The sequence below is a fragment of the Bubalus kerabau genome, chromosome 17 (assembly GCF_029407905.1).
Source record: "Bubalus kerabau isolate K-KA32 ecotype Philippines breed swamp buffalo chromosome 17, PCC_UOA_SB_1v2, whole genome shotgun sequence".
In the NCBI taxonomy this organism is placed as follows: domain Eukaryota; kingdom Metazoa; phylum Chordata; class Mammalia; order Artiodactyla; family Bovidae; genus Bubalus; species Bubalus kerabau.
In genome coordinates, this window is record NC_073640.1 from 47,433,789 (window position 1) to 47,505,877 (window position 72,089).

The 72,089-nt window shown below is 44.9% G+C and overlaps 1 long non-coding RNA gene across 1 annotated transcript; it reads right to left on the minus strand.

Moving 5' to 3' along the window:
• Positions 1–34,074: 34,074 nt before the first annotated feature.
• Positions 34,075–48,142, minus strand: LOC129631872 (uncharacterized). Its single transcript, XR_008704215.1, has 3 exons — positions 46,493–48,142; positions 44,945–45,256; positions 34,075–35,979 (listed from the first exon to the last, which is right to left on the minus strand). It is a non-coding gene; the product is annotated as an uncharacterized LOC129631872 (long non-coding RNA).
• Between the last annotated feature and the right edge of the window lie 23,947 nt (positions 48,143–72,089).

Below are 72,089 nucleotides of genomic sequence, written 5' to 3' on the forward strand. Positions count from 1 at the left end.
ACTGATATAAACAAACAAAAGCAAACTAAACTCACAGATACAAAGAACAGACGGGTGGTTGCCAGAGGCAGGAGCTGGGGGTGGAGAGAACGGGTGAAGGCCGTCAAAAGATGTAACGTTCTAGTGATAAAAAAATAAGTCCTGGGAGAGGTAATACAAAGTATGGTGACCACAATTAATAATATTGTATTATATATATTTTAAAATTGCCAAGAGAGTAAGATCTTTTTTAAAAAAATTAATTAATCAATTAATTTTGGCTGTGTCAGGTCTTAGTTGTGGCCCATGGGAGTTTTGCTGGAGCACATGGGCTCAGCCAACATAGACCATGTCCTGGGTTATAAAACAAATCTTAACAAATTTAAACGGATTGAAATCATACAGAGTATGTTCTCTGACCATAAGGGACTCAAACTAGAACTCAATAACAGAAAGACAACAAGAAAGTCTCTGGATGCTTTGAAACTAAACAACTCACTTTTAAACAGTCCATGGATCAAAGAAGAAGCCTCAAAAGAAATTTTAAAAATATATCACTTTGTGAAAATGAAAACAATGAAGACACAACATATCTAAATTTGTGAGATGCAGCTAAAGAAGTGATGAGAAGGAAATTTATACAACTAAATGCTTACATTTGAAAAAAAGGAAAAGTCTCAAATAAATCATCTACACTCCCATCTCAAGAGTCTAGAAAAAGAAATTAAAAGCATACAAAAAAAAAAAAAAATTAAAAGCCCACCTCTCTCCATGGAATTCTCCGGGCAAGAATACTGGAGTGGGTAGCCATTCCTTTCTCCAGGGGATCTTCCTGACCTAGGTATCGAACCCAGGTCTGCTGCATTGCAAGCAGATTCTTTACTGTCTGAGCCACCAGAGAAGCCCAGAGAAAGAAATTAAAAGCATACAGATGGGATGGAACAAATAAAACATTCTCTTATTTGCATATGACATGCTGTTGATGAGTAAAATCACAAGAAATTTACAGAAAAACAACAAAAACACCTCCTAGAGCTTATAAATGAGTTCAGTACAGTTGCAGGAGATACCATCAACACACACAAAATCAATTGCATTTCTATATACTCACATGAACAAGTTAAAACTAAAATAAAGAATGCAATAGCATTTAAAATTGTACCAAATAAAATTAAATACTTAGGTATAAATCCAACAAAACATGTAAAAGGTCTATTTGATGAAAATTACAAAATGCTGATGAAAGAAATCAAAGACCTAAATACCTGAAGAGACATACTATGTTCATTAACTAGAAGACACAACACAGTAAAGATGTGAATTCTCCCTAAAATGATCTACAGGTTTAATGCAACTTCTATCAAATTCTCAGCAAGATTTTTTGTAGATGAAGTCAAACTTATTCTAAAATTTACATGGGAAGACATAGGCCCTAGCTTGACCAAAACATTTTGAAAAAGAATACAGCGAGAACCAAAGAAACAAAATAGAATGAAGTGATGAATGCAAATATAGAAGCTTGACATATGAGAGAGGTGACTTTAAAATGAGTGGACAAAGGAATTACTCAATAAGTATTGTTGGGACTACTGACTACACATAGAAAAAAATAAAATCATCTCCCCCTACCATTTCACAGTATATATGAAAATAAAATCCTAAATGTGAAAAGCAAGATGTAAACATTTAAATAACATAGGTAAATTTCTGCATCTGGCCATCATATACCACAAACAATTAGAAAATTGGACAAAATATACAAACCCACCATATTCTTTTTTGTTTTTTAAAGCAACATTTTTTTCTATTTTTTTTCTCATCCAGTTTTATTGAGATATAGTTAACATGCTGCTGCTATTTCGTCGCTAAGCCACGTCTGACTCTTTGTGACCCCATGGACTGAGCTTGCCAGGTTCTTCTGTCCATGGGATTTCCCAGCAAGAAACTAGAGTGGGTTGCCATTTCCTTCTCCAGGGAATCTTCCCGACCCAGGGATCTTCCCAACCCACATCAACAGGCAGATTCTTTACCACTGAGCAACTTGGGAATTCCCCAAATCACCTATTTTCTAACACCAAACAACAGGCAGTGCAGGACTGTGATGTCTGAGAGAAAGGAAACAGATGAAGTGGGTTCCGATAATCACTTTGGCTTTCTGCTTGGCGGCACCTTTGGACTGTGCCACAGGGGAAGGAATTATTCAAACAGAGCAAGGCACTCCTATTCAATTGAGAATACAGAGACAAGAGTTCAGAGAAGTGACGGAGACTGGAATTTTCAGGACACAATAGAGAAAAAGGAGTTCTGTACAGTACAATCTCTAGAAATGTGTATAGGCATTCCCTTGATTCTTTAGTTGCAATTAAACTGTATGTATAATGTGAGACTCAAAGAAGCTGGATAAGGAGCAACTTATCCTGAAAAGAACAGTTATCAAGAAGCAATAAGTGGGAAAACTCCCAGAGCTCACGCAGAGCTGGAAGATGTTAGAATTCTAACAGGCAGGGTGGAGAGAATTCGTTGAACACAGAGGCCATTCAGTAAATACCCTAGAAGGAACATAGTGCAGTATTGGAGCCAAACTAGGCCTAGCAGAAAGACAACTGTAGACCCAACATAACAAACGTTTAAAAAAAAAATGCTTCAAATGATCCACAGGTAACTTGGTTGGTTGTCAAAATAAAACTTCACTTTCTTGAAAGGAAGACAACAAAATCCAGTGACTAAACAATGTCTGCTACTGCTAAGTTGCTTCAGTCATGTCCGACTGTGCGATCCCATAGACGGCAGCCCACCAGGCTCCTCTGTCCCTGAGATTCTCCAGGCAAGAACACTGGAGTGAGTTGCCATTTCCTTTTCCAATGCATGAAAGTGAAAAGAGAAAGTGAAGTCACTCAGTCGTGTCCGACTCTTAGCGACCCAATGGACTGCAGCCCACCAGGCTCCTCCATCCATGGGATTTTCCAGGCAAGAGTACTGGAGTGGGGTGCCATTGCCTTCTCCGAAACAATGTCTAGCATCTAATAAAAAGTATTAGGTATGTGAAAATGTGACCTATAACCATGAAAAAAAATGAGGCAATACAATATACCAGAAATAATAGAGATAATAACATTGTCAGGCAAATATTTAATCAGCTATTTTTTTTTAATTTTATTTTTAAACTTAACATAACTGTATTAGATTTGCCAAATATCAAAATGAATCTGCCACAGGTACACATGTGTTCCCCATCCTAAACCCTCCTCCCTCCTTAATCAGCTACTTTTTAAATTGAAGGATTTAAAGGGAATATAGTAAGACTAATGGAATGTATAAAGAGAAAAGCCAAATTGAACTTCTAGAGATGAAAAATTAACATATGAAATGAAAATTTCACTGGATGGGATTAATATCAGAATAGACACTGAAGAAGATAAAAACCAGCAAACATGAAGACAGAATTTGAAAGCATAGAAATAAATTTAAGCAGAAAGAAAAAACTTTTAAAAATGAACAGTTTCAGTGATCTGTAGAACAATATCACGCAGTATAGAAAATTGAACATTATCGACAATCTTGACATAACTGACATTTATAGAACACTACTCTTAATAATGGAAGAATACACATTCATTTCAAGTGCACTTTAATCAGTCACCAAAATAGACTATTGGCTGTTATATAACACAAGCCTCCATAAGTCTAAAAGGATTGAAATAATAGGTTTTTCTGATCACACAATGTTAAATTAAAAATCAGTAACAATAAGATATGGAGAAGGCAATGGCAACCCACTCCAGTACTCTTGCTTGGAAAATCCCATGGATGGAGGAGCCTGGTAGGCTGCAGTCCATGGGGTCACCAAGAGTTGGATATGACTTAGTGTCTTCACTTTCACTTTCCACTTTCATGCATTGGAGAAGTAAATGGCAACCCACTCCAGTGTTCTTGCCTGGAGAATCCCAGGGATGGGGGAGCCTGGTGGGCTGCCGTCTATGGGGTCACACAGAGTCGGACATGACTGAAGTGACTTAGCAGCAGCAGCAACAATAAGATATCTATTAAATACCTAAATATTTGTAAATTAAATAATACAGTTTTAAATACTCAATGGGTAAAGAAGAAATCACCCTGCTTATTCAACTTATATGCAGAGTACATCATATGAAATGCTAGGCTGGATGAATCCCAAGCTGGAATCAAGATTGCTGGGAGAAATATCAACAACCTCAGATATGCAGATAATACCACTTTAATGGCAGAAAGTGAAGAGGAACTAAAGAGCCTCTTGATGAAGATGAAAGAGAAGAGTGAAAAAGCTGGCTGAAAACTAACATTTAAAAACCAAAGATCATGGCATTGGTCCTATCACTTCATGGCAAATAGACAGGGAAAATGTGGAGACAGTGTCAGATTTCATTTTCTTGGGCTCCAAAATCAACACACATGGTGATTGCAACCACAAAATTAAAAGACACTTGCTCCTTTTAATAGGTACGACAAACCTAGACAGTGTATTCAAAAGCAGAGATATCACTTTGCCTACAAAGGTCCATACAGTCAAAGCTATGACTTTTCCAGTAGTCATGTGTGGATGTGAGAGTTGGACCGTAAAGAAAGCTGAGCATCAAAGAATTGACACTTTCGAATTGTGGTGTTGGAGCCTTGGACAGCAATAAGATCAAACCAGTCAATCGTAAAGGAAATCAACCCTGAATATTCATTGGAAGGACTGATGCTGAAGCTGAAGCTCCAGTACTTTGGCCACCTGATGGGAAGAGCTGACTCATTTGAAAAGTCCCTGATGCTGGGAAAGATTGAGGGCACGAGGAGAAGGGGATGACAGAGGATAAGATGGTTGGATGACATCACTGAGTCAATGGATGTGAGTTTGAGCAACCTCAGGGAGACAGTGAAGAACAGGGAAGCCTGGCATGCTGTTCATGGGGTCGCAAAGAGTCACATACAACTTAACAACTGAACAACAACAGAAGAAGAAATCACAGTTAATTAAATGAAACAAGCCAAATTACTGGTACACAGCTAATGTGGACTTGAGTGTAAATAGTGCTTAGCTGAAAACTGAGGTCTTTCAATGCATATATTTAGAAAATAAAAGTCTAAATTTAATAATCTATGATACCATATTAAGAATCTAGAAAAAGAAAAGAAAATCAAATCCAAGGAAAATAGAATATAGGAAATAATATAAATAAGATAAAACATAAACAAATTGAAGATGAAAAACAATAGAGAAAAAGCAATGACATTAAAACATGATTTTTTAAAAAATCAATAAGATCTAAAAACTTCTGGTTAAATTGATCACAAAAAAGTGAAGATAATTACCAACACCATATGCAAAAGAAAAGTCATACTAAATAATATACAAACATTAAAAGAATAATGAGGAATATTACAAACATCTCTATGTCAATAAATTTGATGATGCAGAAAACTGGACAAGTTGCTTGAAAGATACAAAGAAACAAAACTGACTCAGTAAGAAAGAGAGATTCTAAATAGTCCTCCAAATCTAGACAGCATATTAAAAAGCAGAGATGTCACTTTGCTGACAAAGGTCCATAGAGTCAAAACTATGGGGGCTTCCCTTGTAGCTCAGCTGGTAAAGAATCTGCCTGTAATGCAGGAGACCTCGGTTCCATTCCTGAGTCAGGAAGATCCCCTGGAGAAGGGATAGGCTACCCACTCCAGTATTCTGGCCTGGAGAATTCCATGGACAGAAGAGCCTGACAGGCTCCAGTCCGTGGACTCGCAAAGAGTCAGACATGACTGAGAGACTTTCACTTTCATGGTTTTTCCAAGAGTCACTTAGGGATGTGAGAGCCAAACCATAAAGAAGGCTGAGCGGTGAAGGATTGATGCTTGTGAATTGTGGTGCTGGAGAAGACTCTTGAGAGTCCCTTGGACTGCAAGGAAATCAAACCAGTCAATCCTAAAGGAAATCAACTTTGAATATTCACTGGAAGGGCTGATGCTAAAGCTGAAGCTCCAATACTTTGGCCATCTTATGCAAAAGCCAACTCATTGGAAAAGACCCTGATGCTGGAAAAGATTGAAGGCAAAAGGACAAGATGGCAGCAGAGGATGAGATTGCTTAATAGCATAACCTACTAAGTGGACGTGAATTTGAGCAGATTTTAGGAGATAGTGAAGAACAGAGAAATCTGGTGTGCTTCAGTCCATGGAATTGTAGTCTGATATGATTAGCAACAGAACAACAACAACTTTTAAAACTAAGAAAATTACTGGGCCTAGGTGGCTTCACTGATTATTTCTGTGAAACACTTACGAAATCATTCATAAGGATACATAAATTTTTTTTCAGAAAATACAGAAGAAAGGAACCACTTCCCACCCCATTTTATAAAGCCAATATTAACCTGATAATGCAGCCACGAAATTAAAAGACATTTACTCCTTAGAAGGAAAGTTATGACCAACCTAGACAGCATATTAAAAAGCAGAGACATTACTTTACTTTACATTACTAACAAAGGTCTGTATAGTCAAAGCTATGGTTTTTCCAGTAGTCATGTATAGATGTGAGAGTTGGACTGTGAAGAAGGCTGAGCGCCAAAGAATTGATGCTTTTGAACTGTGGTGTTGGAGAAGGCTCTTGAGAGTCCCTTGGACTGCAAGGAGATCCAACCAGTCCATTCTGAAGGAGATCAGTTCTGAGTGTTCATTGGAAGGACTGATGTTGAAGCTGAAACTCCAATACTTTGGCCACCTGATGCAAAGAGCTGACTCATTTGAAAAGACCCTGATGCTGGGAAAGATTGAAGGCAGAAGGAGAAGGGGACAACAGAGGATGAGATGGTTGGATGGCATCAGTGACTCAATGGAGATGAGTTTGAGTAGACTCTGGGAGTTGGTGATGGACAGGGAGGCCTGGCATGCTGTGGTCCACGGGGTCGCGAAGAGTTGGACATGACTGAGCGACTGAACTGAACTGAAACCAAACACATACATTACAAGAAAAGAATACTCCAGGCTGATATACTTCATTAACATTGGTGTATAATCTTCAACAAAATACGAGCAAATTAATTCCAACAATAGATGACCAAATGTGGTTTTCCTGAGGAATGTTAGATTGGTTTAACATTTTAAAAATCAATGCAATTCATTTTGTTAATGGAATAAAGGAGAAAAATTCATATGACCATCTCAACAGATGCAAAAAGAAGCTTTTGACAAAATTCATCAATCATTTATGAAAAAGAAAAAACTCAGCAAACAAGGACTAGAAAGGAACATCTTGAGCCCAATAAAGGGCACCTCTTTATTGGGCTACACCTAACATCATACTGAATGTTTTCATTCTGAGGTCAGGAATAACAAGATTTCTACTCTCACCCCACTTCTATTTAACATTGCATTGAATATCCTAGTCAGTGCAATAAGGTAAGAAAATTTTAACACAGACATCCTATTTAGGAAGAATTTTTTTCTTCAAAGATGACATAATATCATACACAAAAATTCTAAGAAATGTTCAAAAGCCTACTAGAAATAATAAGTGAATTTAGTAAAGCCCCAGTTAAATTCAGTATTAAAAACCCAGCTTTTTTGCATATTAGCAACGAACAATTGAAAAGTTAAGTTTTAAAAATTTACAATAGCACCTAAAACCATGAAATTATATAGGACTAATTTTAACAATGGGGGCTTCTCTGGTGACTCAGTGGTAAAGAATCCACCTGCCAATACAAGGGACTCACGTTTGATCCCTGAGTCAGGAGGGTCCCCTGCAGAAGGAAATGGCAACCCACTCCAGTATTCTTGCCTGGAAAGTCCCATGGACAGAGGAGCCTGGTGGGCTACAGTTCATGAAGCTGCAAAGAGTTGGACACAATTTAGTGACTGTACGTGTGTGTGTCTGTGTATCTGTGAGTTTAGTCACTCAGTTGTATCCAACTCTCTGAGATGCTTTGACTGTGGGATTCTCCAGTCAAGAATACTGGAGTAGGTTGTGATGCCCTTCTCCAGAGGATCTTCCCAACCCAGGAATTGAACCCACATATCTTGTGTCTCCTGCATTGCAGGCGGATTCTTTACCCACTGAATCATTGGGAAGCCTAAACAACAACAAATTTAACAATAGATTTTTAAGACTTTTATATTTAAAACTATAAAACACTTGAGATATATTAAAGAAGACCTAAATAAGTGGAGAAATATTCCATGTTTATTGATTGAAGACTCAATATAGTTTCAATTCTTTCCAAGTGGATCTACAGATTCAAAACAATCCCAATTAGAAATGTCAGTGGGCTTTTATGTTTGGGTTGAATGGGACAAGCTTACTCTAAAATTTATACGGAAATGCAAAGGTCTAGAACATCCAAAACAATTTTGAAAAAAAGAAAAGTTGGAGGACTTGTGCTAACTGACTTCAAGACTTTTGGTAAAACGATAGTAATCAAGACAGCACGGGGTTTCCTTGGTGACTCAGTGGTGAAGACTCTGACTGCCAGTGCAAGAGACACGGGTTCAACCCCTCATCCGGGAGGATCCCACATGCTGTGGAGCAACCAGGCCCAGAGCCACAACTACGGAGCCCACGCACCTGGAGTCCACGTACCACCACAGGAGAAGCCACTGTAATGAGAAGCCCAAGCACCAAGCTAAAGAGCAGCCCCCTACTTCCCCCGACTAGAGAAAAGCCTGTGTGGCAACAAAAGCCTGTGTAGCACATCCAAAAATAAATAAATAAATAAATAATATTTTTTAAGAAGGACAATTGGTGTCAGGATAGACGTATAGATAACTGGATATAGATTCTGAAAAACAGATCAGAACAGAGGTCCAGAAATAGACCCACACTTAAATAGTTACTTGATTTTTTTTTTCTTTCAGTTACTTGATTTTTGACACAAGTTCTAAGGTTATTTGATTCGGAAAATGGTAGTCCTTACAGTAAATGGTGCCAGAACAACTGGACATGTGTAGGAGAAAAAAATCAGCTCAACCCTTATTTCACAACTTACACAAAAATTAACTTTTAATAGATTCATAGACCTAAATGTAAAATATAAAATGATAAAATCTACAGTAATAAACATAGGAGAGTGAGCTGGTAGTAAGCAAAGACGGAGAAGGCAATGGTACCCCAATCCAGTACTCTTGCCTGGAAAATCCCATGGATGGAGGAGCCTGGAAAGCTGCGGTCCGTGGGATCGCTGAGGGTCAGACACAACTGAGTGACTTCACTTTCACTTTTCACTTTCATGCATTGGAGAAGGAAATGGCAACCCACTCCAGTATTCTTGCCTGGAGAATCCCAGGGACGGGGGAGCCTGGTGGGCTGATGTCTATGGTGTCGCACAGAGTCGGACACGACTGAAGCGACTTAGCAGCAGTAGCGGTAAGCAAAGGTGTGTTGAATAAGACATATTTTCTTTTCATAAAAGACAGTTTTGACAAACTGGATTTTATCAAAATAAAAAAAAAAACTTCTGCTTTCTGAAAGACACTGTCAAAAAATAAAAATTTAAGACATAAGTGGAGAGTAAATGTTCTTAACACATGTCTTACAAAGGACTTCATAATATCTACAAATGATTCAATAAGACAAACAACCCAAAATGAAAACGGGGAAAAGATATGAATAGACATTTCACAGGCCAAGAAACACATGAACAGATGTTCAACATTATTAATCATTAGGGAAATATCAATTAAGACCACAATAAGATATCACTGAACACCCACTATAATGGGTTAAAATTAAAAAGACTGACCATACCAAGTTTTGGTGGAGCAACTAGAACTCTCTTATACTTCAGAAGTGTAAAATGGTTCAATTTATTTGCAAACAGCCTAGCAGTTTTCATAATAATGTTAAACATATACTTGTATGTGAGTCAGAGATTCCACACCTAGATATTTACCCAAGAAACAGCAAAACGTATATACATAACAAATATGGGCACACAAATGTTCATAGCAGCTTTATTCATAATAGCCCTATTGGAACTAAATGTGTAACAGATTTACTGGAAAAATTGTGTTATATCCATACAGTGAAATACTACTCAGCGATAAAAATGATGTACATGTGACAGCATGGATGACAGTCAAAACCATGATGCTGCACAAGAAGCCAGAAGTCTATCTCTGTGCCATATATTTTATTGATTTGAAATCTGGAAAAGTTAAGCTCATTTATAGTGACAGAAAGTTGATGAGTCATTGCCTAGGGTTGGAGAGTAGGAAGGCAGTTTGGGTATGTATGAAGTAACATTCTATATTTTCTTTGGGGGCAGGGTTACATGGGTGTATACATTTGTCAAAATGTGGCAGGCACGATACTTCACATGGGTGCATAATGTAAATTATGCCTCAATCCATTTGAATTAAGAAAAATATAGGAAAATATTTTTATGTCATTGAGGTCACAGAAGGATTTTTTGAATAAAATAGAAAAACTACAAGCCACAAAAGAAAGAGAGACTTTTACCACATTAAAATTTTAAAGTTCTGCACATCAAAAAGATACCACTAGCAATGTTAAAAACCAAACCAAAATAAACAAAAAAAGCCACAGTCCAGTCAAAAGAAAACCCACAGTCCACAAGCTTGGAGGAGATATTTACAACCCCTACAACAACAACAAAAGTCATATCCAGAGAATTTTGCAAACTGTCATAAATAAGAAAAATATGAATAATCTAACAGAAACAAGTCAGGATATCATCAGGCAAATCATAGGTGAGAAAACAAGAAGAAAGTCCATAAGTATGTGAAAAGATATTCAAGCTTACTATTAAATAGGGCAACATAAATAAGAATGGCAAAATGTAACAATCTTCTGATGACATCAGCTGTTGGCAAGGATGTTGGAAATGGGACCGGTTCTGTGTTCCCTGTGGGACTGTACCTTCACAGCAGAATTTGGAGGTGAATTGGGCAAGAACTCAGCAAGTTGAAGATGCACTAACCCATCACCTGCAAGTTCTGCTTTTAGCTACATTCCCCAGAGTGCCCAAGGCTGGGTGCACAAGGAAATTCTAAAATGTGTTACCTGTAGCATTGTCTATTAGCCCCAAACTGGGACGATCCTAAACTTCCATTAATTGAGCAATGGATAAATAAAATATAGTACATGTATACACATGGCTGATTCACGTTATTGTACAGCAGAAACTAACACTTTATAAAGCAATTATATTCCAATGAAAAAATGTAGTACAGTCATATGATGAAATATATTCAGGAATTAAAATGAATAACCTAGATCTGGACACATCACCACGATATACATTTATATATATAGAGAGAGAGAGATGGTGGAAAAACAAGCTACAAAAACTGCCCCAGAAAGGGAGGTGCTTAGCAGGACCCTGAGACGGGGGTCCCCACTTTATGGAGATAAAAGGGGGACCTGCTGGGCGATAAGGCATTCCCCCTGACTGGGACTTCTCAACAGAGACCTGGTCCAAGCCGTCCACTAGCAATTCAGTTCTTTTGAATGTGTGGGATGCTGCTGCTGGCTTCCCGTCTCACCCATGGCAATAAGATATGAACAAGTGCCGGAAAGCGTTGTGATCCCACACAACCCGCGCTGCAGAATTCCAGATGAGCAGGCCCACAGGGCCTCCTGCGCCATGCCACATCACAACCTCGCCTCCGTGTTTCTTCTCCACTCCCATTCCACTTATTTAGGCTCCACGGACTTGCTTTGAGGTTTGGCACTTTCACATTTTTAGTATAAATCAGATTCTTAAGACACTAGCATCAAATAAGAAGGAAAAGAAAAAATAAAAAGCTACTTCGTAATTTTCCAACTGCCCTTTGTCTCCAAAAATGACATGCATAGAAGAGTAGCTTGTATGTTGAAAACTTTTAACTCAAAGAGAAATCTGCTTTTTTTCCTTCCCATGCACTCTGACCTCGATAATCCCAAACGAGTTTGTGGATGGAGCCTCGTTGTGATTTTAAACATGTGACTTCTGATCCCCCTCTGAGGCTGGGGTGTAGGAAGATGGGGCATGGGGATGACTGTGGTTTGTCTCTGAGCAGGACCGTACCTGAGTCTTTGTCTGTCTTCTGTGGGGAATATAAAAAGCAACAGAATCTGTTTGCCCAAGCAACAGAATGGGCAAAGCAGATGAAGGCCCTTTTCTGTACCCATCAGAGAACACTGCTGAGAAATGAGACCCACTTCCCCTTCCCCAGAGAGCCAAGCCTGCTCCTTTTGCCCTTCCACATCCCTCTTTACCCGGCCCTCCACCCTCAGGGCTGGCCCAGGTGGTCCACATTAGTGGGTTCCTTTGCCTCTGGCTTTTAGTGGGGGTTCAGCCCCCAGGGATTCTCCGGCTCAAGATTGGAAAGAGAGAGGGCATTTATCCCCTATGGGGCCACCCTTGGTAAAGGTTACTGCCCAGAGGAGCTTCACACAAGCCCACTCACAACCAGCTTCTTGTGACAATATCCTAACAGTGAAATAAACCTTCATTGTCATTGTCTTAGCAATCTCTCTCTATTAAGAAGAAAACTTGCTCCTTCCTCCTCCTGCGTCGTTCTCCTTTACTTTCACATGGAACACTTCTCATGCTTCTGGTCACCAGATGTGTGTGTGTGTGTGTGTGTGTGTATGTGTGTGTGTTGGGGGCGGGGGGGGGGTGGTTCCCACAGCAAGCAAGTCTGCAACATCAGCTGGATGCCCTACCATTTAACTCAGTTCTGCCACAATCAACCTGAAGATATTGTCAGATCCCATGGTTAAGGGCTCAGTCTCACAAAGCTGCCCTGCCTCCCACCCTGCCTTCAGATGCCAGTTACAAGTCTGGGTTGCCACCTGTGCTTCTGATGGATCAGCTATAAATCAGAAGCTCCCATGACCCTCTTTTTGTTGTTATTGTTGTTCAGTTGCTAATTCATGTCCAAATTTGTGACCCCATGGACTGCAGTACTCCAGGCTTCACTATCTCCCTGAGTTTGCTCAAATTCATCTCCATTGAGTCCATTCATGTTAGATGCTACCTCATCCTCTGCCACCCCCTTCTCTTTTGGCCTTCAATCTCTCCCAGCACTGGGGTCTTTTTCAGTGAGTCGGCTCTTTGAATCAGGTGGCCAGAGTATTGGAGCTTCAGCTCCAATAATCCCCAACCCTCTCTTTGGGCTCAATTAATTTGCTAGAGCAGCTCACAAAACTCAGGAAAGTGGTTACTTACATTTACCAGGTTATAAAAGGATATGATAAATATGATGAGCAGCCAGATATAGAGACACACGGGGCAAGATCCAGGAGGGTCCCAAGTCCAGGAGCTTCTGTGACCGTAGAGTTAGGGTGCTTCACCCTCCTGGTATGTGGCTGTGTTCATCAACCTGGAAGTTCTCTGAACCCTGTACTTTTGGGGTTTCTGTGGTGGCTTCATCAGACAGACATGATCTATCATTAACTTCATTTTCTTCCTTTTCAAGAGAATCAGGGGCGGGGCTGAAAATTTCAAGCTTCTAATCACAGCTTGGTCTTTCTGGTGGCCAGTTGTCATCCAGGAGCACCGCCTCCCACCCCCTGCCTCGCCCAGAGTCACTTCATTAGAACCAAAGACACTCCTACCACCCAGAAAATTACCAGGGCTTCAGGAACCTCATGACAGGAACCAAAGTCAAAGACCAAAACATATTTTCTATTATCTCACACTCTCTGTCTCCTTCCATTCATTCATTTACAGCATCTATTTATGCAACACCCATCATGTTCTCAGCATTGGGAGGATGACAAGGAGGAGCTGGATGCAGTCCCTGCCTTCCAGGAGAACGTGGTATGTCTGGGAGAGAAGTGCAGATACAGAGCTGTGAAGGTCACAAGGAGAGGAGGGTTGGACATTCCTAGGTAGTAATTTCAGGCACTCAAGATTCAGAGCAGTTGCCTCACCTGCAACTTCTACAAGTGCCTCGGCATTGGAGGCAGGTGTATAAGTTGGAAAACAACCCCTTCCTTCCCTATTGAAGATTACGGTCTACTACGGGGTATGTGGGCTTCCCTGGGGGCTCAGTGGGTAAAGAATCTGCCTGCAATGCAGGAGGCCCCGGTTTGATGCCTGAGTCAGGAAGATCCCCTGGAGAAGGAACCCACTCCAGTATACTTGCCTGGAGAATCCCATGGACAGAGGAGCCTGGTAGGCTACAGATCATGGGATTACAAGAGTCGGACACGACTTAGGGACTAAACCACCACCACTACAGGGGAATGTCAGCTGAGTGGGTCTGTCTGATGAGGAAGGATTTCTGGTGGGGAAGCAGCCCGTGGGCACAGGGGAGAGTGGAGAAGGAGGGGTTCCACTAATGCTCTATCACACCAGGAAGGGGCTCCTTTAGTGAAAGGCCTTGAAAGTGTTTACAAAATAGAGTGGCTTCAAATAATACAAAACACTGCTCCTGGACTCTTGAGTCACCCAGAGACTAATCAGCTCCTACATGCGTGTGTGTGCTCAGTCGTGTCTGACTCTTTGTGACCCTATGGACTGCAGCCCGCCAGGCTCCTCCATCCGTGAGATTTCCCAGGCAAGAATACTGGAGAGGGTTGCCATTTCCTTCTCTAGGGGATCTTCCTGACCCAGGGATCAAACCCATGTCTCCTGCATTGGCAGCGGGTTCTTCACCACTGAGCCACCAGGGAAGCCCAACCAGTTTCCGACTAGTATTCAATGGCTAGGAAGTTAACACCTGGTTCCCCAGGAGCCTCAGGACCAGCTCCGTAAGAAAGACCTGTAAGTGGGCCCACGAGTGATGCATATGGGCTGCCTTCTTGGGAGAGCTTGGCCCACTCTTCCTTTTCATTCAATCCAACAGCAAAAGCTGTAGTCACAAACCAATCTACCAACAAATGTTACCCATGTACCCACCATCTTTGCCTGTGCTGCTACCCTGACAAAGTCCCTGCCCTGCAGGTCCCCTGCCTTCAGCCCAGCATGAAACCATCTGTCAGAGGTGCAGAAGGAACTCCACAAGGAGGAGTGACCCCTTCAATGGAGGTGATCAGTGGGGCGGAGACAGAGTGGTGCCCCAAGGCCAGGTGGAGTTTGGAGAGGTGGTAGTAATAGTAATCATAATGATGATGATGATCAACGCATCACAGCTAATCATCAGTAGCTGTGGCCCAGGTGCTGTGCTAAGGGCTTCGTGTGACTATTTCCCTCAGTCCTCTCTGAACTCTGCAGGGGAGACAATGAGGAAACTGAAATGAAACAGGCAAATTACCTGCCTGAGGTGACTCTGGGGTGTGTACTCTTCACACCAGTGCCACGTGGACTTGAGGGAAAATTCTGCACAGAGAGGGCTTTCCAGCTGGCTTAGTAGGTAAAGAACCCACCTACAATGCAGGAGGCACGGGTTTGATCCCTGGGCTGGGAAGATCCCCTGGAGGAAGGCATGGTAACCCACTCCAGTATTCTTGCCTGGAGAATTCCATGGACAGAGAAGCCTGGCGGGCTGCAGCCTGTGGGGTCACACAGAGGCGGACAGGACTGAAGCGACTGAACACACACACACACACACCTGCACAGAGAGCACAGCATAGGTGATGACTGTGGTCAAGAGTGGGCAGCACAAAGCGGGCTTGGAGATGGGTGGGAAGCCAGTTCAGCCAGGGCAGAGGCTGGGTGAGGGGCATTGAGGAGCCCTCTGGTGAATGCTTCCAGGGTCAGGGCTGGAGGGAGAGGCGGGAGGAGGGGGAGACCCCAGGAGGGCAACCCTGCTGGCTGTGGCGCTTCAGGCAGAAGTGGCTGCCTCGTCAGCCCCTTTTCATTCACATAAAGCTGTGTTTGTTTCCATTTATCTGCTTGGCTTTTCAGCCAAGATGCTGTTAGAAAAACATATTGCTCTAATTTAATCCACATGTGCATCCCCAGGACAGACTCTAAAAGGAAACTTCAGGTCCTTCAAGTCTCAGGCCCAAAGCTCCAGTCCTGTGGATGTGGCAGGGAAGGGTTGTGGCCTCGGGACTGACCCAGACCCACCTTTCAGGGTCCCCCTGAGCTAGTCTGCACCCTGCTGTGTCCTGAGCAAGGAGGAGAGGAGTGTCATGGGAAAGCAGGCTTGCAAGGAAGCCTCTATGGCCTGTACCATGTAGGACAGAGCGGGCAGAGGGACTGGGCACGAGAGGTTTGACTTCTTATCACCTTCTTCTACTCCTTTCCCCAGGAACAAGGTCTCAAAAGTCAAGCAGGGGTGACATGAGGTAATTTATCCAATTGCTCGGGGGAGATGCTGTCTGCAGGATGGGCCCGGGCCAGGGCTCTATGATGTGGCAGAAGAACACATGTGATATATATGGAATCTAAAAACGTGATACATGTGAACTTACTTACAGAACAGAAACAGACTCACAGACATAAAAAACAAACTTACGGTTATCAAAGGTCAAAGTGGGGAGGGATAAATTAGGAGTTTGGGATTAAAATTTATACATTTATATATATATAAAGTAGGTAACTATAGCACAGGAAACTATACTCAATCTCTTGTAATGGAAAGGAATCTAAAAAAAGACTATACAGGGCTTCCCTGGTGGTCCAGTGGTGAAGAACCTACCTTGCAAAGCAGGGGACACCAGTTCGATCCCTGGGTGGGAAAGGTCCCGTATAGTACAGGGCAACTAAGTCTGTGGCCACAACACTGAGCCCATGCTCTAGAGCCCTCAAGCCCTAGAGTCCGTGCTCCGCACCAAAAACCCACCAAAATGAGAAGCCCGTGCACCGCAACTCGAGAAAGCTCGTGTGCAGCAGTGAATACCCAGTACAGCCAAAATAAATGAGTAATTATTTGTTAATTTTTAAATGAAGAATACATAAATATATACACGTATAACTGAATCACTCCTATACACCTGAAATGAACACAAAGTTGTAAATCAATTATATTTCAATTTTTTAAAAAAAAGAGCGAGAACACACGAAATCTGTGTCAACACCTGGCTGTGTGTTGTGGGCCGTGGTTTCAGAAACTGGTCTCGCAGCCCCACCTCACTGGCAGGAAGCCAGCAGGGAACAAAGCCAGGCACTCATTTCAATACTGCCTTCAAATTCTGCTCCCGTCACAGAACTTATTTTGAATATAATTATTCGGAGGAACCCCTTGCCACAAATTAGGAAACAGGACCTCTCGCACACAGATGTTTACTCCTGACTGGGACGGGAGACACAGCGCAGGAGGACTGAGCCTAAGCGTTTGACTTCGACTCACAGTCTAGGCTCTTTGGGTGGCTTCTGCGTCAGAGTCTTAGTGAATGAAAGAATCCACACAGAAACGCTGCTCCTCTTTCCCCAAGTTGGCCACCTCTGGAGTTGTTCCCTCTACTCCAAAACTTGCCATCTACTTGGTCTTGCCTTGGATTCCAAGCAAAGGCACATTTAGACATCTGTATATAAAGAAACTGATGTCTGAGGCAGCACGGGAACGTTCACACAAGCTTACACCTGGGACCCCTTTCACACTTGTGGTTTCCAAGAGTTGGGCCCACCCTTTAGCGAGGAAGTGCCAGGACCTGCCCTCAGAACCCATGTGGGTGGCACCTTAGAGGACGTGGCTGGAAAGATGGGATTTGGACAGCTAATGAATTTTTCTAAATTATATTAAAATGCATTCCATCAGAAGCAGCAGAGGAAATGAAACCAGTATTTGAGAACATCAGCATGGAATGGGTTTCCATTTACTGTCCACAGATTGGAGAACAGTCCTTGTTCATGTCTCTGACCAGGCTGTCTCGTCAGGGTCCCCTCTGCCAAACACAGGGCAGGGCTCCCTGGGGTCTTAGATTGAAAGTTTTGAAATCTCCTGGCCACCAACTACACCTCTCAATCTGAAGACAGGGGTCCAGATGCAGCCTGGAGGCCGCTATCAGGAGCTTCTTTCGGGATGGAAGGGTCTAGGAGACCTTCCTGAGCATGGTGGGACCCCAAGTGCCTCTCCCCTAGGTGGGCAAGGTGAGGGACGTCGTTCTAGATTTCTCAAGGACTGGTGTCCAGGGCAGGCTCGAGCCCTGTGGCCCTGTAGGGGTGACTTAGCCCAATTCCTGGCCAATTCTTTGATGATCTTCACACAAAGGAGTTAATGGGCTACCACAGTGGGAGACACTTAGCAAGAACCCAGGCCAAGAGCAGGCAGACAGCACAGACCCAGAGGCTAGACCAGCACACACTCAGCCCTGAGCTGCTGGACGGATCCAAAGTGAAGGTCCACATGCGCAGCTGTGAGCTCACCACCTGCGGGGTGAAGGCAAGGAGGCCCCCAGATGCAATATCAGATTTAGTACCAGAAACCAGCCACCCCACTTAGACTCCAAGGAGAAAACCCAGCCCCTCGTGAACTCCGGGCGCCCGGATATAAATGGCACTTTACTTCCTTCTTGGTGGCTCAGACAGTAAAGAATTTGCTTGCTGTTCAGGAGATGCCGGTTCGATCCCTGGGTCTGGAAGATCCCCTGGAGAAGGGAATGGCAACCCACTCCAGTATTTTAGCCTGGAGAATTCCAAGGACAGAGGAGCCTTGTGGGGCTATGTTCCATGGAATCATGAAGAGTTGAACATGACGGAGCAACTAACACTTTCACGCCCTTTACTTCCTTATTGCGGCTGTGCTGAAATGTTGGTTTATCAGATTGGTCTTTTCCAGTTCCAGAGACCAATCTTTATTGGAAGGAAACCACCATTAACCAAGTTGGTGACAGCGGCACAAATGTGCTCCCTGCTCACGGGCATCAAGGCGCCCAGGTTCCTCTGATAGAAACCTTCTTAGGGATTGACAAGAATTTGATGTGATTCTTTTTCCTGTGAAGGACTGGACCTCTCGACACAATGCTATATAGTAACCCTATAATCTTGGGCCTCAGTCAAAACATATTTCAACAACATATTCTGGTCAATAAATGAATGTTTATTTTTAAAAAAATTGACTATGGCTTTTTTTTTTTTAAAGGGGGTGAGAGAAGAGAATTTCTTGGGGCTAGGTTTCTCCTTGCCCCTAAGTGGTTCTCTCCACTTGAAAGTCTGTGTCATAGGCTCAGGTCATAATTAACCACAGCGCTGCTTGGGAGAAAGGGACGATGAGAAGGCATTTGACAAAGAGTTAACAGATGTCATTTCAGAGGCGGCTGGCCCGCTGCTGCCGGGTCATTTGGTGGATGGAAGCTGATTTTGCTGCTGTCGTAAACAGAGAGTGGTAATAATTATATGCAGGCTGCATTAGGCATAACAGATTGGATGTATAACATTCTGCTAAAAACCAGCTCGTATCCTGTTTCTCGACATACAATGGAAACGACCCCTGGTTCCTAGTTTTGAAAGTCGTCTCCCAGGATTCTTAGACTTTCCGATAGAGAAATAGGTCATGTTCTTTCGGGGCTAATTCTGCCGAGGTCCGGGGACGGCAGAGATCTCTGCCCTAGAACAAGTACGGGCGCACTTCAGCGAGCCAGCATCACCGCCCCGCCGAGTCGCCTTTTTCCATTTGAAAAATGAAAGAATTAAATTCAAAACAAACAACTTCAATTTAACACCAAACTACAGGATAACCAATCTTAAAAATGTCACAGCGTAATGGATCTTAATACCCACAGAAAACACAAAAACAGCACCATTGTTCCCCAGCAAGGCAGAGCAACCTCGTAGAATTTCAGTGAAGGAGAAAGAAGGGAAAAACACCTTATTACTTCCAACCCCTGCGAGCCATTTTGGTCTCCAAAGGTTTTAGGCTGCCCGAGGCCGTGTGTCTGCAGTGTTTCGGGAAATGACTTGCCTTTGCACGAACGCTGCTCGGTTCTGCAGCGAGGCTGCCTGCCCCGGAGCTGCGCCGCTCCATTTCTGGTTAACTCTTCCTTCCCGGGCCCGCCGCTCGCAGGAGCAGTGTGGACAGGGCTGGCGGCGGGCGGTCAAGGCCCAGGGACGCCAAGGCCGTGGCCACCTGGCTCCTGCGGGGCAGCCAGGGACTCGCCCAAACCGGAGCCGCTTCTCAAAGGTGGCGGCTCTGGCAGAAAGGTCAGTTATTCCCTTTGCTCTTTGGAGAATCGATCTTTGAACTAAGCTATAAAGCAGCTGTCATGAAACACAACACGGCTGAAGCCAGGGGACAGAGGTGGGACTTTGTGGGCCAAGACTGGCTGATCCAGCCTCTAGGGACCCTGGGTAGGGACAGCTCACTGTCTCTGCCACCGGCTGGGCAGGACTGTCTTCTGGTGAGTGTGGTGCCAGCAGGCTCCGGCCTGCTCCCAAGGCAGGACTTGGGGTCGAGGACACTGGCCTCCCCCACTGACTGAGGGAGGCAGAGGAAGAGAAACACATTGGGGCTGCACATCTGAGCGGGGAGACAGGCAGCCAACTGCTTAGCACTTAAGAGGTTAACACAATTCCTAAGTGTTCGGCAATCACTGCAATTTAGTGCCATTTCGATTATTACACAATAAACAGACCATGTTGTCTGGAAGCAAATTTTTATGAGTATAGCTGAAGGGGCTGCAACTTATTTAGCTGCTGAAACTCGAAGGGAAAGAGCGTTTCCGAATGCTAACACCACAGATCAGAAACCCAGGTAGCAGCAAAGGGTTATGCTTAGGTCACAGCTCCGGCAACACAATACCCTGACCTTTTCAAATGAGCGTGTCGTTAAAAGGCAACCAAGTTCAGCCAAGTGTTCTTTAAACAGAACCATGTTAATGACAATATTGTTGAGTTTCAGAGTGAAAGATTTGGGAATTTTCAGAAACATGTTATGTTCAGGAAAGAACATCATGTTAACATGGGTTGGGAATATGTAAACTGTTTTGCCTGTCTCGAATATACATTACACACACACACACACACACGGAGGTATGCATGCACACCAAAAACAGCCAATTCATAGATACTAGCCACGGCTGTATTTTACAGGTGAAACGTGAAAGTGTTAGTTGCTCAATAGTGTCTGACTCTGAGACCCTATGGACTGTAGTCAACCAGGCTCCTCTGTCCATGGAATTCTCCAGGCAAGAATACCAGAGTGGGTAGCTGTTCCCTTCTCCAGGGGATCTTCCAAACCCAGGGATTGAACCTGGGTCTTCTGCATTGCAGGTGGATTCTTTATTGTCTGAGCCACCAGGGAAGCATTTTAGAGGTACTTGGGTGTAATGCTCACAAAGGAGACCAAATTCCTAATATAACAAGGATGCAAACATTTAATCTGGAAAAGGGGGTTGGAGGAGAGGCTGAGACCCTCCAAGTCTGTGCAAAGTCTCACTGCACACAGACCTTCAAGGGGCCCTTGTCCTTCCCACCCTACCCTCCACCCCACAAGGCATGCAGAAGTTCAGATCGGGGGAGGAGGACAGCCCTGCCCCAGGTCCACCATGGAGGAAAGAAACCACCCCAGATGCACTTGAGGACTCTTGGTTCAAATGGGCACATATGCACACAGCCTTTGTTCACACTAAGACTTGCCAAGGCCTCTCACCTTCACACGACGTCTGAAGCAACCAAGCATGGAAGCTGTTCTTCTTACCCCCAGTTAACAGATGAGATGACTGAAGCTCCACCCAAGAAGAAGCAGCTTTATTAGCTGACCCCAACAACAGCTCTATCTCAGGAACTCCTCTCTGAATCCCAGAAGGAAGGTCTAGGCTCCCTCCTTTGGGAGAACTGGCTGGACAAGCTTGTAGCAAACCACTGACCCAAAGAGCCTGGGACCCCTTACTACACAAGGTCCCTGGGACCCAAGGAGCTTAATGCAGGCAGCATGGGGGCAGGACAAAGCTGCAGAGGTCCACCCTGATCCCAGGAAGTGAGGAAGGTGCCTGCTGCTGACAGAGTTGGGATGAGGATTATGGGAACATAGCCTCTGCCTTGTGACTGGCAGGGCCCCTTGTGTTCAGGAGGCTGGGCTGGATCCTCAGGCTGCCTGGGCCCAGCTAATAAACAGTAGGTGGTGCAGAAAGGAGGTTCTAGCTGCTGACACCAGGAAAGAGTTTCCATTCCACCTTTTTCAGATCAGCATCCGGACTGCTGAAATCTTACCTTTAGGATAGCAGAAGTACTCAAATGCTGGGGTGCACATGCGTGCATGCCAAGTCACTCAGTCACGTCCCACTCTTTGTGACCCCATGGGCTGCAGCCCACCAGGTTCCTCTGTCCATGGGCTTCTCCAGGAAAGAATATTGGAGTGGGTTGCCATGCCCTCCTCCAGGGGAATCTTCCCAACCCAGGGATTGAACTTGCTCTCTTATGTCCCCTGCATTGGCAGGCAGGTTCCTTACCACTAACAATACCTGGGAAAGCCCACTGGAGTGGACAAGAATCCTCAAATACTGGAGTGCACCTGTTCAAAACACACAATTCTGATGAAGTAGGTCTTGAGCAGGGCCCAGGGACTCAGTAAACAGGCTGCTCAAGTAAGTCACATAACAGGTGGTTAGAGGAGCACAATTTGGGGAACCCCAATTTGGGGTAACATGTCTTTGTGTGTGCAGCATCCTACCTAGTGATAAAAGAAATTTTCATGTACTGAGGTATGGGGAAGTCATTCTGGCTTATATATGAATTAACTTGCACTGTATGCTAACTAAAACAGCCTGTTTATGGCCTATCAAACATACATTATACATCTGCTTTTGGTATTAAGGAAAGGGTGCATTGACCGGAAATACAGAGTGTCCATATTAAAAATAAAGATGAAAAAGCCTTCCTTCCTGGGACACCAGGGCTGGTCCTCCTTCCATGATAAGACTCCCTCCCCGGGTGCCGAGGCCATACTGACTAGCTGTATACTGCTGATCTATTTTTTGGACACCTTAAAGGAATGTATCCCTGACTTCTTTAATGTTCTTTGTTCTGACGAGATATAAAGCTGTGCTGAAAACCACGCTTCTCCGGAGAAGTCCCTCAGAGTTAGCTGAGAGGCCAGCTTCCAGACTATAGTCAGTTTGACTCAAATAAACTCTTTTCTATTCCTATCATAGATTGTTTATTGATTATTTTAGCCGATACTAGGTCTTTCAAAAAACAGTCATGCTCCAGGGAGGGGTAGCTTATTCAGTTCCTGACAGGAGTTTATGAGATACTCTCAACCATCCTCCAATCTGTCCATCCATCCATTCGCCACCAAGCCAGCCATCCATCCTTCTGCTCAGCTGATCTTTCCTGAACACCTGTTTTGTGTCAAGCCATGTTCTAGGTGCTGGAGTGATAGAAAGAGGTCTCAGTATGAAGAGGAGGGAGCAGATCTTAAAGGGGGCTAGTGACTCAGAGAGGGGACACCACTGTGGGAGTTGCAGAGATGGGTGAGCCCACCACGACTGCACACACTGTTGGCCCTGGGCAGGGGGTCTCACAGCGGGCCCTGTGTGGCTTGGACCATGATAAAAGATGGCTCAAGGCACAGTTTGAACCCTAAGGCACTAATCATCTCCTTGAGAGGTCTCTTCTTACTATCTCAGAGAGAAAAAACGCGATACACCATCCTTGCAGTGAGAGAGAGGAGGCATGGGCAGGAAGGGAAACAGGTACAGGAGGGGAACGACAATGGCAGCCACAAAAAGACTGTGCAGAAAATTCTGCATGCAGGGTCCCTTTAGAGACCCGGGTTGAGCCTATTCGGAGCCCAGAAGCCACCAGACTTACAGCCTCTCGTCCTCATGCTCCGGCTCTATTTTGAATTCTCTTTGAAACACTGTTTGTAACTGGCCATTTGAAACAACCCTAGTAATTCTAAAGCCATCACCCACATGGTCCAGTCTCAGGGAAGAGTTTCAGATGAAACACCATCGACCAACTTAAAGGTAATTTCAAAATAAGCCAAGTTCAACCCTCACACTTGTCTAACAGTCTGAAGGAGATAACAGATTACAGCACTGCTTTGGAACCCATCTCTTCTCTCCTGCTTTCTCCCTGGAGTCCTGTGGTGGCCCCATCTTTTCTACCCTTCTCAACACTATCCACCAGACCTCTCGCTCTCTAGCTTGACCTTCTCTCCCTCTCTTTTTCTTTCTGATCCTGCTGTCAAAACCCCCAAGGGACTGGCCTGCTTGCCCAGAGAGGGAAGTTGCTGCATGATTGTGAGGCCCTTGCACCTATCTGAAAAATGGAGACAATACCATGACCTCATGAGTTTGTGGTAAGGATCAAATTATTTAAATAAAGCTTTTCATAAAGTAATTGGTATATGGTGGGCAACTGATGAATAACTTCCCCCACATGAAAACTTAAACGTAGGGAGATCATAGTAGATTTTGTTTCAGAAGAATTTATTATTTCACATAAAATGATTCTATACATTATAAATTATAAATTTGGAGAGAATGTTCTCATAGTTTATGGCAAGGAGAATTGGAGAGTAAAGTTACTATTATGCAATGTTTTTCCCTTCAATAATTCCCATACTGATAGTCTAATGAAAATGGGCTCCCCAAATTCTGCATTTTTCTCATGTGTGTCTGTGCTAGCATTTATGTTATATTCTGAATTAACAAACATCAAACGCTAAAAAAATTACATATGCATAAAAATGGGGAAAGGAATTTACATCTTTTGTAAATCTCAGTGGGAACATAGTCAAACCTCTAGCCCTACCAGATACTCCCAGCTAAAACCACATGGTAATTTTGGAAGAGGGGAGCATTAATGACTACAAAACAAAAAGAAGGCTATTTGGGCATGTGCTAAAAAAAAAAAAAAAAGCCTTAAATCAGGCTATCGTTATCATTGGATACTGACTAATGAATATCATTCTCAATAAAGAACCTTCTGGCTCACTCATTCTGTTTGTTAAAATAGCATTCAAGTCATTTATATAATGCAAAGTTAATGCCAACCCAAAACAAAATAAAGAAAGGAAAGAATGTCAAAAGAACAAACTTTTAAACTCTGCACTTTTTATTATTAGATGCTATTCCTAACTTGTTAAAACTGATCAAATAGAAAGCTGTGAAAAGAGAAAAAATTAAGCCAACTAGAAAAGTGTGACTTGGATTTAATATTTTATAATTGCCAAGGGACATACTGAGATCAATGAATTTTTGCCTGAGATGAACGTCAGAAAGAGATGTACTTCAGTCTTTTAGGGAACATTGGTCTATTTAATTCCTGTGTCTGATGCATGTGAAATAGGCCTGCCTTGGCCTTCTTTCTTTGCCAGGGGCACTGCCGGCAGCAAACATTACCACTTTTAATAGGCTGCTGTCTGAGGAGTGGCAAGGGATCCGATAACCCATCGACTCTAATGGATCTGCCTGTTTATTCACTTACACCTTTTTTTTCAGCTAATTTTAGTTTTGCATGCTGAGTTGTTCCACTTTGAATTAAATGAAAAGAAACAAAGGAAAAAGCCCGTGCAGCTAATAAACCATGATTATGTTCATCATGGCCCTTTCTCGACTGGCTCCTCCACATACCAGGTACCCCATCGGAGAACAAATTCACTGTGGCATTTTCTCCACTTGTTGACAAAATTAATATTTTATACTTGCTCAAATTTAGAGGAAAGATGAGATTATTCAAATCACTTGACGTAAAACGCACTGTTGTTTATAGCAGATCTAAATGCCCGGCCTCGGGCCCCAGACGTCCTCAGATTTCAGACACCCAGTCAGTGACTTTTCCTGCCTGGGGACTCACCCCAGAGCTCTCTGCAGGGTCATACAAACAGGACAAATGCCCAAATGCTTTGCTTTGTCTAATGAAAAACCAGAGACTAGGTCTGAATGCCCTTCAACGGAAATAACAGGAATCAGTGCTTTAAAAACATCTTCCCTCCCCAACTCCTTCCTTACGCCCAGAGAGTTTGAAGTTTTCAGAAACCTTTTAGGCCAACATATGCCAAGGGACAGGAGAGGGACAAGGACGTCCAATATGGGAGATGAAGAAAAAGGGGCCTGCCTCCCCAGATTTGCCAAACAAGAGCCATTTTCCACTGTGGGATTTTGTTACACAGATCCTACCTACAGAGAGGGTGGGCAGGGACATCCCTGCACCATGGGGGCTCCCCCTGATTCGTGGTCCCAGCAGGTTCTGGGGGCTGCCACCTCCCCCCACCCCCTGCCAGCGGTAAAGTCGGCCTTGATTAGAGGGTGGTGGCCTGAACTTTGGGGGGAGGCTAACATCTCCCAAAGACCAGAAGTCTCACCTCTGACAGCTCATGCCCCAAGGTCACTATGCCAAGGATGGCACCAGACTGTGTGGCTAAGTTGTCTCCTGGCCAAAAATTAAGGCGATTGTTGCCCAGTCAAAAACTAAGATCACTGATAATTTTTAGAGAGGGATCTGGAAATTTTTAGAAACTGTAGACTCATTGGGAGGAATAGAACATGATGCATCATAGAACTGAATAAAAAATAGGGCCCTCCATCAGAATCTCAACAGTTCTCTGAATGAAATCCTTTTGAGACGAAACAGCCTAATACTTATGTTTGCCCTCACGCAATAAAAACTGGGTAATTTTTTAGCCTGTTTGTCTTCGCTACAATCTGTCACTCGAAGGAGAAAGCCCCTGAGCATCCCAGCTGTATCCAGTTGAACACAATGGCTCTTCTCCCCACTGAGCCTCAGCGCAGCCAGAAGTCAGGCAGCTCACAGACTCCTCAGCCCTGCCTTTCCTGGACACACATTCCTGAGCAATGCTTTCTACCCTCCAAGTTCCACATCACCCAACCAGTCTTTCCTTCATTCAGCAACATTTCTTCAGTAAATCTCCATCGACTTCTTCCCTATGCAAAGGACTAGACTGTCTGCTCAGTCACTGGCCTCGAACTGAGTAAGATGTATTTCCATTTGCTTAAGAAATGAAGAAATGTGGTGTGTAGGGTCCCCGGCTTACCTCCCTGCAGTGTCATTCAATCCTGCTGTTCAACCCAGAGTCTAAGAGGCTTTCTCTCTTATCAACACACAGGGTACCATAAAATAACGGATAGGTCCACAGTCCGTGCCTGCGGCGTCACTGTGAGCACGTCCTCAACAAGCAAGAAACTGCAGTCACCGAATAATTATATTTCCCCTCGATCTGTGTGTGTGTGTGGACCTGGCTCTTCACTCTCACACCCAGTGTGCAAAGCAGACGGGGGAACAACAGACTCAAGTTGGAAGTGATTTACTTCATTAGCTGGGATTACAAGTTTAACTTACAAACCAGAGGTCAAAATTTCTCATTAACAAGGGGGCCGTGAATCGCTGCAGGCTTTGGTTCAAGAGGAGACCACTCTTATTACTAACTACACATTTCAATCTGTCTTTGATGTTCTCCTTCTTCCCTCCTCCCTTTTATTTTTTGGCAGAGGAGCTGATTTTAATTGTGGCACTACAACAAGGCTCCCTCCATCCCGGGGAGCAGCCTCCTGTCTGCCGCCGAGAGAGCCAGGCTGCGAGATTGGGTGCAGCCCATCGCTCAGGGCACATTTTAATGGCTCCCCTTCCCTACAAGGCTTGGATTGTTTTCCACGTGATTCTGGTTAATTTCGCTGCGGGAAAGGGCATCGGTTTTCCTTGTGAGCTTCTGATCCGTCTGCCTCAGAGAGGTGAAATATATTAAAACAGAGAAGGAGGCTGTCATTCTAACTTTCCAAATGCGCATTCTCCAGCACTCAGAATACAGAAAGAAGTTTGACAGAGACCATGACGCTAGGAAAAAAAAAAAGTGCTCTTTTGATAAATCAGCTTTGGTTGTTTACAAAATACTCAGACTATCTCCCTGTGCCTCTTCTCTTCAAAACCACTGCCAAGGGTTAAAAGAAGCAACTCAAATGAGATACAACCTTTGCAGAGGACAGTAGGAATCTCAAAATTCAACAGCATAGACGCCTTCGCCAAATAGGAACAATGGGAAAAATATAGCCGAGCTTGTGGTGGGCAGTAAAAATAACAGGATGCTTAACACACACTTTCTATTTCCAAAGACCGAGCCCTTCATGCAGGCCACGGTGGCACCATGACCGTGTTAACTGAAACAGGGCTCCGAACGGAGTCACTGATGGAAATGATTACAATATCTAATTATTTAGAAGCATAGCAGTTATCGAAAATAACTAAATTGTTATTCCGGTCTAGTCTGGTAAGAAGGTCACATTCAAACCACATAAGCTCTAAATGCTCCTCTGTTTCTGTTAATGTGCAGGGACGTCGCCATTCAAACCTGTTCTCCCTGAGAAGTTTTCTTAGTGGCCACTGTGTGAAGAGCCCGTAGGTACCACAGAGACGATGGATGGGTGCCCAGGGCCTGGCGGAGAGGCGGCCACGCTGCCCTGGATTCGGACGGCACAGTTAGCCGCCTGAACCGGGCTTGCCCACTTGGCTGCACCCAGATCCCGGGTAAGGCGGTGTGGTGTGGAAGCCACATGATGTGGGGAAGAAAAGCCACTGTGCAAGAGAAGTAAGATTAAGTGGGGTATAGCAGGGGTTCTGCAGAGGACCAGTCCCCATTCTGTGCTCCTCCTTCTTGGAAGGTGACTGCATTCTTTGTTAATGTTCAGGTCAAGTCCCTTTATATCTCCAGGCTCCTTTAACAAAAAATGCTTGTTAGAACTCAAGGAATCTGTTTGACCTGGAGGTGAGAGCCATTCTCAGCTGGGGCCAGTCAGCAGCTCAGACCTGGGGAGCATCGGTGGCTCCAGGTTGTAGGAGCCCAAGGGCCATGGCCATCTGGGCTAGCGGCCACTTCCTGCCACCCGGCAGCACCTCCGGCCAGGCCAGGTGGTTACCTTGACCCGGCTGACTGCTGAGGCATCTCACCCACTCTGGTCGGGGGGCCCCCTCGGCAGCCTTTCAATTTCAACAGGGGGCTATCTTAACAACGAGACATCTTAGAAAGGTCATTACTGCTCATCTAATTTCAAACAGGCACCACAATGAAGGGCTGTCTTTGTGTGGGATTAATTTTAAAACCTCAGGATTTGATGTCAGTGGGAAAGAAACCAGCGTGGGACTCATACTGCTGCCTTCCCCTGCTTCTGGCCATCGCCGGCGGCGCGTTTCTTAGGAGATGAAAACTCTGACAAGCCCTTCAGTCAAGCTGAAAGCAGGCAGCAGTCCAACAACACCCACAGGCCTCCAGGGCATCCTGTGACCCCTCCGAAAAGTCACATTCACTTTGCTCTTGAGAAAGGAAAAATAATGCTGGAGGCATTTTATTTTAAACCATGTGAAATAAGGAAATGTGAAGATGCAAAAATGAAGTGAAAAAAAAAAGTTAGAATTCATTTCCGTCCTTCGCAAAGGCTTAGAAGCCAAACTGGTTCATTTTGAAGAGTGCAAAAATCTGATCCATTCACCAGTAGGCAGAGACTACAAAATGCTTAAGGTAAAATATGTAAATATGTAAAATTATCTGTTGAAAACCATCTCCTTTTGTGCTTGAAAGAATTTTTTTAAAGCATCTTTATTTCTATTCTGCATTAATATACTGTTGAACAGAAAAGTTACTTTCTGGCAAAGACAACAAAACCAAGGTGCTGAAAATAAAGTGATTTTAAAATGAAGTCCACAGATAAAGGGAAGGACAAAACGGATTCCATTTTCCCGTTCCCTTGGATGGCATTTTTAGTAATAATTTAAAGTATATCATTAATATAAAAAATTATAGAATCCAGTTTTTTCAAAAGCAGTATTTGCTTGAAAACTTAAAACTCAACTGCCTGCCTCCATTGCTGTCTCTTTCGGAAGTGGGGTCTTCCTCTTCCTAGATTTCCTCCAGCTCCCCCAACCTAGTCCCCCGACATCCCTCCTGATAGAACAGCAGCCTCCTCAGCAGTGAGCGAAGAACACACACCACAAATAATTGCTACCAACAGCTTGTTGTTTAGTCGCTCAGTCGCGTCCGACTCTTTTGAGACCCCATGGACTACATCCCACCAGGCTCCCCTGTCCAAGGGATTCTCTAGGCAAGAAAACTGGAGTGGGTTTCCATTTCCTTCTCTAGGTGATCTTCCTGACCCAGGGATCATTGCAGGCAGACTCTTTACCACTGAGCCACCAGGGAAGTCCTTATTTCTAAATATTCTCAAATTAGTTTATTTTTTAATATGTAGAATAGCAGAATAAATGCATATGATTACATTATTATTAATCTAGTTTGATTTAAATACTGTATCGCAACAAAAATTGTTTGTTACATGATTTCCAACTTAAAGAAAAAGGCCTTTCCCCCCTGCCCCAACCCCATTCCCTGGGTTGGGAAGATTCCTTGGAGGAGGGCACAGCAATCCACTCCAGCATTTTTGCCTGGAGAATCCCACGGACAGAGGAGCCTGGCGGGCTACAGTCCATGGGGTTGCAGAGAGTCGGACATGACTGAGCGACTTAGCACGCAGCACATTTCTTTTGGGAGGGTGTTTAACCAACTAAGGGATTGTCTCATCAAACCAACATCTTCTACATTGTAGCTGTCTTGTCTCTTCCTAGGTGGCAGCTTCCATACTGGCTGGGCATCCAGCCCCCTCAGCCAGGGATGGAGGGATGAGCCTGGGACTGAGATGGGTGGTGTCTGAGGGCAAACCAGCCGAGCTTTCAAGCCAGGTGTACAGAATGCTCAGATTCTAGAGGGGCAAATGGGATGTGCACTTGAACTGTATTTACTGCAGCAGCATCATTGAGGGGAAATAAAGGCACTTAAAACTGAAAAATTGCTTTTGCAAATCTCTGGCTATTTTCTGAAAAATCAGATGACAGACAGTAGAAGGCTTTCTGAAAACTGTTTTCAAATCTGCTTTCTGTAAATTCTCATGTTCCTATCCCTTGTTTTTAGGTTTTATTTTGTTTAAATCTATTTCCTCTACAGGGTCACCAAAAAATAAATATTTAAAGAAATCATATAGGAACTTCCCTGGTGGTCCAGTGGCTAAGACGCTGCATTCCCAATGCAGGGGGCACGACTCGATCCCTGGTCAGGGAACTAGATCCCACATGCTGCAACTAAGACCCAGCACAGCCAAATAATTTTTATTTTTAAAAAAGCCAGTGTGTGCTGTGCTTTAAAAAAAAAAAAAATCACACACACACTCAAAAGATAATTGTCCAGAAAGGTTTCCTTGCTCCTCCCCATGCTGATGGAAGACAAATTACAGAGTCCATTCCCCAGCCCCTTTCTCCTAGACCTAGGCAGACCAAGCCACGCCCAAGAGAGCCCAGCAAGGAGGATGAAAAGAGCTTGACAGCAACTTATGGGGTCAGTAAGATGAGACTGGAAGCCAGGGTGTAAAGTGGTGATACTTTGTTCATCGTAGATTTTTTTTTTGCTTTAATTCTTATTAAACATATATTGCATTAAAATATTATTTATCTTGATTACTGAGTGCTTTGGCATGCTGTGCATGCTAAGTTGCTTCAGTCGTGTCTGACTTTTTGTGACCCTATGGACTGTAGCCCGCAGGCTCTCTGTCCATGGGATTCTCCAGGTAAGAATACTGGAGTGAGTTGTCATTTCCTCCTCCAGGGGATCTTCCCAACCCAGGGATTGAACCCGCATCTCCTATGTCTCCTATATTGGCAGGTGGGTTCTATACCACTAGTGCCACCTGGGAAGCCCAGTTTTGACACCGCCTTAAATTTTGCCCCCAGGCAGGTGCCTGGCTCACCTCTCCCTGGTCCTGGCTTTGTTGGTGGAAATGATGGATGCCTCACTAGCTGACTGGGGTCCCACAGGGGCCAGCCAACATGGCAGAGGAGGGGCCATTTCTCTCAACGCCTCGCCTCCGGATGGCTGGAAGCAATTTCTTTACTGGCCTTTCCCAAACCAGGCTCACTGCGATCTCTCTTCTTAGGTCTCATTCCTTCATAAAGATTTCTGAAACTATAAGCCTCCAATTTTAAGAAATGCAGGATGGGAAAGAGTTACTGAGTTAAAAGAAGAGTTCTTGAACATCACACTAGAATAAACTAAGTATTGGTTTGGCCAAAAAGTTCATTCAGGCATTTCTGTAAGATCTTCTGCAAAAACCCAAATGAACTTTTGACCAATCCAATATATCAGAAACCACATTCACAGTATGTCAAGGTCTGCTGTTCTGATAAAGGTCTTGAAGAGACAGGAGATGTATGTTAGCATCATTATTTTCAACCACCTCTGGGCGACATTCATGGAGCTAAGAGCTTGATAACATTTTATTTATTTAGTTCCCAGAAAGGCTGCTGGTGTATCTGAGGTTGCACAGTTACACGTACCAGCCGTGGGAATGAGCTGGCGTATGAATTCAGATCGAACTCCAAAGCCCCCATACTATGGAGCTTTGGAGATAAGTTTTACTCTTTTTTGCACATTTTTCTGGCCTAGCTCTGTGCCAGGATACTGAGCCCAGGGCTGAAGGTTGCCCAGTTGGCTGCAATTGAGGCTCCCATACCACCCCCACCTTGTAAACCTAAGGACCCCTGAGCATGACCCAGGAGAAGCAGCTTCCCCATCCACACAGACATGGGCAGAAGCAGGTTTATAGACCTGTTGGGCAGCCCTTTACAGCAAAGGTGTGTCCAGGGTCAGCGTCCATTCCTGTGGATGATGCTCTCAGAGGGGTCAGCAGCAGTACTGATTTTTAATTTATTTTTTATTGGCTGCATCAGTCTTAGTTGCAGCACATGAGATCTTCTTGCATCGTACAGGATCTTTCGTTGCAGCGTTTCAACTCTAGTTGTGGTGGGTGGGCTCAACAGTTGCAGGCATGCGGGCTTTCTAGTTCTGACTCACAGGCTCCAGTGTGGGGCTTAGTTGCTACATAGCATGTGGGATCTTAGTTCCCCGGCCAGGGATCGAACCTGTGCCCCAGCATTGCAAGGCACATTCATAACCACTGGCCCACCAGGGAAGTCCCAGGAGTACTGATTTTTAAAAATTTTATTTATTTTTGGCTGCATTGGGTCTTTGTTGCTTCACATGGACTTTCTCTACTTGCAGCGAGTAGGGGCTACTCTTTGTTCTGGTGTGTGGGGCTTCTCATTGCAGTGTCTTCTGTTGTAGAGCACAGTCTTTAGGCATGCAGACCTCAGCAGTTGTGGCACATAGGCTTAGTTGCTCCCCGGCACGTGGACTCTTCCCAGACCAGGTATCAAACCCATGCTCTCTGCACTGGCAGGCAGATTCTTAACCACTGGACCACCAGGGAAGTCCCGGAGTACTGAGTTGTAATTTAGGGTCCTTATGCAAAACTAATCAAGACTTCCTTTCTAAACCAGCAAGAGAAATAGATTTCCAGCTTGAAAGGAAGAGAGGAGGAGTGTGGGGAGGAACCTTAGCTGTCACAGCTGGAAACTTCAGCATCAGGAAGGGCATCTCTGTGTGTCATGCTCCCTCTCCAGTCAAGGACAAAGCAATCAGCAGCCTGGCTCTTCACCTTCCCTCCCTGGGGGTTCCTTCTGCGTGTCCAGGCTCCCTGACCTTCTCACTCTGCTCTTGCCTTTCCTCCCCTCGGCCAGCCCCAGAGGGCTTTTGCACACAGTATGCTCACTCCCCTTCCTTCTTCGCCATTCTCTCAGCTTTTCGTGTTGTATTCTGCCAACTGTGCCTACATGCAGTCTGTTTCCCCTAGCACACTCTTTTCAAAATGAATCTATATTCTATATAAGGTACAGTAACCCATTTGTCGCCCCAAAGCCTATAGCATTGTAGAGAAAACTCAAGCCATTCCACCCTTGCCAAACTCCTATAATCCATGGCTACCACTCAACCTTCTAAAAGGTAGCCACTGTACATGAGTCTGTACATATTCTTTCTGATTTTTGTTCTGTGCTTTTGCAACACACATAGGGCTCCGTTAAAACTATGCAGTATTTGTTGTTATTGATGAAGTTTTTTTATGTGAAAAATACATATATTGTTCTGTAGATTTTTTTTTACTCAATCTTAGAGATCTATTTGCATACATATAGGTTCAACTCAATTTTTTTAAATTGCTATATAAAACTCCACACTGCGAAGATGACTTAACCTATTTAGGCATTCCAATACTGATGGGCATTTGGGTTTCTACAATTACAAAGACTGGTGTGATCATTTCTCTCTGTGTGCATATATATGTTTATTGGGGGCAGGTAAAGCAGAAGGGAAATTGCTGGGTTCCAGGGTATACACATTTCTAGTTCTAAAGGACATGGCTAGGCCCTCCAAAACAGTTGCACCAATAGGTAGCTCTGAGAGCACTATCCTGACATTCTCACTAGTACCTGATACTATCAGACATGTAAATTTTTATCCATCTGATGAGTGAGAAATGCTACCTCATTTTTCAAATTTAATTTTTTGTTAGAGTGCAGTTGTTTTGGACTTCCCCAGTGGCTCAGCAGTAAAGGATCTGCCTGCAAAACAGGAGACTCAGGTTTGATCCCTGGGTTGGGAAGATTCCCTAGAGAAGGGAATGGCAACCACCCCAGTATTCTTGCCTGGAAAACCCCATGGACAGAGGAGCCTGGCAGGACACAGTCCATGGGGCCAAAGAAGAGTCGGACACAAACGAGTGACTAAACAACAACAGTTGATTTACAATGTTGTGTTAGTTTCAGGTGTACACAAAGTGATTCATTTATACATATATTCATTCTTATTCAGATTTCAATATTCTTTCATATAGGTTACTACAGAATATTAAGTATAGTTCTGTGTTCTAGACAGTAGGTACTTGCTGATTATCTATTTTACATAGCAGCAGTATGTTAATCCCAAATCCTAATTTATTCCTCCCCTGCCCATCGTGCCCCTTTGGTAACCATAAGTTTGTTTTCCAAGTCTGTGAGGCTGTTCCTGTTTTGTAAATAAGTTCATTTGTATCATTTCTTTAGTTTCCACATATAAATGGTATCATATGATATTTGTCTTTCTCTGTCTAGCTTACTTCACTTACTATGATAATCTCTAGGTCCATCCACGTTGCTGCAGAGAGTGTTACTTCCTTTTATTTAAAAAATAATTCTATTTATTCACTTCTGGCTGTGCCGGGTCTTCGCTGCTATGAGGGCTTTTCTGTAGTGGTGGTTTGCAGGCTTCTCATTGCAGTGGCTTCTCCTGTTGCTGACTGTGGGCTCTGGGGTGCATGGGCTTTAGTAGTTGAGGTACACGGGTTCAGTAGTTGTGGCTCTCAGGCTCTAGAGCACAGATTCAATAGCTATGGCTCATGCGGCTTGGTTGCTTCTTGGCATGTGGGATCTTCCCAGATTAGGGATCAAACCCATGTCTCCTGCATTGGCAGACAGATTCTTTACCACTGAGCCACCAGGGAAACCCTATTTCATTCTCTTTTTCTGGCTGAGTATTATTCCAGTATATATATATATATAAATACTACTTCATTTAAGTTGCATCTCCCTTAAGGTTTGGTAGGATTGAGCATTCTTTTTAAAAATCAATTTCTGAGCCGTTTTCCATGCCTCTTTTGTGAACCTATTCATATTCATATATCTATTCATACCTACTCATATTCTTTGCCCATTTGAGCAGCTTGTCTTTTTGGCTTATCACTTGCTCTCCTGATTGAGCACACAGCAGGTGCTTGGGACACAGGGAATTTCAAGCTACTTATCCACTTGCTACGGGGACACAGCAGCTTTGGGCCAACCTGTAGGGCTCTGATGTATTCCTTTAAAGGGGATCAAATAGCATATCTTCTGGGAAGCTTTCACAGTATTCTCATGGCACTGGGGGCCACTGGCCCTGAATCTGGTGGGGACATGCACTGGCACTGACCAGAAGCCACTTCAAGTCAGGGGACTCTGGCGCATACTACACCTTGGGCCCCACAGCCAGCTGGGGTTTCCATGTGGAGCTCAGCAGCCTCTAATGGGCTAGTCCTGGGCCTGCCTCAGCCCAAAGCCTGGGGCTCCATGGGCCCCACCTGCAGAAGCCTTCACCAGCTGAGGGCCTACTGTGTGCAAGCCATACACAAGGTGACCCATGACTGCCACTTTGTTTCATCCCATTACGTTGACAGATGCCAACTCCAAGTTCTGCAATTTTCTCCAAAGCTCCCAGTGTGGCCCTGGGAAGACTGGGATTTGAACTTGGATCAGCATCCCTGCTTTGCTGATAGCCCCGCTGTGCTCCTGGGCTGGCTGCTCCTGGAAGCTGAAGAGTATAGGTCAGTGCAATCAGGGCCCAGTCACAGCATCCCACAGCCCTCCCAACACCTTTGCCCACTTGGTCCATCTCCAGAGCCCTGGTGGCAGAGCACTGGGGAGCCTGAATTCTCAGTGAGGGGAACACCCGCCTCCCCTTTCCCAAGGCCTCACATGAGAGGATGCTGAATAACAGGGACACAAGGGGACAGTCATCCTTGAACTGAGAAAACCTCAGGTGGAGGATCAGAGTCAGCCAGAGGACCACCCACCCCAAGTGCCCCAGCCCCGTGAGCCAAAGAAAGAGAGAAAGAAAACAGGGACAGGGGACTTCCTGGGTGGTCCAGTGGTTAAGAATCTGCCTGTCAATGCTGAAGACATAGATTTGATCCCTGATCTGGGAACTAAGGTCCCACATACTGTGGGGCAACGAATCCAGTGCACCACAACTTCTGAAGCCCTCGAGCCTAGAGTCCATGCTCCACAACAAGAGCAGCCCCCGCAATGAGGAGCCCGGGCACTGCAATGAAGAAGAGCAACTCCCACTCACCGAAACTAGAGAAAGCCTACACACAGCAACAAAGACCCAGAATGGCCCAAAGTAAATTATAAATAAATAATAGGAAGAAAGAAAATGGGCGAGGGGTTCTCAAAGGTAAACAGACAAAATTTTGGTTAAATTCCAATACATCTTCTTTTTAACATTTAATACTAAAAAATCATAATGGTGACCTGATTGCCTCTTGTGAATTCCAGTGCTCTCAGAGAGTCTATCTCTTGAGGTGACAAGCGGGGGTACCTGAATTCATTACTGCCTGATTAATTATGCTGCCTTTGTAGGAGGGAAATGGGGACTTCAATCAGACATAGCCACCACCCCCGGCCACCACCTCGTCAGGCCAGACGCTGCCTGCAAGCCTGGCCCGACTCCCAATGTGGGGGTGACTAGGAAGCTGGGAGTGGTGGCTGGTTAGATGTGGCTGCCAGCGGTCAGAGGGCTTGGGATGTGGGGCCCTCTCTGCAGAAAAGAGCTTTGGGGCAGTTGAGGGAGGGAGGGGCGAGTTGGGTCCAGTAGCAGCTGAGTGGAGATTTCTACTCTGTCCCAGTAAGGGCCTGGCCACGAGGCCCTCCTCTGGATTCTCTGAAACTGGGTATCATCTCTTTGGGAGGGAGCAGGATCTCAGAAGGTGCTATTTAGCATAAATGTATCCCTTGGGACACACGGTCCCTTGGGTGAAGGCAAAGGTTTACCCAGAGCTGTGCGTGGGCACAGCCCTGACGAGCATCAAGGCAGAGTCTTGCCCTCTGGAGTGGAGCTCGGGGCAGCTCCAGGCACGGGGCAGGGTGAGAACAGCACCTCCCAACTGGTTTATTAGCCGCCAAGGCACCCACCGCTGCAGCCCTTTATCCTGCACGCTCTGCATTTATCCAGGTCTGTCTACCAAGTAGTGAAGCACAGTCATATTTGAAGACTTGCACAGTGACGTACTTTTTCAAAGAAGAAAAGACTAAGTATCTTTGGAAATATCAGTTCCCCACCCCTATCCTGAGTCTGCTCTGTGTGTGGAGCAACAGAAGGTGCTCCTTCCAGCCTCGCGCCTTGTGAGCCTGGGCCTCGGTGGGTATGGTTTAAAATCATACCCTGTCATAGATGTGCTGTGTGACCGTGGCCAAGGTACCTAACTTCTCTGAGTCTTATGTTTTCAGAGAAACTACCTCCCCCAGGGGTAGTTGTGAGAGCTAAATAAGAGAGCACACATGAAGTCCTTGTTCTTGCCCCCAAGTACCTCCTGACACGGGCCAGCTTGATCCATACATCCCCTAGGGGTAGTTGTGAGAGCTAAATAAGAGAGCACACGTGAAGTCCTTGTTCTTGCCCTGAGTACCTCCTGACATGGGCCAGCTTGATCCAGTTGTATTGCTGCCACGTTGTCAACCCTGAGCAGTCAAAATGGGAAGTGCTGCTTTTTGTTACTAAGCTGTGCATGAATCCATCCTCCCACTGCCAAACTTCCAGGGGTGTGGAGAGCACGTAGTACGGGGCAATTCTGTAAAGCCCTGTTTCTAGGTCACAGCAGAGCAATCCAGACCCACCAGCTTTGCTGAAGTCCCCTCCCCGCTGCCCCCAGACTGCCCTCCCTGGAGGTGTCACCAGCCTCCTGACAAGCCACTTGGCAGGTATGGTCAGGGGCACCCTCAAAGGGCAAGGAGGGAGGGAACAGGCCCCAGGAAGACCCAGGACAGTTGCTCACGTGCTAGGGACAGGGGTGTGTGTGCAGAAGGGTCACCAGGGAAGCCATGAAGGGTCAGCAGTGGTTCAAGGGCACCGGGAAACTGGGAGAGGGCGTCGCCGATCAGAAGCAGAGACCAGAGTCCAGTCCAGGGAAAAGCTTAGGTCCAGGCTGGCCAGAAGCGGCCACAGACCAAGCAGCAGGAGTCCTCAGCCTGGTAGGAGCACTGAGGCTTGGACACCCCACTCAGACTTGTGGTGCAGGCCCAGCACCTGAAAGAGGGCTAGGCTGGGCGTCAGAACCTTCGCTCGGAACCCTAGAGCACACAGCATGAGGTCCTACCAGAAACAAGGGGACCAGGTCCCCAAAAGGAAGATCTAGTAACTAGATTTTCCTGAGGATCAGTGGGAGTGAGGTTGGGGCACAGAGACAGACCATCCAAAGAAAAATAGGGCAACAGCCTCTACAGCATCTTTGTTTTCAGCAGCTGAATCTACAAGGTTCAAACTTCAGAGATTTAAAAACAATTAATTGGGAAAGCTATAAAATATGTAAAGGCCACTTAATGACCTGACCTTCAGATGGGAACAGCAGTCACCTCCCTTAGGTCTCCAGCTGTCTAGACACATGCTCAATACCACCTGGGACATCTGGTTCCCACCCACCCCCCACCAAAACTCACTCAGAGAACTTGCATATAGCCTCCTTGGGGTCTTTTTTCTCAGTATGGGAAACTGGTCTCTCCTGAAACCTGACTATGAAACTGCCAAAGGGACCCCTGAAAAGACAAATGTTAAAGAACAAACATCAGGGCAGTGGCTCTTACTTGCTACCCTTTTGGAATCATAATATGTCCATTACCCTGGTAAGAGATGACGAGATTTGCCTGAAGGAAAAACCAATGTCTATGGGCTGAATTGTCTCCCCTCCAAATTTACACATGGCAACCCATTCCAGTATTCTTGCCTGGAGAATCCCATGGGTGGAGGAGCCTGGTGGGCTACAGCCCATGGGATCATACAGAGTCAGGCACAACTGAAGCGACTTAGGATGTACACAGAAATTTATATGTTGAAGCTCTAACCTCTCATGAGATAGTACTCAGAGATGGAGGCTTTGAGAGGTAATTAGGTTAGGTGACATCATGAGGGTGGGGCTCCCATGATGGGATTAGTGGCTTATTACAATACCAGTGAGCTCACTCTTTATGCCATATGAGGACACAGTTAGAAGGCAGTCCCCTGCAAGCCAGAAAGAGAGCTCAGAACCTGTCCATACTGGCATCTTGATCTCAGACTTCTACCCTTCAAAATTTTGAGAAAATCAGTTTCTATTGTTTAAGCCATCCAATCTATGGTATTTTATTAAGGCAGCCCGAGAAGACTATGACACCTATGAATGGTCTTTTCTTCATTTTTCTCTGGTCTGGTTTTGAAGCTACACTGTTGGCCAAAAGGACTAGGTGAACATCTTGCACAAGAGCCAGATGCAGATGCCAGTTCTAAATGAGTAAAGGACTCTCTAGAAACTGTCAAGAAAATGCTAGGACCCCCCTGATGATGAGAGGATCATCCACAAAGACAAAAGCCTCTATTCACCTTCAGTTGCTCTATCTCACTACCTGTCAGAAGATGACATGCTGATGCTAAGTCCCAAAGACAGGAAGGCCAATGGGGTGAGCGATGGGTGGAGAAGGCACCAGACTCCAACCCCATCTGGGACTTCTGGGCATTTCAACCCATCAGCAGAGCAGACAAGGAGGATGAAATGTGTTCCCTCAGACTCCTCACACTGCCTCACAAATACCAGCCCCAAGCCCAGGGGATCCATGAGTGAAAAAGAAGGTCTCCAGGACACCTACTACTCAGTTGCCTTGTGTAGGAAGAACACTGGACCAGAGTCAAAAGGCTTGGCGTCTACAGACCAGCTACTCAGTTTGTAAGCTGGGGCCTTGGGACAAGTTACTCAACCTCTCTGTGCCTGAATTTCCAACCTATAAAGTGTATCCACACTTCCCACATTTGGTTATCATGGGGATCAATGAGAGAATAAACAGTGGAGGTTCTGTAAGGGTTATTTGCCTTTCTCTTCCCCTTTTCCCTACCTTGGCCTCTTATGTTTACCTGTTTGCTGTTAATTTTATAGGTATTTCACAAAACTCACTGACTGGGGAGAAAAATCTTCCCCTTAAAAAAAAAAATGATGTCCATCCAGGGGCTAGGGCTTTGTGCTTTCAAAGTAGGGGGCACAGGTTCAACCCCAGCATAGGTTCGATCCTGCATGCCACATGGCACAGCCAAAAAAAAAAGTCATAGTTTTTTTGGAAAGACTATGGGTCTTAGTTCAGAAAAAAATAAGACAAGGGGGGAAAAAAACATGTTAATGAGTCTGGCACATAATAGGTGCTCAATGAATATTTGAGAAAGGAACTCTGCAGAAAGAATGAGTCCCTCTCTCATTGGGCTCCTGTGTCTGAACTACAGTGCACACTCAGAGATGTAGGGTCCCATCCATGCCTGCCTCTCTCTCTCTCTCTCAAGTTTTGAGCTCCACTAGGCAGGATTGTAGCCATGAAATTAAAAGATGCTTACTCCTTAAAAGGAAAGTTATGACCAAACTAGATAGCATATCAAAAAGCAGAGACATTACTTGGCCAACAAAGGTCCGTCTAGTCAAGGCTATGGTTTTTCCAGTGGTCATGTATGGATGTGAGAGTTGGACTGTGAAGAAAGTGGAACGCTGAAGAATTGATGCTTTTGAACTGTGGTGTTAGAGAAGACTCTTGAGAGTCCCTTGGACTGCAAGGAGATCCAAGCAGTCCATTCTAAAGGAGATTAGTCCTGGGTGTTCGTTGGAAGGACTGATGCTAAAGCTGAAACTCCAATACTTTGGCCACCTCATGCGAAGAGCTGACTCATTGGAAAAGACTCTGATGCTGGGAGGGATTGGGGGTAGGAGGAGAAGGGGACGACAGAGGATGAGATGGCTGGATGGCATCACCGACTCAATGGACATGAGTTTGAGTGAACTCTGGGAGTTGGTGATGGACAGGGAGGCCTGGCATACTGCGATTCATGGGGTTGCAGAGTTGGACACAACTGAGTGACTGAACTAAACTGAACTGAGGACAGGCACTGCCCAACACTGAACCTGACCTTTGACAAAGCTCAGCAAGCTTGGGGTGAACAGAAAGAGAGCTATGAGTGTTTATACACTATATACATGCCGATTGCCAGACTCAATGGCGTGGTTTTCAGGCTAGCAGGAAGCTCTTGGCACCTGACTCTTGGAGTATGGGTGGCATGTGGGTAAAACAGAGTGTGATCCTTCTTTAAGAAAATGCTAGCTTCAAAGACATGAAAACAATCAATAAGATTGTTTGATCCAATAAGAATCAGAAAAATACATTTTCCATGAGTTATTACTGACAGTGCCAAATTTGTGTGGTCACAGAAATATTTATCTTTCTGCCTCTCAACAATCTCTTTAGTCCTTGTTTGCATAGTGTGTTGTTCTTTGATTTTTGGTAGTTTGACTCGGCTGTGTCTAGATGTGAATTTTTTTTTTTTTTTAAATTTACACTGCTTAGGGCTCTAAAGGCTTCCCTGGTAGCTCAGCTGATGAAGAATCCACCTGCAATGCAGGAGACTCCGGTCTGATTCCTGGGTCGGGAAGATCTGCTGGAGAAGTTAGGGTACCCACTCCAGTATTCTTGGGCTTCTCTTGTGGCTCAGCTGGTAAAGAATCTGCCTGCAATGTGGGAGACCTAGGTTTGATCCCTGGGTTGGGAAGATCCCCTGCAGAAGGGAACAGCTACCCTCTCCAGTATTCTGGTCTGGAGAATTCCATGGACAACAGTCCATGGAGTCGCAAAGAGCTGGATGTGACTAAGTGACTTTCACTCACTCACAGGGCTCTAAAGGGATTCTTGAATCTGTGGATTTATGTATTTCATCAATTTTGGAAAATTTCTGGCCATTATCTATTCAAAAATTGCTCCATTGAATTCTCTCTCTCCCTGTCATTTTCTGGGACTTCAGTTACAATTTTGCTAAAACCTTTTACTATGTCCAAAATATGATACACTCTTTCTGTATTTTCCATTCTTTTATCTCTTGGTGATTCATTTAAGATCATTTTCTTTCTTCCAGTTCACCTCTCTTCATCTGTCTAATCTACTTTGAACTCATCTAATATGTTCTTATTTTTAATTACATTCTCTCTGTTGTAAAATTTCCATCTATTCTTTATATATATATATATATATATATATATATATATATTTCCTGTTGGAATTTTCCATTTTGTCTTTATCTCCTGAAATGTATTGATCAGAGGTTATTCTATCAATACATGTCTATATCTGATAACTCCAATAACTGGATTTCTGTGAATCAGTTTATATCATCTATTTCTTCTCTTGGTTAAAGGTGACTTGGTCTTATCTCCTAGTATGCCAAGTAAATTTTGATCAACTGCAATATGTTGTATATGAAAAGTTGTAGAACAAATGTAGTATTGTAAGTAATGCTATCTTTCTCCAGAGATTTTTTTTGCTTTTGTAATGCAGTTAGTATAGAGGCAAACCATCTTAACCTCTTTTGAGTCAAAGCTGAACCTTTGTGAGAGTTGAGTTGGTCCTTTTGTGATTTGCCCTTCCTACTGGTGTAACCTTTCAGAGTGAAGTGAAGTGAATTCGCTCAGTCGTGTCTGACTCTTTGCGACCCGTGGACTGTAGCCTACCAGGTTCCACCATCCATGGGATTTTCCAGGCAAGAGTACTGGAGTGGGTTGCCATTTCCTTCTCCAGGAGATCTTCCTGACCCAGGGATTGAACCTGGGTCTCCCACATTGTAGGAAGACGCTTTACTGAGCCACCAGGGAAGAGACCTTTCAGAGGTCCTAACCAAAAGCCCAGGATATTACCAGGGTCTCTCTGAGACTGCCAAAGCTTTTCTCAACTTCTTAGCATTGAAATCACTGTTCTTAGAGATGCCTTAAGAGGAGTAACAGTGCTCTTATATACTGAATATTTGTGCCTCCCCCATTTATATACTGAAGCCCTGGCCCTCAAAGTGCTCATATAAGGAAGTGAAGCCTTGGGAAGGTAATCAGGTTTAGGTCGGGTCAGGTGTAGGGTGTAGCCTCTATGATGGGATTAGTGCTCCTGTAGGATGAGGAAGAAACACCAGAGCTCCCTCTCTGCCATGTGAAGACAGACATAGAGAGAAGGTGGCAATCTGCCAGGCAGCCTTCACCAAGAACCAAATCTGCTGACACCTTGATCTTGGACTTTCAGCCTCTATAACTGTGAGAAAGAAATGTCTATTGTTTAAACCACCCAGACTCTGGCATATTTTATTGCAGCCCAAGCTTAGACAAATGTCAAATGTCAGGCTCACCTTCCTATGTTTCCATTCTCTCCAGGATCTTGCCCTCTCAGGTTCTCACTGTCAGATATATTTGTTAAATTATCCAGCTGTTTTACTTGTTTGAGGTAGGAAGTTTAGTTTGATCTAGCCTGGTGTTCCAGAGCCAGAAGCAGAGGTCTCAACTATTCTTATAGCATAATTCCTCAGTTATAATGATGGCTAGCACAAAAATTAAGGTTTAGGTTATTAGCTTTGGTGTAATAAATTCCATCTGGGTGGGTAAAAAAAATACAAATTGGTTCAACCGATTGGAAAAAGTAGAAAATTATAGTTTCCTATTAAGGTAAATTATTCTAATTAAATTAGTATAAGAAGCTTTTGAGCAGTCAGTGGAAACATACAATATATCATAGCTAATTTCCCAATATTTTCCCACAGTGAAGTGTACCTTTGGTTTACAGCAGTAAAAATTAGAGGAGCTGCTAGCATTCCCAGCCCTCCGCCAGGCTCTGGATCACACTGCTAGATGCTGCCAGGTCCCTAAAAAAACTGCATATTTGACTCAGCATCATAGCCCAGGCAAACTCATTCAACAAACACGGAGCAACCAAATTTAAATAGTCATATCTTACTTCTCCAAGAGTTTCAGAAATTGTCCTTTTAAAGTACAAACATCCACAAAACCAAGAAGATGAAAAGAGAATAATTCTCCATAATGGAGTAAAGATGTGATACTTCCAACTACTTGCTAAATGACAACTAGTGTTTTAAGCTTTGCCCCAACAGATGGTTCATGTCACATGGGTGAAAAGGCCATCAAAGCACAAAGTGTGACCTGTTTTGGCAGAGTATCAGCATGAACAATTAACCTGAAGGCCAGGCTGCATGCTGTATATTAAACTGCATGTCCTACAGGAAGAGAGGGAGGTTAAGAACAGTTGGGAAGGCCGAGAGTATTCACTATAGGCACCCATGTTTTGAGGAGCAAATGGGCTTTACCACCAAGGCTGAGCCTTGGTATAGCTAAAGTTACTAAGTGAAATGCCTTGGGAACCAGAGAGGCAGAAATAAATCTAGGAGTCCAAGAGACCATTCCCAAAGAAGGTTATAGACTGGTTAATATGATGATGCTTTGGCCTTCAAACACAACTAGGGGACTCACGTTTGGATTATCTCAGCTAACAACATAAAGGATGATGACAGGAAGTACACAGTGTGGGGCGGGGGTGGGGAGGTGAGGGTGGGAGGTGGGGGGGGTGTCGCTCAACTACCTGGAGGGACACCCAGAGAAGAAAAAAATTGGTTACTGGCACGTTAAAACCCCAGAATCTATTAGGATTAAATGGATATAGACCTAGTCTAACCACCTTACCTTATAGAAGATGAACTGATGCCACCCAGGGAACTCCTTTTCATCTGTCAGAATCCATATCAAATGTCAATTCTTTTGCAAAGCCTTCCATGCTTCTATTTGGCAGATTCCTTCTTTGTTATTTTCTAATTTAAAGTGTCAGCGCCATGATTTAGAAGCCCAAGCAGACAGGAGGTTCTCCAGAGTTTTTGTTGAATGGACAAGTGAGAAGTGACATGTACAGTCACAGAGCAAGACAAGGGCCAGTCGTCCTGAGCTCCATCCCAGGTAATTTTGTCAGGCTACAAGGCTGGTTCCCAAGTTTGAGAATACCTTGCAAAAAGTAAAACATAAAAAAAAGAATAATAAAATGAACCACCATATACTCATTACTAATGTTCAACCCTGTTTCCAACACTTACTTTTTCTTATTTCTACATAAGATTATTTAGAAATAAATTCCAGATTTCATATAATTTCATCTGTATTTTAGTACTGCATTTCCAAATTTCAACATACATTGAAAATGTTCAAATGTTTGTAAATACTTAAAAATATAACCATGATATTATCCATCTGATATAATGTAATAATACTTTTTAAATATCCAATACCCAGTAGTGTTCAAATTTACAAGTGTCCTATGAATGTCAATTTTTCCTTTCATTTATCCAATTTAGAATCTAAATGCAATATTTTCTATACAATTATTACTAAAGAACTGGGCCATTTATAGTTTCACAAGATGTAGATCATTTTGATTATGTTCCACAGTGTTGTTGATCTAGATGACTCTTGATCAGATGCTGCTTTGATTTGTGTAAGGGCAGGGTTGTAAGGAGTATCAAGATGATTTCATAGCTGGTGATGAGTTTTTTCATTAGCACATCATGTGCTCTTTTCAAGACTTAGTAGTCATAGCTGATCATGCCTAGATCTAACCATTCATTAAGAATACAAAATGGTGATGTTCTGTCTATAATTCTTTCTTCATTTATTAGCTGGAAATACTTTCACAAAGCGAAATTTCCCCCCATCTACCATCTGGCCACCCAAGCCCAGTTTTAAAAGAATTTGAACCAACACCATGCTTTCTCTCAAAGTAGAATCCTCTGCAGGAGGATGAACAGCTTCAAGGAAACCTTCATTTATTCTTTATTTTTTAGTCAAGAACTAACTGAAAGATGGTGGGCCTTGACAGCTGCAGAAAGACCATCTCACTTGGTTCTGAGGACCTGCCTGCCCTGAGATTTTCTTTAGAAGCATTACTCCTGGGCTTGCTCTAAAAGTCTACCTTTTCTCTTTGAAAATGTTTTCTCCTGTAATTAAGGGAGTTTCTAATTTGGGGAATGGATAAAAATTCATCAAACTTATATTTTAAAAAAGTCATAATCCTGAAGCTGCAAATATCTGGCTCCAGGGAAATCCTGGATGGAGGAAAGATGCTAATCAGGGTAGAATTTAAGACAATAGTTTATAATCTTTCATCCTCAGAACCGAGACTAACCCAAGGAAATGCCAAGCAAAAAAGTAAAACCGGCGATTGATTCTGCATTTTGAGAAACTGACCAAGTTCCTTGATCAAATGCTGATTGCAAGTCTGACTCAAGGTTGAGCATATAAAAGAATCCTCCAGGGTACCCCGCTTTCGGTCTCAGCATGCTGCGATTTTGAAAAAAACAAGACTCTGGCAATCAGAGACCTCACTCGTTCCACTGCCGCAGAGGAAATGAAGGATGCTTCGCCTCCAGTTCCTGGCTCCTGCTGACATGCCCTCGGGTTCATGCTGGCGCCAGGCTGGGAGGGAGAGTGGTCGCTGTCTTACTGTCTGCAGAGGTTAAACGGAATCTCTACTTCTCGACCGAGGAGAGAAAGGCCTCTTGCTCATTAATTTTGTGAGGCTGGGGACCGCCGCGGTGATCCTGCGAACCTGTCAGGGCAGCGTGCCCAGACCTTCCTGCGTCCCTAGCCCGGCTCTTCTACTCCAACCCCTCAGGATTCAGGCCCTGGGAAAAATCCTGGTCTTCGTGGGGTCTCTCCTTGTAGGCTTTCCCTTGGCTTCCTTGTGGTTGGCTAACTTACGGTAAGGCCTTGGCACAGTGTGTGCCTCAGTTTCCCCAGTTGTAAAGTAATAAAGTTACTTTATTCGCAGCCTTGATTCGCAGAATCACCCAGGAAGGTTCAACATAAACCTTCGGTCAGGGTGCCCTTGGGGAGCCACCGGATCGGAAAGAGGGGCTCCAGAGCTCGCTAGAACCCAGGACCCGGGCTCTCGCCTCTCCAGCCGCTCCACCCACTCTCCTGCTCGCGCCCTCGGCCCGGGCGGGGTCGTGCACTTCTCCGAGCGGGTTCCGGGAGGCCGGGCGGGGCGGACCCGGCTGGGCAGCCCCACCGGAAAGACTCGTTTCAGCCGGCGCAGGCGGAGACCGGGAGGAAACAGACTTGTCGCCCCCGCCTCGGGCCGTCCGGGTCCCCAGGCCCTAGCGCAGCCCCACCGAAGTCGGAGAAACTCCAGCCAGCAGCTGGGCAGCCCTGGGGTCACCCACTCCCACGCCCGTCGGGCTCCACTCCCCCAGCCCCCCCGGCCACACCTGGGCTCCGCCTTGGGTCCCGGGGCTCTGACTCTGCAGAGCTTCAATGGGGGAGGGGAGACCGACCCAGAAGAGGGAGGGCGCGACCCGTGCAAGGGCCTCGTTGCCTAGAAACCGACCCCGCCTTGGGCACAGGCCGCAAGCAGCCGTGGCGCAGCTGCTTTTTCCCCCTTCCCCCACGCCCTCCGGAGGAGCCCTGGTAGACGCAGTGCTCAGGCGACCCCAGGCGGAGACCGGAACCTCGGACGGCTGCTTTGCGGGTGAAAGCCCGCGGGCACGCCAGCAGACGACCCCCGTCCCGCCCGCCCCGCGTGGTCCGCGGGCGCCGCGCCTCTGGGCTCCGGGTGGGGCTATCCGGCCGGCCCAGTCACGCCACCTCCGTGGGCCGCACCTCCTAATGGGGGCGCTCGGGCTGAGCTGAGCCTTGTGGCGGCGAGACCCAGGCCCGGGTCTGGGGGCTGCCAGAACCCGCCCGGGTCTCTGGGGTTTGCAGCTCAGGCCATCTGGTCAGCTGGCGCGCCCAGGGCCTCCAGTTTCGCCCCAGGGGCGTCAGGGCACGAGCGAGGCCGGCGCCTGTTCAGGTTGCGGCCCTGCTGAGCCGGGACAAAGCACGGCCTCCTCTGGGGCCTCGTCTCTGCCTTTACTGTTGGGTAAGATCGCCCCCTCCCCGCTACCCACACCAGCCCCGCCCCCTCCCCCCACCCCGCCCCCGTTTCTGCTACAGCTCCCCTAGGGACACAGTGACGCACGAGGTCGGGCATCCAGGCGTTTTACACGCCCTCTGTGAGAACGGAAAACTAGACAGAAAACAGCCCTTTCAGGGAAGACACGCAGGTGACCAAGAGCGCATGTCGAAGACCAAAAGCATGTCAGATCTCTGCTTACTCTCTGGGAATTTATGCCAGGCGAGGAGGGCAGATCGGCAAGTACGACTGTTTGGAAAATACCCACAGTAACCATTGGCCTTTAAGAACAAGTGCTGCTTAATTGTCAAGCTGGGTTTAGACAGAAACAAGTCTGGAGATCAGTTAAGAGAGAAGTGCCAAGACCAAAGCCCCCAAACTGGGCATCAGGAGACTTGAGCGTCAGAGCTGCCCAGTCCCATAATCCTGTGTGACTTGGTCAATGTATGTAAAGTCTCTGAGCCTCACAGTGTTCTCATGCATAAAAAGAGCCTGCCCTACCTCAGAGTACAACAGGAGACGCAGACATGACAACTGACTGCTACCAGTTTTCTTACCCCCTGGAAAAGAATGTACAACTGCCAAGACTTCTGGGAGGGAGATGATACCATCCCTGAAGGAAGAGAACTTAAATAAGAACTTTATTTTTCCTTCTGCAAAAGTATAATTCCATCCTGGAGAAATGTAAAAAATGAAGGAGTCATTAGAAGCCATTTATTGGGTTTTAACTTTTTTTTTTTTTTAATCATAGAGATGGATGGAGGGTGGACAAGAATGCTGGTGTTCTAGATCTAAGAGAGTTAAGAGCATCAATTATGGAATCACACATTTCTGAATTAGAGTCCTACCTCTATTTACAAGCGTTGTTACTTCAGATAAGTGACTTAACCTCTCCGAGCCTCAGACTGCTTAGCTATCAAATGGGGAAAATAATAGCACCAGAAAATAATAATATGGGGCTGTTAGAAAATTAAGTGAGATGATTATAACAGTGCTTGGTACAGGCCCAGCACATTGTAATACATGATAAATGTGAACTAGTGCTTTTTTTTTTATTCACAGTGGTTCCTACTCTTTCCCTTACCAACATTCTATTGTAAAAAATGTCGAATATACAGAAAAATTCAGAGAATTGTGCAGTAAACACTTACGCATGTTCCACCTACATGATACAATTAATATTTACAATACTTGCTTTATCACGTATCTGTTCATCTTCAGGCCTCCAGGACTGTGAGAAATTGAGTATCTGTTGTGTAAGCCACCTGGTCTGTGGGGTTTTGTTATGGTAGCCCTAACAAACACACATAGAACACTTTAGGACTAGATGACAATTTGAGTTATCAGTGCAAGTACGTGGTTTTCAATGTACATTAAAATAGATATAAAAATAAATGCAGATGTAAATGTGTGTTTATTATATAAATAGGTGTATGTATGTTTGCATGTATGTATATGCATTCATGTGTTTCCTATTTCTGTTCCCATCCCCGTTCACTGAGAGTCCCTGGGAGCAGTGACATCCCCAAAGGCACAAGTTCCCCTAGTGTCCAGATCTTGCTTTCTAAATACCATTCTCCATTAAAAGGGCAGAGTAGGGAAAGAACAAGATGAGCCTGGAACATCTTGTGGTGCCAGAAAATAAGGAAGTGCCCAAAGAATGATACAGACATGGCAAACACACAGAAGGAGCTCCCCCTGACCACGTCTAGGGCAACTGAATGAAAACCCATGAATCTGTACTGATACGTGAAGTGAAGTTGCTCAGTCATGTCTGACTGTTTGCAACCCCATGGACTATAGCCTACCGGGCTCCTCTGTCCATGAAATTTTCCAGGCACGAGTTCTGGAGTGGGTTGCCATTTCCTTCTCCAGGGGATCTTCCCGACCCAGGGATCAAACCCAGGTCTCCCGCATTGCAGGCAGACGCTTTACCATCTGAGCCCCCAGAGAAGCTATCTGTACTGATACTCATGATTAAATGGGAAGAACAGTAGAATGCTTCCCTATGGCAGAATGCCAGCTGTAAAAGGAACAGTGGAGTCAGAAAAGCATCATTTCACAACTAAGAGTAACTCATCTAAGAATCATCAGTGGATGTTAGAACTAATAGGAGGAAGTTTGATGAGGAATGAGATAGTATTTTCAAAACACTTTCCCCACAAAATGTTTACTAATTACAAAGGTAAAAAGTAATTTTGTAGTAAAGAAGCTTGGTAGATACAAATCCAGCTTTATCAAATTACCATCATCAGTAATGGGATAAATTGAAAAGTGATGCTACCTGATAAGGTATATACCTAGAAGAGCAACCTGTGACCTTCCCACTCATACAAATCTGAATCTAAACATGAGGGGACATCAGTCAAACCAAACTGAGGGACAGTTACAAAATACCTGGTCTGTATTCAAAAACCTCCAAAAATATTAAAGTTAGGAAAGTCAAGGAAAGTCAGGAACAGTGGGAATATTTCCAGACTGAGGGAAACTAGAAGATGTGACAATTAAATGCTTCATGTGATTCTAAACCTAATCCTTCTGCTATAAAGGATGTGACTGAAACAACTGGTGAAACTTGAATAAGGTCTGAGTAGTAGATGTGAGTAATGTGTCAATGTTAATTTCCCAATGTTAGCTGTGCATTGTGCTTATTTAGGAGATTGTCTTTGTAGGAAATACGCATTCGATACAGGGCATCAAGCCAGCAACTTAAGTTCATGTTGTTCAAGAATAGTGAAGCTCTTCATACTGTATTTGTCTTCTTTCTGTAGATTTGAAATTATTTAAAAACAAAAATGATCTATAGAAGATATACAGATGGCAAATAAGCAAATGAAAAGATGTTTAACGTCGTTTGTCATTAGGGAAATGCAAATCAAAACGGCAATGCAATACTGCTACACACGTATTAGAATGGCTAAAATCCAAAAAACTGACAATACCAATTGCTGATGAGGAAATGTGAAGCAACAGGAACTCATATTGCTGATGGGAATGCAAAATAGAGCAGCCACTTTGGAAGATCATTTGGCAGTTTCTTACAAAGTGCAACCCAGCCTTACCAAACAACCCAGTCATACTCCTAGGCATTTATCCAACTGGATTGAGAACTATGTCCACACAAAAGTCTGTCCATTAATACTTATAGTAATTTTATTCATAATTATCCCAAACTGGAAGCAACCAAGATATTCTTCAGTAAGTGAAAAAGTGTGTGCATGCACACTAAGTCGCTTCAGTTGTGTCTGACTCTATGTGACCCTATGGACTTGTAGCCCACCAGGTTCCTCTGTCCATGGGGATGCTCCAGGCAAGAATACTGAGTAGGTTGCCCTGCCCTCCTCCAGAGGATCTTCCTGACCCAGGGATCAAACCCATGTCTTGTATGTCTCCTGCATTAGCAAGCAGGTTCTTTACCACTGGGGAGCCACCTGCCACCTGGGAAGCCCCAAGTTAAAGGATCAGTTCAGTTCAGTCACTCAGTTGTGTCCAACTCTTTGCAACCCCATGAATCACAGCACGCCAGGCCTCCCTGTCCATCACCGACTCCCGGAGGTCACTCAAACTCATGTCCATCGAGTCGGTGATGCCATCCAGCCATCTCATCCTCTGTCGTCCCCTTCTCCTCCTGCCCCCAATCCCTCCCAGCATAAGGGTCTTTTCCAATAAGTCAACTCTTTGCATGAGGTGGCCAAAGTATTGGAGTTTCAGCTTTAGCATCAGTCCTTCCAATCAACACCCAGGACTGATCTCCTTTAGGATGGACTGGTTGAATCTCCTTGCAGTCCAAGGGACTCTCAAGAGTCTTCTCAACACCACAGTTCAAAAGCATCAATTCTTCGGCACTCAGCCTTCTTCACAGCCCGACTCTCACATCCATACATGACCACTGGAAAAACCATAGCCTTGACTAGAGGGACCTTTGTTGGCAAAGTAATGTCTCTGCTTTACAATATGCTATCTAGGTTGGTCATAACTTTCCTTCCAAGGAGTTAAAGGATAAGCAGTGATAAATCCATTCAGTGGAATACTATTTAGTGATAAAAAGGAATTGTTGCTGTTTAGCCCATCAGGCTCCTCTGTCCTTGGGGTTTCCCAGGAAGGAATACTGGAGCAGGTTACCATTTCCTTTTCCAGGGGATCTTCCCAACCCAGGGGTTAAACCAGCGTCTCCTGCTTGGCAGGCAGACTCTTTACCACTGAGCCACCTGGGAAGTCTAAAAGGTTAAAAATCAATTACATCAATTAAATTAGAAAAATAAAATTTTCTAAGTTACGTTGTTTAGTCACTAAGTCACGTCCAACTCTTTTGTGACCCCATAGACTGTAAATATGGGTGAATATTAAATATATATTGCCAAAATGAAAGAAGCCAGTCTGAAAAGGCTTTTTTGATTTTTTATGATATCATATTTTATGATTCCATTTATATGACATTTTAGAAAAGGCAAAACTAGAAACGGTAAACAGATCAGTGGTTGCCAGAGGTTTGGAAAAGAAGGCTTCTTTGAGCAAAACACAGATGATTTTTGTTTTTAAGGCAGAGAAACTATATGATGCTGTAATGGTGGATACATGACACTATGCATTTATCAAACCCATAGAACTTTACAGAGCAAAGAAGAATTTAAGCTGTGTAAATTTTAAAAAATCATTTAAGAGGCTGGAGACTCCCAGGATAGAATGAAGATGACAAGAGAATTTAACTGTATTAGAAATGGATGAAGTAACTTCACTGAAGGGATTGGGACAGTAACTTAAGAAATGAGAGGGGGGACTTTGCTGTCAATCCAGTGGTTAAGAGTCCACACTTCCAGTGCAGGGGACACAGGTTCAATTCCTTACAGTCAGGAAACTATTAAGATCTCACATGCTTCACAGCACAATTAAAAAAAAAAAAGAAGCAGCAGCAGCAGAGAGAAGACTTAGGACTAAAGGCAAAGGGAACTGTACATACATACTGAACTGTAGTCAATACAGTGTTTCCCTTGGGGGTTGTTATTCAGTCACTCTGTGTCCAGCTCTTTGCTACCCCATGAACTGCAGCTTGCCAGGCTTCCCTGTCCTTCACTATCTCCCAGAGTTTGCTCAAACTCATGTCCACTGAGTCAGTGATGCCATCCAACCATTTCATCCTTCGTAGCCCCCTTCTCTTGCCCTCAATCTTTCTCAGCATCAGAGTCTTTTCCAATAAGTCAACTCTGTGCATTAGGTGGCTAAAGTACTGGAGTTTCAGCTACATCATCAGTCCTTCCAATGAATATTCAGGGTTGATTTCTTTTAGGATTGACTGGTTGGATCTCCTTGCAGTCCAAGGGACTCTCAAGAGTCTTCTCCAACACCACAGTTCAGAAGCATTAATTCTTCGGCACTTAGTCTTCTTAGTTCAGCTCTCACATCCATACATGACTACTGGAAAAACTAGAGCTTTGACTCTATGCACTTTTGCTGACAAAGTGATGTCTCTGCTTTTTAATATGCTATCTAGGTTTGTCATAGCTTTCTTTCCAAGGAGCAAGCGTCTTTTAATTTCATGGTTGCAGTCACCATCCACAGTGATTTTGGAGCCCAAGAAAATAAAGTCTGTCACTGTTTCCATTGTTTCCCCATCTATTTGCCATGAAGTGATGGGACCAGATGCCATGAACTTCATTTTCTGAATGTTGAGTTTTAAGCCAACTTTTTCACTCTCCTCTTTCACCTTCATCAAGAGGCTCTTTAGTTCCTCTTCGCTTTCTGCCATAAGGGTGGTGTCATCTGCATATCTGAGGTTATTGATATTTCTCCCGCAACCTCGATTCCAGCTTGTTCTTCATCCATGATGGCATTTCACATGATGTACTCTGCATATAAGTTAAATAAGCAGAATGACAATATACAGCCTTTCCCAATATACTCCTTTCCCAATTTTGAACCAGTCCATTGTTCCATGTTCCATAGGGGTAAGGGTTAACAATTGTAAAACTACTCAATATATATAATAATTACATAAATGGATGGTGGATGATTGGAGCCCGGTTTCTCACTGATGGAGTGTTGGTTTACACATAAGCAATGGGAGGATACTAGAATGATACATGCAGTAATAGATTAGAGTTGGAGACATCAGTATGAACTCATGTTTCAGTTCAGTTCAGTTCAGTCGCTCAGTCGTGTCCGACTCTTTGTGACCCCATGAATCGCAGCACGCCAGGCCTCCCTGTCCATCACCAACTTCCAGAGTTCACTCAAACTCATGTCCATCGAGTTGGTGATGCCATCCAGCCATCTCATCCTCTGTCGTCCCCTTCTCCTCCTGCCCCCAATCCCTCCCAGCATCAGAGTCTTTTCCAATGAGTCAACTCTTCGCATGAGGTGGCCAAAGTATTGGAGTTTCAGCTTTAGCATCAGTCCTTCCAATGAACACCCAGGACTGATTTCCTTTAGGATGGACTGGTTGGATCTCCTTGCAGTCCAAGGGACTCTCAAGAGTCTTCTCCAACACCACAGTTCAAAAGCATCAATTCTTCTGCATTCTGCTTTCTTCACAGTCCAACTCTCACATCCATACATGACTACTGGAAAAACCATAGCCTTGACTAGATGGACCTTTGTTGGCAAAGTAATGTCTCTGCTTTTCAATATGCTATCTAGGTTGGTCATAACTTTCCTTCCAAGGAGTAAACGTCTTTTAATTTCATGGCTGCAATTACCATCTGCAGTGATTTTGGAACCCAAAAAAATGAAGTCTGACACTGTTTCCCCTCACATTTAACTTAATATAAATAAATATGGCTACATTTAGACGTATTTAGAGATGTGTATGTGTACACAAGTTAGCATATACACGTATATTTTCTTGCTCTGTCATTTGAGAGGCGCCAGAAGCAATAAGACCCAGGTAGCAATGAACACATCTATTGACCAGATCTTGGCTTCTAATATGACACTCCAATGAGAAGGAACTAGGGTTTTATGGAGAAACAGCTGATTCTAGGACTGGGGTATACAAAATGAACCTGGAGCATCTTACAGTGCTAGAAAGTAAGGAAGTGCTCCATAAAGGGAGAGTTATGGAGGAACGTCAGAGACATACGGGACCAATTGGAAAAGCTCCTGCTGGAGCATGTGCCATATCGAAGGATCTGCATGATGCAACAAAGATCCTGTGTGCCACAACTAAGACTTGATACAGCCCAATAATAAAAAACGAATATTAAAAAAAAATATTTTTAGAACTTTTAAAAGTTCGATATTACTATGGAGAAACACACATTAATCAGGCCTCAGTTCCTGTGGTCACTCTGCCGCGTGTGTGCAACACTAGTTAGAGGCTCTTGCTGGACAGAGGCTGTGTGGGGGATTGAGATATGCTTGGGAGCTCTGCCGGTCAGGGCCATGCTGCTGGTGCTGCTGTCCCTTAGTCATTAGCCGGCCTCTCCTCCCCACTGGTCCCTGACCAAGAGACAGATTCAGTCTGTTCCTCCGTCCCTGAAGGTGGAGATGCAGTCATTGCAAAGATGCAGTTCCCCTGAAGCAACCCTCAAGACTTGTGCGATGCCTATAACCATGTTTTCTGAGTGCTTCAGAAGTAGACTTTACCAGTGCTGTTCTCATTTACATATTTTCTTCCAATACTTTTGCACACACTTGCTGCTGTACACAATCATCTCTGAAAATGCTGTCCCTTTAACCATGGATCCAGAAAGGTGACAATGCATCAATGTCATTGGCTTTTAAAGTAATCAAGTCACCTCTGATTTTAAAAATAAATAAATAAAATGGAGTAAACAGGCAACCTATGTTTTTCTTGAGGAAATCCAGAGCAAGGCAGACCACAACATCCATTCTTGTCTCAGACCGGAGTTCCTGCCTGGGCCCAGTGTGGCTTGGGTACTATGGATTGTCAGTGGGAAAAGTTCCAGGTCAAAGTAAGAGAGAGAAAGAAAGACAGGAAAGAGACTTCCCTGGTTGTCCAGTGGTTAAGAATCCGCCTGCCAATGCAGGGGACACAGGTTGAGTCCCTGGTATGGGAAGATTCCACGTGCAGCGGAGCCACTGAGCCCGTGTGCCGCAACTACTGAGCCTGTGCTCCACAACGAGAGAAAATGTTAGTCACTCAGTTGTGTCCAACTCTGTGTGACCCCATGTACTGAAGCCTGCCAGGCTCCTCTGTCCATGGAACTTTCCAGGCAAAAATACTGGAGTGGGTTGCCATGCCCTCCTCCAGGGGATCTTTCCAACCCAGGGATTGAACCTGGGTCTCCTGCACTGGCAGGCAGATTCTTTACCACTAGCGCCACCTGGGAAACCCACAACAAGAGAAGCCACTGCAATAAGAAGGCCACACATCACAACTAGAGAGGAGCCCCTACTTGGTGCAGCTAGAGAAAGTGTGTGTGCAGCAATGCAGACCCGGCACAGCCAAAATAAAACATTTTTTAAATTAATTAATTATAAACAAAGGCAGGAAGGAAAGAGGAAGGGAGGGATGGAAGGTAGGCTGGTTCCTGTCCCATCCTGGACTTCTTCAAAAGGCTGGCAATCTAATGGAAGGAAAGTGAGCAGATGAAACTTCTGTCTATGGTGCATCCAGATAGGGAGGTGGAAGGTCCCCTCTTAGCTTTACTAGGGAGCTTGCAGTGGTTTCAAGTGTGCTCAGAGAAGTGACTTTAGTTGCACAGCGGTCCTCCTGGGAACTGGCCAAGGCTGACATCTCCTTCTTTCAGAGGAGCAGGTTGAGTTCAGGAGAGCAGACAGATTGTCCACTGTCAGAGAGCAGGAGCTATGGACGTGACACCTCAATGACAGGCACAGGCTGCCTGATCTCATCAGCTTGAGAGATGAGGGTGTATCTAACAAGGCTTCCAAAGACAGACATCCGCACCCGGGATCATCACTGCGTGAGATCAGGAGCAGTTTGAGAGCTGCCTCCAGCTGGGCACTTCAGACAGCATGCAGGAAAGGTGATGGTGACGCTGTCTTCTATTCAGGTTTTTAGACCAGTCAAGTGTATTGCCAGACAGATGGATCAATAGAAATTTTATATTCTTTATCTCTAGAATTTAAAATCGTTTGGGCACGCATACTGCTGCTGCTGCTAAGTCGCTCCAGTCATGTCCAACTAACTCTGTGCAACCCCATAGACGGCAGCCCACCAGGCTCCCCTGCCCCTGGGATTCTCCAGGCAAGAACACTGGAGTGGGTTGCCATTTCCTCCTCCAATGCATGAAAGTGTGAAGTCGCTCAGTCGTGTCCGACTCTTAGCGACCCCATGGACTGTAGCCCACCAGGCTCCTCCACCCATGGGATTTTCCAGACAAGAGTACTGGAGTGGGGTGCCATTGCCTTCTCCAAGCATACTAGAACACCTAATAAACTCGTGGTTGAGAGTGATGGATGCCAGGAGTCCATTTGAAATGTTCCAAAGTTGCTTTGGACCTTAGCTACAACAAGGAGACCTTTGGGAGGTCCTTGGACCTTAAGGAAAAAAATTTTTTATAATTAATAAGCTTTATTTTGGGGACTTCCCTGGTGGGCCAGTGGACTAAGACTCTGTGCTTACGATGCAGGGGGCCTGGGTTCGACCCACAGTCAGGGAACTAAAAATCCGGCACGTCGAAACTAAGACCCAGCACAGCCAAATAAATCAATAAGTATTTTTTAAAAATAAAGTTTATTTTTCAGAAAGCAGTTTTTGGTTTACAGAAAACTTGAATAGAAAGTACAGAGAGTTCTCATATACTCCCTCTCTCCCACAGAGTTTCCCCTATAAACACTGCATTAGTATAGTGGGTGTGTGTTTGGCTTATCAGTTATAACAAATGCATTCATGTGGTACATTTGTTACAATTGATAAGCCAATATTGATACATTATGAACTAGTAAATGTTATTGTTATCAACTATCAACTGTTATAGTAAGGTTCACTCCTATGGATTGCCACACGTCTCCACCCTTATAGCGTCATATAGAATATTTCCACTGCCGCTCAAAACCCCCTGTGCTCTGTCCCTTCATTCCTTCCCCACGTGTTCTTCCCTGAACACTGAAAATCATCAGTCTTTTTTACTTTTTCCTAGTTTTGTCTTTTCCAAAATGTCATGGAGTTGGAATGATATGATGTGTAACCTTTTAGATTATGCCTAAAAATATGCATTTTAGGTTCTTCCTTGTCTGTCCATGGCTCCACTGTTTTTACAGTGCTCTATAAATTCCACTGCACGGATGTTCCACAGTCTGTTTATCCAGTCACCTATTGAAGGATATCTTGGTGGTTGCAAGTGTTGGTGATTATGAATAAAGTGCTATAAACATTTGTGGGTAGACATAAGATTTCAACTCATTTGAGTAAGTACCAAACAGCATAATTGCTGAATCACATGGTAAGAGTAAGAGTACATTCAGTTTTGTAAGAAGCTGCCAAACTGTCTTCCAAAGTGGCTGCATGTACGAGTTTGCATTCCCACCAGCAATGAATGAGCATTCCTGTTGCTCCACATATCACCATCATTTGACATTGTCAGTATTTTAGATCCTAGCCTTTCTAATAGGTGTGTAGTGGTAGCTTATTGTTGGTTTAATTTGCAGCTCCCTGGTGAGCATATTTTCCTGTTTTGTTTTGCTATATTTTTGTGAGGTGTCTGGTAAGAGCTTTTGTCCATTTTTTAATTGAGTTATTTTCTTGTTGTTGATTTTAAAGAGTTCTTTGTAGATTTGGGGGAGCAGTCTTCCATCAGATACGTGTTTTGCGAAGATCTTCTAGTCTGTGGTTTGTTTTCACTCTCTTAACAGTTTCTTTCCCAGAGCAGACGTTTTTAATTTTAATGAACTCCAACTTACCAACTCTTGCTTTCATGGACCGTGCTTTTGGTGCTACATCTAAAAAGACATTGCCAAACCCAAAGGGCATGCAGATTTTTCTCCAAGGATATCTTCTAAGAGTTTTATAGTTTTGCTTTTTACATTAAGGTTTATGAAGACCTAGTTTGAATTGAAAACCCCAAGGGATGGAACCACATCATCAACACTTGGAACACCTCAAGTGAAAATAATAGTCATTGAAGGCCAAGTTGCAGTTGAAAACACCCATGACAAGTGTGGCAGGTGAGATCTAATCCTCCTGGAGAGAAGGAAAGTTCTTCTTTCAGACAGAGATGCCAGAGACTTGTTCCCCAAGGATATGCTTCTTCTCCTTCATGTTTCCTGACTCTTTTCAGCCATAAGAGGAGTTAATCTTATCAGAGAGAGAGGCAGGGATAGAAATAGTCCTGCTTGTGCCCTGAGGGTCCCCATCCTCAATTAAAAAAAAAAGAATTTTGAATTATCACTAGTTTTTGGTTAATATATATATTTTTTTTTCTGCTGCACTGTTATTTCTTTGCATCTGCTTCCAAGAAAAAGACAGACTCCAAGGAGAGGTTCTGGAGTGGTTACAAGCTTCTGTGAATTTCTGTACCCATCCTCAATGTCACTCACACTGCATAGGAGGGGCAGGAAAAGAGAAGGGAAAATTCCCATCCTCCTGATCAGATGATGGGGAGCAAAGGGAAAAAGAAAGAGTGAACAAGAATTTCAAATTGGGACTTCCCTGGCGGCCCAGTGGTTAAGAACCTGCCTGCCAATGTAGGGGACACAGATTTGATCCCTGGTCAGGGAAGATTCGACATGCTGCAGAGCAGCTAAGCTCATGGTGCCACAACTCTAGAGTTCATGCTCAGCAACAAGAGAAGTCACTGCAATGAGAAGTTCAGTGCAGCCAAAAATAAATAAATAAAAAAAAATAAATTAAAAAAAAAGAATTTCAAATTATTACTTGTTTCGGGTTAATTTTCTTTTTTTTTCTTTCTGCTTCCAAGAAAAGGACAGACTCCAGGGAGGGGCTCTGGAGAGGTCACACTTCCATATCCCTGCAGGATTGCTTTGCTTGGAGGTGAGACCTGGAAAGGGGTGCTGAGGAGGCTGCCAATGGAGGCTGGAGGTTTGAAAGGGAAGTTTTCTTGTGTATGTGAGGCTTGAGCAAAGATGTCCCAGGACAGGGCTGGATCTTTTGATCTCCAAGACAGCCCCAAACCTATTCAGTGAAAAGGACACCATCCATTTGGAATATACTACTGAGAACTAGAAATGAAAGGGCTGGTGAGTGACAGGGGGAAGGACAAATGGAAGGAGGAATCAGGGAGGCCTGTGGAGTTCTGGCTCAGGTAACCCTCTCCAAGGAAGAGATTCCAGAGCTCTCTGTTGAAATGTGTCAAGTCTGAAGTACTTGAGGACATCTGAAAAGTAATGTGTTCCTGCTAAAGCCCCAGTATCTGCGATCAAGGGGGCTTCCTGGTCCCTGGGAGTGCCTAGCTGGTCAGGGCAAGCACAGAGATAAGTGGTCGAGCCAAGACCAACCTTAGAATGAAAATCGCTTTGAGTTCCAATGGGCCTTGGGCCAAAGGAAAGAAAGAGTTCATGAAAAAACTAAAAATAATTCGCTTATTTCTTAGCTAGGCTGGCTTTGCTCAAGTCTTGGAAAAGGCAAGAGGAAAAAAAAAACAACTTGAGAGCAGAAATCCATGGCAACAAGCAACTTCTGTTTAAGAATTGCATCCTAGGGAAAGTAAATGTCTGGCTGCTATAGAACAGAAATGCACGTGAAGTCATATATATCCATTTATCTTCTGATTGAGCCAAAGAAAATTCATACCTGCTCTATCCAATTGAGCAAAAGAAAATTCATACCTGTTCTATCTATTCATGAGAGATGTAGTCTTCTATTTTTGTTTGACAAGACATATGCTGTATTGTTTCAGGAGTTTTGAATAAAGATTATAACATACCACTCTGATTGCTGACCTAGATTGCAAACTGGCTTTCTATAGCCTGGATTACCAAGAAGAAAGGGGCATAGGATGAAAGGGGTGTTCATAGGTGGAGGTTCTGATTTCTTCTTAAAATATTTATTTTATTTATTGATTTTGTTTTATATTTGGCTGTGTCAGGTCTTAGTTGTGGCACACAGAATCTCCGTTGCAGCATGCAGTCTTCTCTCTAGTCATGGCTGCTGGGCTCAGTAGTCACCGTGGACATGCTTAGTTGCCCCTCGGCATGTGGGATATTAGTTCCCAGAACAGGGATTGAACCTGAGTCCCCTGCACTGGCAGGTGAATTCTTAACCATTGGATCACCAAGGAAATACCTGGAGGTTTTAATTCTTAATTAAAATTCCTCTCACTTTTTTACTTAAACTGTTGACTGCCCTCCTTGATTCCTTTTTAAAATTATAATTGGTTTCAAAATACAGAAAAGCAAAATGATCCACATTCAATGATCTATAAATATTTTAAACACATTTTTGAATGTCTTTCAGTTTGTTCTATTATTTCCAGTTCTTGAAATGCCAATTTCTCTGTTGGAGCAGACTCTCTCTTGTGGTGGTTTGTAATTTATTATTGTGAACTCAACTTCAGCAGGGGTTTCTTTGGGAGTCTCATTTGCCTTGATTGCAGAAGCAACATAAAGTGTTGTGACAGAAGTGGTGTGAGCCTCTCCTCCAAGACCTTGAGGCTCTGCTCTTATTCCTGACCTGAGGTGCCCTCAGGACCCAGTAAAGCGATCACTACAGATGTCTGTGTCTCAGAGTGTTGCATGCCACAGGTGACCACATGCATTTTTGAAGTCATCTCTTCTGAACTGATGCGAAGAGCCAACTCATTGAAAAAGAGCCTGACGCTCAGAAAGATTGAAGGCAGAAGGAGAAGGGGGCAACAGAGGATGAGATGGGTGGATGGCATCACCAACTCAATGGACATGATTTTGAGCAAACTCTGGGAGATAATAAAGGACAGGTAAGCCTGGCGTGCTGCAGTCCATGGGGTCACAAAGAGCTGGACACAACCTAGCAACTGAATAACAACTCATGCACAGGGCATTGGTGTCTGTCCTGAAAGGTGTTCTTCTCCATGAATAAGGACATTCCCATTTCATATCTTTCACTTCCTCCTGCCAGGGTTGTTGGCCAATCAACACTTTCATCCATCAATATTCCTCCCAAGCTAAAGACATGCCTCTGCCACTATAGAGGCAAACAGGGGCTGCTTCACAGATTTTGCTGGCACTGTCCATGTTCCTGTTTTATAGTCCTGAAGTTGTAAACAATTAGAAAACCATGCTCTGAAGGAGTGTGACTCGAAGGGAAAGTCTTTACTATGCTGATTTATCGTCCCTTCTTTAGACTCACAGAATAGTCTGACTTTATCCATAACACACCACTGTCTCTCCGGCTGCCGTGGGGGAGTCAGCCAAGCAAGAATGAAGAGACGGATGACAGGGAGATGGATGAGGGAAGGACAACCAGAAGGCTTGGAACTTGGCATAGGAGGCAAGAAACGAGGAGAATGAACAAGAGCAGCAATCCTTTATTAGGGAAGGATCACTATGGAAGTCTGAAAGAGGAAGGCTGCGGGGAAGCCAGAGCAGCGGGACAGAAGAGGGGAGGGCAGAGATGGGAACAAGGGTCTGGGCAGGTGTGCAGTGTGCGGCAGGTGTCCAGGAGGCAGGCTGGTGTCCTTGGATGAGGTGAGAGGTCAACCCTCTGAGGTCACATTGTCTGACAAGCAGGGTCCGTCCAGCCTTTGGTCAGAAGGTTGCCACCCTTTTGGACCCTCCATGATGGGGAACCCTCAGACTCTGACACCACTGTTCCCTTCCCCATCAATCCTGCTGATACCATTCATCAGATGAAGGGGATGCCTTGAACTGGAAGACATTTCCAGGCTCAGTGAGACAGCAGCTCGGGAAAACTGGTACCAAGCCAGGGTCCCTGAGCATGCACTGCTCAGCACTCCCTCTCAAGGATGCCTAATCCTCTTGAGCTATGTAGGTGAAATGAGAGTTCCTTCCTGCCTACAGAGGTGGGGCCAGAAGGAGAAAGGGGAGCAAAATCCCAGAGACAGGAATAGCAGTGGGGTGAGAGAGCCATGTGGGGGCCTGTTACCCAAAAAGGACTCTGCCTGCAGCACAGACTGCAGAAAAGGGCACCTGTAATCAGATCCAGGTGGCTGGACACTGGGGGCCCCCCTGACTCGAACACCCACCCCTGAGATATCTAGATCTGGGGGTGAGGTGAGACATTCAGAGCCAGCTCTGAGCCCTCAGGTTCTAATCGATTTTCCATATACTGAACACGCTCAAATGGCGAGGTTTTCACCCGGGCCAGGTGCTGCACACGGTGTAAGGGCACGTCACATTTCAGTGAATGCCTATGGCCAGCTCCCCGCTACTCCTCAGGTGCGAACAGACACAGGCCCACAGTTCATTCTGCTTCTCAGCAAGTATTCACAAAGAGTCTTCCAAGTCACAGGTGTGATTCCAAACGCAAAGGGTCAGTGTGAATGGGACAGACCAAGACACTAACCAATCTGTCCTCATGAGATTCACATTCAGGCAGGGAGAGATAATAAAACAATAAATTAATAAGATAACTTCAGAGAACAATGAGTACTAGAAAGAAAATAATACATGTTCATGGTATATAGGGGCGTCCCTGATAGCTCAGTTGATAAAGAATCCACTTGCAATGCAGGATACCCCGGTTCAATTCCTGGGTCAGGGAGATCCACTGGAGAAGGGATAGGCTACCCACTCCAGTATTCTTGGGCTTCCCTTGTGGCTCAGCTGGCAAAGAATCCTCCTGCAATGCGGGAGACCTGGGTTTGATCCCTGGATTGGGAAGATCCTCTGGAGAACGGAAAGGCTACCCACTCCAGTATTCTGGCCTGGAGAATTCCACAGACTGTATTGTCCATGGGGTCGCAAGAGTCGGACATGACTGAATGACTTTCACTTTCACCACTTTCTTTCATGGTATATAAAGTAACAGCAGGATGTGAGGTGGCACAGACCTGGAGATGGGAAAACACCACTCACAAAGCGGTTTTGGAACTTCCCTTGCGGTCCAGTGGCTGAGACTCCACACTCCCAGTGCAGGGGGCCTGGATTTGATCCCTGCTCAGGGAACTAGCTCCCACATGCCACGACTGAGAGTTCAAATGCTGCAACTAAAGATCCTGAGTGCCACAACTAAGATCTGGCACAGCCAAATAAATAAATATTAAAGAAAAAAAGGTGGTTTTAAGCTGTGATCTGAATGACAAGGAGAAGTTAACCAAGAAGATCAGAGGGAAGACGTTTCCAGGCAGAGAAATAGCAAGTGCAAAGGCCCTGAGGCAGGAAAGGGCTTGAGCCCTTCCAAAGACTGAAGAGGCCAGGGTGGCTGAAGCCTCTAGGAAGGAGGAGAGTGAACAGAGAAAGTGGAGAGGATAGGCCATGCAAGGGCAGGCCTGCCTCGGGCCATGATACAGCTGGAGTCTACTCCAAGTGGGGCAGGAAACCCTTGGAGGGTTTGAGGTCGGGGCATGGCATGCCAAATCATCTTTTATTTATCTATTGGCTGTGTTGGGCGGCTTGCAGGATCTTAGTTCCCCAACCAGGGATTGAACTCAGGCCACGGCAGTAAAAGTGCTGAGTCCTAACCACTGGACCACCAGGGAAGTCCCCAAATCATCTTTTCAAAAGTCTCCTCTGGGGACTTTCCTGGCAGTCCAGTGGTTAAAGCTGCACTTGCAATGCAGGGGGTGCAGGTTCGATCCCTAGTTGTGGAACTAAGGTCCCACATGCCCCATGGTGTAGCCTTCCCACCCCCGCCCCCCAGTTGTATATTGCCACGAATGATCATTGTCATAAATGGTTGATGGGTGGGTGAGTTTTAAAAAAAGTAATGGAGGGGCTTCCCTGCTGGTCCAGTGGTTAAGAATCTGAGCTTTCATTGCAGGGGGCACGGGTTTGATCCCTGGCTGAGGAACTAAGATCCCACAAAAGGACAGGGCACTAGTGGAAGCTGTCATAGTTTTCAGGTGAGCAGGGATGGAGGACTGAGTTAGGACAGCAGTGCAATTGGTAAAGAAACCTGTTTCACCTGGTTGGACCTAGTACTTCCCAAACCGCCTGGACAGTGGAACCCTTTTCTCTTGTAGCCCCTTTTCATCTATCCCAGCAGCTTGGGTATTCCCTGGAATACACATGGGAATATGTGGCTGTCTGCTCTGCCTATTTCAGCTAAATTCACGAATACCATCTTCTCTGCTGGTTTTGTCCCTACCAGTTGGTCTGGGTGTGAAATTATACTATATTTACTTGACTACACAAGTCAATTATTCCAGAATCTTGGGGGCACTGATGCATGGCTTCTTCTGAATTTTTTAACATACAGATTCAGAAAAGAATTTAGAAAACTACCCAGCCCTCGACTTAAACATTCATCATTTATTGATACAGGTTTCCGATGAATGCCCCTGCACTCAGGTCTTTTGGAGGTCTGTAGCATCAGCAGAGCTCTGCAAAAGTAACATTCCCACGAAGGTTAAGCAGTGACTCTAAGTGCAAATTACACACTTTAAAAATGCAGGGCATTATTCTAATCAGAATAATTACTAATAGTATATGTGCCAAGACAAAGGTGAAATTCCAGAGATACAAGTTGCCTGTGGTGGGATCAATTATCATACCTCACTGCCGTGCACTTCCCTCGTTCCCAGAAGCAATAGCTTTTGCACTAAAGATTCTCACCTCAGTCCTACTGTTATACATTATCTGCAAAACATGACACTAATGTAAGCATCTTTGAAAACACTTACATGTACACATGTTAATAGTGGGAAAATAAACTAAACTGAAATCAGCAAAGTTGCTGTTCTTCAGGGAGTGAACAAAAGGTACCGACACATAAAGATGCAGCAGCATCTTCCACAGTCAAGATGCTTTCCCGTCCCACACTGTGCTGGGACCGATGCCTGAGGATGTCAGGGCTCCCAGGATGGCGGTTCCACGAGTTCAGGCCCCAGGCTCAGATCTGCTGCTGAGCCTGAGGATGCACTTTAGAGCCCATCCTGACTGCACACAAAACACATCTCACGCTTCCCGATTGCCATGGTATTGGGGAATTAAATCAATTGCTTCCAACTGTAATCCTTGGATGTACCATAACAGAAATATCTTGAAATATGCTGTGCTCACATTATGGGGCCCTGCTAGAATGTATACATTAAAACTCAATGAAAAAAAGAAAAAAGAAATTTAAATGAAAACTCGACGATGGGACTTCCCTGGTGGTCCAGTAGTTAGGAACCCGCCTGCCAATGCAGGGCACACAGATTTGATTCCTAGGGCACACAGATTTGATTCCTGGTCTGGGAACTAAGATCCCATGTGCCTCAGAGCAACTAAGCCCATGTGCCACAACTACTGAGCCCATGCTCCAAAACAAGAGAAGCCACCACAGTGAGAAGCCCGAGCATTGCAACAAAGAGTAGTCCCCACTCGTCGAAAGTAGAGAAAGCACACTCGCAGCAACGAACACCCAGTAGGCAAAATTAAAATAACATTTTAAAATTAAATCTTTTTTAAAAATGATGATGACAACTGGGAAAGCCCACAGATTTCAACCCCAGCCTGTCAGATTACACTTTCTTGTTTTATAAATAAAGGAACAGGACCAAGGAGACACATGGTGCTTGGTTTCCGATGCATTTCAGAGGTCAAACAGAAGGAAATGCTTACCCACGAGATATAGAAGAAACCATGCACAGTCACCTAGACAGATGCTCACCTCTTCAGCTGGGGAAAAAGCTCAGGTGAGTTTACCTGGCTACCTCTCATGGGCTGGAAGCTATTGATGCTGTTTGGTTCTCTGCCTTTGCCTCCACTGAGCTAGCTTGGATCTATGTCCATGACAAAGAAAGAAAGTTGTCCTGTACATTCTAAGTTTCTAAGAACACAGGTGTACTCGTGACGCACGGGGATACACAGGCACAGCACGCACCTTCCTGAGACTTCTGCAGCAGGATAAAACAGTTCACTTGAGACTTCTCATGGGATTTTTAGATCATAACTCTTTTTTAAAATTAATTTTTATTGGCATATAGCTGCTTTACAATGTTTGCCAGTTTCTACTGCACAGCAAAGAGAATCGGCCACACACATACACACATCCCCTCCTCTTTGGATTTCCTTCCCATTCAGGTAACCACAGAACATTGAGTAGAGTTCCGTGTGCTACACCGTAGGTTCTCATTAGTTATCTATTTTACACATATTAGTAGTATCAGTAGTGTATAGCTGTCATTCCCAATTTCCTGACTCATCCCACACCTTGCCTTTCCCCCTTGGTATCCATACAAGGGAATATGACTCAGCCAAAAGAAGGAAAAACATTGAGTCATTTGCAGAGACGTGAATAGACCTAGAGACCTTCATACCGAGTGAAGTAAGTCAGACAGAGAAAAACAAATATCGTATATCAATGCATGTTCGTGGAATCCAGAAAAATGGTATAGGTGATCTTATTGGCAAAGCAGAAATAGAAACAGACATAGATCATGACTCTTTTTAAAAACAATTCTTTATTTTTGGCTGTGTTGGGTCCTCGTAGCTGCTCTGGCATTTTCTCTATTACGGTGAGCAGGGACTACGAGAGTATCGCGCAGGCTTCTCATCATGGTGGTTTCTCTTGTTACAGAGCACAGGCTGTACAGGGTGGGTTTATAGTTGCATTCCCAGGTTCTAGAGCACAGGCTCAATAGTTGTGATGCCTGGTGTAAGTCGGGCTTCCCTGGTGGCTCAGATGGTAAAGCGTCTGCCCGCAATGCAGGCAACCCGGATTCAATCCCTGGGTCGGGAAGATCCCCTGGAGAAGGAAATGGCAACCCACTCCAGTATTCTTGCCTGGAAAATTCCATGGACTGAGGAGACTGGTAAGCTGCAGTCCATGGGGTCGCAAAGAGTCGGACATGACTGAGTGACTTCACTTTCAGGTGGCACAGTAGTAAAAAATCTGCCTGCCAGTGTAGGAGACGTGGGTTTGATCCCAGGGTCAGGAGGATCCCCTGGAGTAGGAAATGAAAACCTATTCCAGTACTCTTGCCTGGGAAATCCCCTGGACAGAGGAGCCTAGAGAGTTACGGTCCATGAGGTCACAAAAAAGGCGGATAGGACTGAGCACGCACACTCGCCATAGGCTTAGTTGCTCTGTGACATGTGAGATCTTCCTAGATCAGGGATCAAACCTGTGTCTCCTGCATTGGCAGGCAGATTCTTTACCCCTGAGCCACCAGGGGAGCCCTTGTAGATTATAACTCTTGGTGATGGCTTTCACTTCGGGGAACACTGGTGCTTTTATGAGAATTCTGTTAGAGGTTGCACCACAGAGACATGCCAGCAGCCAACTGTGGGATCAAGCTTTGTTTGCTGACTCATCTCAGCTTATCCCCTTCCCTGGTGTCCCCCTTTAATCCTGGGAGCTCAGGTGGACTCTCATGGGTTGGAAGAGGAGATAGGCTTTCCTGGGGACTAGCAAGATAAGGAGCTACAGTAAGGTTACACTCAGGTGCTTAGCTGGAGACGGGGGTAACCAGTATCTGCTTCCTGAGCAGGTACAGGCCTGCTGCCCAGAGCGCTCAGAGGAGCCAACACAGAGCCAGGCTGTGTGCAGCGGACAGGGGAGGTGCGGGGTGATGATGGGTGTCATGGGGCACTGCGTGGATAGCAGCTGACATGCAGATACCCAGGAGGGTCAGTCCCAAGAGAGCTGGCCTGTCTGCAGAGGGGATGGAGGGTGTTGAGAGAACCAGTGGGTGACAAGGCTGGTCCTAGGGATGTTCAGAGAGACCTAGTAGCAGACAGCCCAAAGACCACTGTCCAGAAGGAAACAGGTTGCTATTACATAAAACAAGACTCTGGTAAAGCAAGGCCTTCAAGACTCTATTTCAATGACAAAGCTGCAGCCTGACCACAGACAAAGGTAGAAAATTATTCTTAATAGCAGTGGTTCAAGAAACTGAGGAGGGGGCTGGCATTCAAATAGGAGGCTGTCTCACCCTCCCTGTGGCCCCAACATTGCCATCAAGGGGGGCAGGTGGGAAGCAGCCTTCCTGACATCCCACCTTCTGGAAATGCAGGAGGATCATGTTCCAGGCTTCTGTGGCTGAACTTCAGCCATCTGCCCTCAGGCAGCACCCCCAGGGACCTCGGGCAGGCAGCTCAAACATGCTGCAGCTGGCTTCAGCCTGAATGAGAAAGCCTGGCCCTGAGGACAGCTGGGACATTACGTGGGAGCTCAATGCTAGGCCTGGATGAAGCTTCTTCAGTAAGAACTATTTACACTGCAGCTTGAGCTTCACAATCTAAAGCTTGGCATGGAGATCAAATCCAGTGATTTAAGAAAAAGAAGAAGAGGAAAGAAACTTCTTCCTAGCAAATAACAATTTTATCTGCAGGTTTCAAACTTCCAGGGATGTTCTGAATTCAGGCCCCAAGAGTGCTTACTGCAGCTCCATCCAGATATTCTCAGAACCCGGGACTTGGTCCAAAGAAAGTGGGTGTGGAGGATACACCGGAAGTGCCCTTGGGGCGGAGACAGAGTCCACAAGTCCTTTCTCTACAGGCAGCTCATGGCCGGTTTTCACCTGGAATATCTTTGGCCCACGTCCAGATTAAATGCCAGTTGGAAAGCTCTGGCCGCTTGCTCTTTCTGGGCAGACAGCAACAGTGGTGAGCGCTAATCATTTACAAAGGTCACGATCGGGAGCCAGCCCCGGAGCGGTCATTTAAAATTCGATTGATCCCTATTTGTAGTCAAGGAAAGAAAATGGGCACTTGGACTGTATTGTAATTATGGGGCTTCCAGGCAACCATAAATAGATGTGCAATCTCGATACTGGCAAATACCTGGGAGAAGAAATTATTACTCTGGTAGAGCACGTTGCTAGGAAAGGTTGAAGATAAAATTGCGCATAAAAAAAAATCAATCATCTTTTGGCTAATTTGCCCTGCTCACCACTCATCAAGGTTATCACAATTGTCAGATGTCTGCTGAATATATGAAGATGAGGGTCTACTTGCTAAAAATGATCACCAAGAAAGCTAAGGCCTCACAAAGCAGTGGGGCCCCTGGAGTGCTGATGCTGGGACCTGGGTGGGTTCAGGGTACAAAGAAGGGGACTCTTACTGAGGGACACAGTAGTAGGGAAGCCAGCACCAACTCATGTCTGAGATGCCCTTCACAGTGGGCACTGCAAACACCAGCCCCAGGCCCACCCTACTGACGACTGGGAGAAAGCCATCCGGACGGAGGAGGGTCTGCCGTCCTGTGAATGGCAGTGGGGGAGTGAGGGTCGGCACATTCTGAGCTGCTTGGTTACACAGGGCTGGGCCTGGCACTTTGACACCCATAACCTTAAGCTTCACTATAGAAATAAGTAGTATTAGCACCCTTTGAAAGAAAGAAAGAAAGTTAGTCACTCAGTCATGTTCAACTCTTTGCAAACTCATGGACTGTAGCCTTCCAGGCTCCTCTGTCCACAGGATTCTCCAGGCAAGAATATTGGAGTGGGTAGCCACTCCCTTCTCCAGGGGATCTTTTCGACCCAGGGATTGAACCAGGTCTCCCACATCACAGGTGAACCCCTTACTGTCTGAGCCACCAGCGAAGCTCATTAGTGCCCTTTACTGATGGGAAAATGGAAGCACAGCGAGGGTCAGAAAGCTGGCCGAGGTCACAGGGAGGTAAGTAGCAGAGTGGGTTCAGCGTTAGCTGGAGGTGGAGACCAGGGTGTCCGGGCAACTCATTCCACTCCAGCCAAGGTCACACCAGCATCTCTGGAAGAGCTGAGGGCAGGGGCTGGTGGCAAACCTGCAAACCCCTCTCCACACCTGCCTCTGCCTCTCCTGCACACCTGGAGCATCTCTCCCTCGGCCTCTCTAGAAATCTACAAGGACCAGGCAAAAAATGATACTGGCGGAGGTGCAGCCAAATTTTTTTTGATCTCACTTACATGAAGTACAGAGAACAGTCAAATTCATAGAGTCAGAAAGTGCACTGGTAGATGCCAGGGGTGGGGGGAGGGGGAGTTAATGTTTAATGGAGACAGAGTTTGCATATGTGCATGCTAAGTCACTCAGTCGTGTCTATCTCTTTGTGACCCCATGGACTGTAGCCCACCAGGCTCCTCTGTCCATGGGATTCTCCAGGCAAGGATACTGGATTTGGGTTTCCATGCCCTCCTCCAGGGGATCTTCCTGACCCAGGGATGGAACCTGCGTCTCTTATGTCTCCTGTGTTGGCGGCAGGTTCTTTGACCCTAGTGCCACCTGGGAAGCCTGAGTTTCCATTTAGGAAAGTGAAAAACTTGGAAGGATTGGTGGTGAGAGCTGCAGAACAATGTGAATGTACTTAGTGCCACTGAACTGTATAGTTAAATGCAGTTAAAATACTATTTTTGTAAATAGTATGTTTTGTATTGTGTGACTTTTTAAATTTTATTTTTAATTGGACGATAATTGCTTTACCATGTTGTGTTAGTTTCTGCTATATAACAACATGAATCATCCATAAGTATACATATATCCCCTCCCTCTTAAACCTTCTTACCACCCATCCTCATACCACCCCTCTAGGTTGTCACAGAGCACCAGGCTGAGCTCCCTGTGAAAGATACTGCTGCTGCTAAGTCGTGTCAGTCGTGTCCGACTCTGTGCGACCGCATGGACTGTAGCCTACCAGGCTCCTCCGTCCCTGGGATTTCCCAGGCAAGAGTACTGGAGTGGGTTGCCATTGCCTTCTCTGGTGAAAAATACTAGCTGGACAGCAAATATTCCCCACAAGAACTGGTGGTGGCGGCCGGGTTGGGGTGGGTTCTGTCTTTCTTCTGAGCTGAGTCTACCTTATGAGAAGCAAGGTTGTAACAGTCTGGAGAGGTCAGTTCTGCTGAGGATGGTCTGTAACATCGGCACCCTCTCGTCAATCCTTCCTTCTAAGGTTGGTGTGCACAGCGCCTTGGCATCCCAGGAGCTCTGTGACAGCTGCCCAGAGGGATG